The 72,089-nt window shown below is 36.8% G+C and overlaps 1 protein-coding gene across 1 annotated transcript; it reads right to left on the bottom strand.

Moving 5' to 3' along the window:
* Nucleotides 1-34,171: 34,171 nt before the first annotated feature.
* On the bottom strand, nt 34,172-62,741 carry LOC134536636 (uncharacterized). The gene is made up of 4 exons (XM_063376438.1): nt 61,541-62,741; nt 60,737-60,802; nt 45,268-57,729; nt 34,172-42,720 (listed from the first exon to the last, which is right to left on the bottom strand). The coding sequence occupies exon 4, from the start codon at nt 35,234-35,236 to the stop codon at nt 34,259-34,261; it is 978 nt and encodes a 325-aa protein (XP_063232508.1). The 5' UTR covers nt 35,237-42,720; nt 45,268-57,729; nt 60,737-60,802; nt 61,541-62,741; the 3' UTR covers nt 34,172-34,258.
* Nucleotides 62,742-72,089: the final 9,348 nt, after the last annotated feature.

Genomic DNA, 72,089 nt, shown 5'->3' with positions numbered 1-72,089 from the left:
GTATTTTTTAAAATTAATTATTTATTTATTGTGGTATGTATGCGGCGACTGTAATTGACCAGATTATTGATCCTTTGAGGAATAAAAGAGTATTGTTAACAGTGTGTACCTCCGTTTGTTTATTTACAGTGCCATGTCCTGGCTTTATCCTGTAGAGGAGCAACAAGGAAATGAGTAGTACCTCTCAGCTCTACCTGGAATGTCAATTTTGTTATAAATGTTAGTGACACGAGCTATGAGTGAAACCCCTTGAGGACAGAGTCGTGACAATATCATTAATTTAATGTGACAGAGTCAGTGTTGGCACCAGCAGCAGAAGCTAACTGAGGTACAATATTATATTTGAATCCAACGCCGCCTTTTTTTACTGGTAACTATATAACCACAAAGTACGAAAAAGACAAATGACTAATCGATATGACTTAAATTATAGCCACCAAATACATATTACAATGGTGAAATATTTAATCACATACCCCTTATTCCACAGTGAGCTATTTCTTCATTTTCATAATAGTCCACCTTAACAGTCAATGTGTGTAATTTCGTAATCACGAAGGACATATGTAAATTGCTTATTATTGTTAGGCAATACACAGTGTTTAAGTAGGCCCTCCTCCATGTCATGCATGTCACAACCTGGTGAGATTGTAGCAAGGTTTCAATAGACCCCACATCAACAGCCAAAATTTGTTTATTTGTGAGCTGTGCACAGAGTAAGTGTTATAAAACCAAGTCTTTTCCGCAGAACGTAGTATGGTCATTTCCAGACCTTAGCGAAAGCATTCTAGGTAAGCATCAACGCACCATAGTTTATCAACTACTAAGTATATGGTTCAGTCTCAGCCTAGTAGCTTAATGGGTCCCACTGGAGCGGGTGTTCAACCACACATTAGTGGTTATACATAAGAGCCATCCCAGGTACATTGCTTCGTCTATGAAACTGGCTCACCCTGCATGTCGGACTGTGAGCGTGGATGGTCCTCCTCTTCCTCCCACCGTGTGAGGGCCCTGTAACATAGCAATTCACAGTTTATTTCAACATTAACATTCTACATCAAATTTTTCACAATGTAACATCTATCAAAATATTTATTCAGTACTAGGTGGCACCCAGCTTGTAGCTGCCCCAGAAAAATTAATTGCGGAAGTATTAATATTGATTCCTTTTTATATACTTACTTATTCTATTGCTCTAGCTTTGACAATATGTTTGGATTTCCAGTCTTCAACACAAGCTAATAAACTTCTTGACCTTTTCAACTTGTGAGCATTCGACATAAAACTTACTATGTGAAAAAATTTGATTTTATAGGTTGAATCTGCAGACTTGAAGTGATTGATGTAGTGCCATATTGATGCTCATCGAGAAAGCAAGTTTAATGGGGAGCTGTGCAATCGTTTAAAATCAAAAGGCATGTCGATATGAATTATGGTAGGCCTAATGCATGTAATGAGCACATATTCTCCATTCCACGTTTCCTTAAGAATATTTGGCTGAAATACATTCCAGCACAATGAGGGTGGATTATGTTCTGCAGGCGAATTACAGCCACGCAGACTTTCCGTGTAAATGTATGCTGTGGTAGTAGATTAAGAAGCGTTACTGAATATCGGTAAAATCTGTTTCTGCCGATTTGTATCGGTACAGCTCTAGAATAAAAAACCAAATATTGGAATCATGCCAGGAAACATAAAGATAGTATTATGAAATGCACACAAAAAAATTCTTCTGAATAACTAAAATTTAGTAAATTTAGAATACTAGGAATGAAACATAGTACAAAATACGTTAATACCATGTAACTTATTAATACAACCCGTTCAGCCTGTTGGAAGGATCCCTGTCTACACTGGTAAAAGTTTTATAGCACATTTAGTAATAACAGGTCACTCCTTGTTACCTCACTTCTCCAGTAATAATTAGTGTAATTATAAAAAAATGTATAAATGAATGTCATTTACATAAATGACTACTTATGTTATTATATTACTTTCTAACAAAATCCTTCACTGCCAATTACATTAGGTTATGTTCATTTATTATTAAAGTCAGGGCTTGAAAAAAAAATTTGTTAGAGACTATAAGAACATATCTTTATCAGAGCCGCAATAACCTTGATTTATGTACTTCAACTGAATAACCACAATTCACGTACTGCACTTGCACTTTGGTTCCAGCAATTTGTTAACTTGCCTTCCAATGCACATTTTTATGTTCACATTGGATATATTTTGCCTTATTATTCCCTTCTTTATAACTAGGTTATCAAATTTAATTTTTTTTAGTATTTATTATGTCCCATGCCCACCAACAGTCAAGTGACTTTTACGGTGGGCACGACACACTTATACATACAATACTTATAATGAACACAAAATAAACAAATAAACATAAAAATTTATTAGTTAAGAATAATAAAATAAAAATTACAAACAGAAAAAAAAACAAAAGCAAACAGCAGACATCATTAAAGACATTAACAGGACAGGGCACTAGGTAATTAACACAGAGATCAAAATTTAGTAAAGAAAATAAAATATTATAAGTACCTATCTGGGTGCACAAGTAACTTGAGAAAATCAAAGTTCACTTTGTTAAAGTTCGTAACTAATCTAACAACTAGATCGTTTTTGTGGAGGTACATAGTCATGAAAGTGAATGACTGTTGGAATGAGGAATTTTCAGACCTGTGTTGGCCAAGGCAAACTTTCATTTAAGTTTACAATTATGGCATATTTGGACAAAAAGAGCATCAAAATAGTTCCTTCAATTTGAGGGTGTAGTCAAAGTGGGCTGAGAAAAATTCTTTTGTTAAATAACTTGATAATTTTATTTTGTATACTTTCTATTATATTGTAATCAGACAAATTTAAACTGTTTCAAATAATTCAACAATATTCTGATTTTCACCTAATTAAAACGAAGTAAAGTACTTGTATTGAAACAGAACTATCAGCATAGGAAGTGATACATTTAATTAGATCAAAGGTATGGGGAGCCTAAGAATTAATATAGGCAACATATTTACGAAAGTATAATTTAGACTCTAAAATTATGCCAACATCTTTGATATAGGCAACTTTATCAATCAATATGTTACCTATTAAGTAGTCCAAGTGAACTGGATGATATTTTCTAGTAAAAGTTATTATATTTGTTGTGTTGTGGTTTGAGGTTAACCAAATTTGCAGTACACCAAATGTTAATACGTATACTTTAATTCCACCGTGTGGAACACCAGAACAGGCTGAATTTGAAGAGTAGTTGATATTAATTATACATACAAAAAAATTCTATTATCTAGATAGCTGGAGAACCAATTAACAAAATTATCATTTAAACCTAAAGTAGTTATCTTTCTACGTAATAAAGAGTGATTGACATTGTGAAATGCCTTGGCAAGATTAAAATAGCAAACATCTGCTTGGTCCCTATTAATGACCTCAGTGTAGATGGGATTCAGAAGGGAGATTACATTCGTGGGGGTTGGACATATCAAGTCTGGAGCAATGTTGGTTACTATAAAATGTATTACTTATCTCAAAAGTTAATAAAACTCAAATAATTTTTCCAACAGTTTTAGAACACCCATTTAATAGTGGAAATATGCAGTAATAAGAGGAAGTTAATTGAGAAGAATTATTGTGAATCAGAATTATTTTGGCAGTTTTCCATTTGTAAGGGAAAACTTGTGATTTGAGACTAGAATTAAAAATATGTTGTAGAAGAGTGGCTAGTAAATTAGAACCTTTAGGAATCAAATTTGGTATACCATCGAGACCACATCATCTTGAAGATTTTAATGTCTTTATATTCCACAGGACTAGACTTTCAGTAATTTTAGTAAAAAATATAACATTATGAAAAGTTCCTGAATCAGAGATATGAGGATCATAAATAAATGAATCATATACACTGCAAAAAAAAAAAAGGATTCAGCAAATATATTTGCTAACTCCGTGGGTTCACTGGAAGTAATACAATTTAGTTTAGGTGATAATTGAATGTGAGACCAACTGACACTATGTTATTTAATGACAAAATTTTCACATGAAGTTTTCTTCAGGCAATTGCCCAACACTCTTAGCCCCCGCCCCGAAAGATGCAGCCCGTCACTATAACAAGCATACTTAATACATGAGTTGAAGCAAAACCACCCTTGTGACAGAACATGCACATGTATTACAAAACAAGTATGAAAGTCTAATGAACTAATAACCTCCAGCAGACACATAAATGAGTAAAACGTTTGATAAATTTTCTATGAAAGGTTATTTTCACATGCAGAGATAGCATGTACACAACGCGCCGACGCTGACATTCTTCAGGGTTGCGCCCTCTGCAAGAGGGTGTGGTGGTCGCAGTGCCCCGTTCCCGTGTTGAAGTAAGATGTATTATTAACATTCTTTCCCCCCCGAACCCAAATAATTTTTTGCTGTAGATTAACATAGAACTTCAATTATGCGAAAATAAGTTATTAATGCTTCACTCACAAAAATTTGCATAAGTGTTGCATAAGTGTTTCATATATTCTTCTTCAAATACCTGTGGCACAGATTCCGGATAGGCTTAAAGTGTTCTGTTCAGCGGGAAGTTGCCATGATGCTTCGAACATCACAACCAAAAATGTAATTCATTTACATGTTTACGCTTAATGAACCTGCTGGTTCCCATCACTGACATGGGTACAAGCCCAAATGAAAAAAGTACAAGCACTTGCAACTGAACAACATTAACTGCAGCACAACCATAATGCAGCAAAGGTCGTCATGTGCAACAACGTAATTATACAGCGTAGGAAAAATCTCCTTTTCAAAGTGGCATGCTGTCAGTGTATAAAAATGACATGTCCAATGAACACACCTTTCAAAATAGTTGCCAGGAAAGTTCCTGGCCATCTTCGCAAAGTCAAGCAAAAAAACAGTCTGCCGGCCTGGAAGAAAAAAACTGTTGAAGTACACTACATAATTGTGCAAGTGCACTAACAGTGTTAACATTTTGTACTCTTCCATCAATCCAATCAAAGTCTCTTCTTTGCCCCCATTTGTTATATGAATTAATATGTTTTAATGTTAACTGTTCATCATTGAAAATGCATGTAAATTAAAGACACACTTGATTAGCTATGAGAGTAAATAATACCCAAAATGTAAGCATTCAGTAATAGAACTACATTTAAAAGTAACATACATAGGATTACATTAAACTATTCAGTACTTACAACGGCTCTATGTAATGTCCACAACTTTACAAAGATGGCCATTCCACTTCACCAGCAACTCATTTATATGTTCCTTTTGCACTATCCTTCGGAACGGGGGTACAGTCACAAGGAAAACATTCTTCCTGCGAAAAGCCATGAAGCGGAGAATACTTCGGAGCTTCCGCTTCATGGCTTTTATGTTTTCGCCTTTCTGGAATCATAAATCATTTATTCAGCAAACACAATAACGATTTGATGTGGCTAAAGGAGTTGAATATCTTTATCAGTAAAGTAATTTTGAAAATTTATTTTTTAGAGTTTGAGAAATTGATAACTTTCCAACCATACATGAGTCTATAAGAGTATTTTTGTTTTCTTTGGATTTCATTGCATTAAATATAAAATGGTGGCTATGAAATGTACTTCATACTGAGGTAAAAAATCAACAAACTTTATTTGACAGTAAGGTCTCTTATTATGCAAGCAAATAATCAAATTATGTAATAAACATTAAGAGCAAGGGGTAGAGTTAAATGTTTGTAATTGGTAATCTTTCCCAAATTAATTAAGTACTGTAACTGAAATCTAATAAGCAAACACTTGACTTACCACAATGTCATTCACACCCAACAAAAGAGCAACATTCCTGTGCAGCTGACCACAGTGCGCCAACCTTTTTACCTTGTGCAAAACTTGTTGGAGATTGTGGCCAGCTACACAGGCACCTATGGTCCGTTTTATTTTTCCTGAAACACCAAAATGTTTTCTGAATAAAAGTCAAATATGGAAGACAAATAAGTTCATAATATTAAAAATTGTTAGTGACACAACTGACGTTTGCTAGTAAAACCATGTCCATGAAATGCATAAAAAAAAAAAAATTATGACAGACAGAGACTTGCTACATTTATGTTTTATATAAATATAATACAAAAGCATCAATACTAAAAATCACGTGTATTACGCACTACAGTTGTCGTGAAAATGTAATCTTGAACCGCAAATTACTGCAGTGGTAACTGATATTGGAAATAACTGAATGAATATATGGTCTAAAGCACGGGTGGATAGATTATGGTTAAAAGTTTGCATCTGTGGAATGATTCCATTTGGAAAGTTGGGAGCAAAAGCTACCATTTTTAAGATATAATTGTGTTATGTGTATTGTCCTTAGAAAGATCAATTTACATCCAATTAATACAGCGTGCCATACCACTCAAAGCTGTAACGCCAAAAAACACAGAAAAATATTTTAAGTGCATTACCATGCTTGGGTCTGGTCGGGTTCACCCGGGCAACGTCTGTAATGCTAGAATATTAATTGATATGATATTAAATTACATGAAAGAACATGTCGGCTGAAAACATAAAAATACTGGGGTTGAAATAAAAAGATTACAATGATTAATTTACATTATTAGGGTCCAGTGCACTGCTTCTAAAGCACCCTCTTGAGGAAGGTCTTGGCGCGCAATTTAAAGACACTCGCACGCTCACGTACATAGACGGTACAAATGCCGGGAAGGAAAAGGTGAGGAAGGGAGCGGAGTCTTGTCCAGGCTCAAGACGAAGCCCTGGCTGAAGTCAACGTGATAAATAGTGTGTTTGTTGTTCCCCACCCAAACCCCCTATTTTCCTTGCGTGGCCCGTTAGAATGTAGGAGTGGTAATGATGTAATTGATGTCATCTTGATGACATCATCGGTATTGTTATGGTATCGTGAAGTAGACTAATTTTACATGCTTGTACACACCATTCAAAGCAATTAACTTAAAAAAATAATTTTTCTTTCTACTGGAAATGGCAGCTAACGATATCATTGAGGTAAATATATTTCAGTGAAAATTACATGAAACAATACACCCTCCTCCCCACACTCTTCCACCACTAAGGTCAACACATACAATTTTATTACTTACATAACACAAATTTTGTTTGTCAAGCAACAGTGGGTGTTTAAAATTGACATGTGGTTACCTGTGTTTGGGTCGCGGACATATACCACTTCTGCCCCTTCCCTTCCCAGAAGGCGCACAAAATTGGACGCCCCCGCCAACTGTATATTTTCAATCATTCCCTGAAATAAAAACATTAGTAAAATATCTACATAAACAATCATGACAGATACTTAACTATGCACATGATTAATTACTATGTGCCTAGTTTGACCTTCGCCCCACTGAGTCCGATAAACCACCGCTCCATAAACCTTATATACTAATACATATTGAAAGCAACTGTTGATAAAGGTGGTTTTACAAAAAAGGATCTGAAACTGATCTACGTGGATAATAAACCATCAGAATTCATGAATTTCAGTTTTCATTTTTCTTTTTTAAAGGTGCTAAATTGAGGACGCTTATGTAGGTTTGCACAAGCCACCGTTGTTCAACAGCTGTGATTGCCGCTTCTCGGAACAATATAATACAATAATGTCACCAGGCGATACTTAAGCATACTGAATGTATATGAAGAGAATTGTTGTTATACTAGCAAAAACAGTTCTACATAAACTTATTTATTTTTGTAATCGGCTAAGGACCCGTGTCGCATGGTAAGTACCTGAAGAACATAACTGTTATAAACTGTTGTGGGTACAACATGTCTGGATCTGCTTACATACATAATATCATAAATGAAAGCTGATAATTAGCTGTATATTATAAAAATTGCAGGCAATAAATGTGTAGCCACTCAGCTGAAGTCCACAACTGACAAAAAAATAATTTGCATAAGTTTCTAAAATATTTGCCTATATGATTTACCCTTAGTTAAAATTTTGTTTAAACTTTGACATGATCGAGTATTTTATGAGCGGCTGTGCAAAATAATGTTTCTTTTCAGGTAAGCATCATTTATGATTAGATGATTATTTTTTATAGCTGCCCGACCCGGCTTCGCACGGCTATACTAATGGATAAAGATTAAGCCACATCTCCCATTTACAGTAATGGTAAATATAAAAAAATTCAGTGAAAATTTATTACAATGCTGTATAATGTACCGGAGAGAAAATGAATAGCACCGTTAGTTTCCCGACTCATGCACGCAACGTACAACTGATGTAACCGTAAAACTGATGTAACCGTACAACTGATGTAACCGTACAACTGATGTAACCGTACTTCGCTACGGCAGTCTACAGGCAGATCACTCTTGCGCCGCTCATTATACCTGCCACTGCCGCGCGATGCCCGTTGCCATGGAGATGCAGAAGGCATGAACAATGCGAAATCCTGATTTCATGCAGACAAAGTACCCACTGATGCCTGGTTTTAACCACCCATGGGATATAATTTTCGGAAAATGTCATCCTGCATAACATAAGGAACATTACTGTGAAGTTTCAAGTCTGTAAAATATATATTCTTGAAAAAAAAGGGCAATAAAAAACAAATTAAACATAGAGAGAGGAAAAAAACAATAGTTTAGGTTTGCGATTTAAATTGATGAAGAGTATTTAAATACTAATTGAACTCTTATGAGGGTACTGATTGCTTCGTTGTTAATATCACGCGGGTGTTATTTACTTGTATGGGAAAATTAAGAATGATAAGGCATGTAGTGCGTGGCAACATTGTTAATAGGCAATTCAGAGAAAAAAAACTTGTTGCGCCTGCAGCATTGTCAACACACACTTCGTACGTGTACTGCATGTTGTATATAACCCCCTCCTACGCGTTCAATTATAAATTGGACTTTTGGTAAGGATCCCTAATGTTATTGATAATATAATATTGCCTATAGCCTTCCTTGATAAATGTAATATCCAACACTGAAAGAATTTTTCAAATGGGACCAGTGGTTCCTGAGATTAGCGTGTTCAAACAAACAAACACAAACAAACAAACTCTTCAGCTTTATTATATTGGTATAGATAAGGTTTGGCATGCTAGGCCATTGTTATCAATGGTTCAAATAATTTGTATAAAAAATTGTGCTGGAAGAGATTTTTTAATACATAATTATGTAAAAGAAGCTGGGAAAACATATTCCGCGATGTACAACAGTTCACTTGAATTTTTCCCCGTGTGGTGTACGGGTTAGAATATCACCACAGCCGACCCGTGCTTGTCGTACGAGGCGACTAATCGGGACGCGTTCGGGACCTGTAATTTGTTCGGACTCTCACCTCATGTTTCCCCTTTCTCCTTCTCTACCTCGTCATCTTTCTCTTTTCATTCCACCAGGTCCCGTCGTGCCTTCTTGTTCTCTCGCATCGTCTCAGGCCAGGGCGCTGTTTTTCTTCCTAATGAGGGTCTATCCTCACGCTTGAGTGCTGCCCCCAACTTGTGTGACCATACGTGGTGCCTTTGTGTGTGACGGTTTAGCGGACCCTTCTTACTGTCCCAGCAGGCAAGTCTAGGTGCGGAGCCCGTATCCGTGTTCAAGTACACCCACGTAGCACCGCTGGTGCCGCCCTGGCGGGGGTGTCTGTGTGGCCGACCTGCCCACACAGGTGTACCTGCTGTGGCGACGTGTTACCGCTGAGCAGGGGAGGCCGGTGTAATCGACCACAAGTCCCCTGAAATGGCATCTAATGGTGACCTCTATAGTGGGGAGCCTGGGATGGTTTCCCAGGTATGGGAATAAAACTGGCCTCGCCCAGGATGTACAACTTGTCCCTGGTTTGGCCCGGTGCACATGCTACTGTGCTACTGGGCCAGTAATTCACAGTGAATAGCGGCGAAGGGTAGCTGCTCCTATGTACAGCTTAGGTCTGTGGGAGGTTGGTCCCCCTCCCAACGGCACATCCCGTGGGGTGTTACATCTGCTGGCTTCTTTCTCTCTCCCCCCTGAACGGCAGGCTGACGCCGACGGTCTTAGTACGGGGGACTTTCACAATGGCTACGAAAAGCACTCAGGGTGGCACCCTAAACAGCCACACCAAAAGACCACGACCGGACACGAATAGCGAAACTTCTGATAGCGATACGGACAAACATACCGCTACCACCTGTAAATTACCTACACCCCGTTTTCTGGTGATCCGCGGTCTTGAGGGGCACACGTTCCAAAAGGTGTCGCCCTTCGAGCTCAAGAAAGTAATTGATGGTGCAGCTGGTGGTCCCCTTCAAGATTGCAAAAAGATAAATGACCGTAAGGAAATCCTCCTGGAGACATCGAATGCCGCCCAAACACGTGGGTTGCTTGCCATGACGATGTTCAACGGGGCGACTGCCCGTTTTCCCGTTGAGGTCCAGCCCCACGTGTCGCTGAACACCTGCAAGGGAGTCATTTGGTGTCCCGACTTGGTTGACGTCCCAGAGAGTGATCTTTTGCGAGAGCTCAAACCCCAGTATGTAGTCCATGTGCGCCGAATTACTAAGAGAATAAATGGGGTCCCGACTCCTACGGCAACTCTGATCCTGACATTCGGTATCCGAGACCTCCCTCCAGTGTTAAAGGTCGGATATTTGAATGTCCGGGTTAAATTGTTCATACCATCGCCTCTACGCTGCTACAACTGTCAAGAATACGGTCACTCCTCTGCCAGCTGTAAGAACCCTGCAGTATGCCCGAAGTGTTCTGCCCCTCAGCATTCTCCGGACTCGCCCCACTGCACCAAACCGCTAAAGTGTACCAACTGCCATCAGGGACACCCAGTGTGGTCCAAGGACTGCCCTGTGTTCCAAGAAGAACAGGGCATCCAGAAGTTGCGTGTGGAGGGAAAAATCTCCTTCGGCGAGGCCCGAAAGGTGTTTCAGTCACTCCGTGGTTCTCAACCTAAAGTACCCTTTAACAAGATTGTTGCCTCACGCCCCCTGACGAAAGACGCTTTCACGCAGACTTCCGACGTGGGAACTCAGACCGATATGCCAATAGTTTCATCACCCACCAAACATGTCCAGACCACCCGTTCAATCACAGTCGGCACACAGTGCGACCGACATCCTGAACAGTTCAAGCAGCCCCTTGCCAAGTCCACTGCCAGAACCTCGCTGCCGCAGCGTGTTGGCTACTCACGCAGTTCACCTTCGTCCACTCCAGCCAGTACCGGTAAGGACGACCGAGAGGTGGTTCGGCGCACACCACCACCTCGTGCCACCCCTCCAGACAACAGCTTTGAAGTTGCGATGGCCAACGACTCTGAAGCGGCGATGGCCAACGACTCTGAAGTGGCGATGGTGTCGGATGACCCTCCCCTTGCGGACTCAGACACAGGGTCGAATGCCTTTAAACCTGTACTGCAGCGACATAGGGGGAAAATGAAAGCCACGAAGTGACCTTCTCCCTCCACTCCACCTCGATGACTATTCTCCAGTGGAATTGCAGGGGGTATTTCTGCAATTTACCCGAACTGCAACGGCTCCTATTCTCGCGTAACCCCATTCTTACCTGCCTGCAGGAAACCCACTTCCGTCCCACTGGCTCTCCCACTATCAGGGGACACACGTTCTACCGTAAGGACAACGTGCCGGCGGGCCAAGCCTGTGGTGGGGTTTGTATTATTGCCCGGGACTCTGTATTTCATGAGCCTCTTGCCCTCCATACTCCTCTCCAGGCAGTTGCAGTTCGCAGCTACTTTGGCATTTTTGTCACTGTATGCTGCTTGTATGTACCCCCCTCGCACGCTTTCCACCGTGCGGACCTCGAAGATCTTCTCTCACAGTTGCCTCCACCATTTATCGTCGTTGGTGACTTTAATGCCCATAACCAGCTGTGGGGCTCCTTGCATAGAGATAACCGGGGCCGCATGATCGAGGTTATTTTAACTAATACAAGTCTGGTTCTGCTAAATACCGGCTCTGCTACACACTTCACCTCTCATACTGGCTCTTTTTCCTGCATTGACCTCTCCATCTGTAGCCCTGCGTTAATCACCCATTTTGAGTGGTCCGTCCACGACGACCTTTGTGGTAGTGACCACTATCCAATCTTTTTGGATACTTTGACGGGTCCACCACCAACCCTTCCGTCCCGATGGGTGCTTAAACGAGCAGATTGGGAGAAATTTCGGGACAACCTCAACCTACCCGACATTTTACCCCCAGATGTGGACACGGCTGTGGAATTATTTACTGCCAGGTTGATGTCAGCGGGAGCTGTGTCCATCCCTACATCTTCGCCCACCGGTCGGCGTCGCACACCCTGGTGGAATGACCAGTGTCGTGACGCTATACGTGCCCGGCGACGAGCACTCCGACGGTTCAAGGCTCGCCCGACACAGCAGCACTTGGACGAATTCCGTATCTGCAGGGCGCGGGCTAGGCGTACGGTCCGTGAGAGCAAGCGCAACTCCTGGCAGGAATATATTTCACGGCTCACAGTGTACTCCACAAGTCAGCACATATGGGCCACTATTCGGAAGCTCTATGGCCGCAATTATAACACCCATATCCCTTATCTCCGAACTAATGTTACATTAGTGTTGGATGCAACGGACATTGCTAATGAGCTCGGCCAAGCTTTTGCTGCAGTCTCGAGCAGTGCACAGTACTCCACTGCATTCCGAACCACCAAAGCTCTCCACGAGGGTGCAGTCCTTGACTTTGGGCCCTCCAGGGGTGAAGACTACAACCTACCTTTCACCCTTACTGAGCTGGAGAATGCGCTGTCTCACTCCAAGCAGTCATCAGCAGGACCAGACGGCATACACTATATGATGCTGAAACATCTGTCAGCCGAAGGCAAAGCTGCCCTTCTTAATTTATTTAACACTATCTGGGAATCTGGGACCTTCCCGTCCCTTTGGGGTCACTCTATTTTGGTGCCCATTCTCAAACCGGGGAAAGATAAAGGCGAGCCATCCAGTTACCGCCCCATATCACTTACCAGTTGTGTCTGTAAGACCATGGAGAGGATGGTGAACTCCCGCCTTGTATACTGCCTTGAGTCATGGCGGCTCCTCTCGCCACACCAGTGTGGCTTCAGACGCAACCGTTCATCTGTTGACCACCTCGTCACCCTGGAATCGGTGGTGCAGGACTCATTCCTCCATGGTCAGCACGTCCTTGCTGTATTTTTTGATCTAGAAAAAGCATATGACACCACGTGGCGATATGGCATCCTCCGGCGGCTGTATGACTGGGGTTTCCGAGGCTCCCTCCCCGTTTTGATCTCCAATTTTATGTGCAGCCGGTTTTTTCGGGTCCGTAATGGTACTTCTGTCTCTCGGGTATATGTCCAGGAAAATGGTGTTCCACAGGGAAGTGTACTTAGTGTTACCCTCTTCGCAGTGGCCATTAACAGCGTCGTCTCCGCCATCCGGCCCCCGGTGCAATGTGCACTGTACGTCGACGACCTGGCCATTTTCTGTCGCTCCGCTGTGTTTGCCATGGCTGAGCGGCAGATCCAGCTTGCTGTGCGCCGCCTGGAGGGTTGGGCGGATTCTACTGGCTACAGATTCTCCCCTGCGAAGACCAAGGTTATGCACTTCTCCCGAAAGCGCCTTCTCACTCCTGATCCGGAGATTCGGTTATACAACTCTGTACTCCCGGTCTCATCTACAGTGCGATTTCTCGGGCTAATATTTGACCGGACACTGACTTGGTTGCCCCACGTTCAAGACCTGACGACCCGCTGTCAGAAAGACCTTAACCTCCTCAAACTGGTCAGTAGTAGAGACTGGGGTGCGGATCGCCCGACACTCCTCCGCCTGTACCGCGCGTTAATTAGGAGCAAACTTGACTACGGCTGTGTGGCCTACGCTTCGGCGAGGCCGTCGGTCCTGAAACGGTTGGCTGGTGTTCACCATGCTGGAATCCGCATCGCCACCGGTGCTTTTCCTACCAGCCCGGTTGTTAGCATGTGTGCGGAAGCTGGTGAGCCCCCGCTACCGTACAGACGGGATTTGCTTCTTTTGTCCTATGCTGCGCGTGTCCGTTCCGACCCCTCTCATCCTCATTACCGGTCCTTTCTGCACCCCTCTTCTCTGCAGCTATACACGACGAAACCCCGGGCTACCATGCCTGTATGCATTCGGGCACACACTGTTTGGGCAACCGCCGGACTCCCGAATGCGCTGCTTCCACCTGTTCCACACGAACAGTGTTGGATGCAACTCCGGCCTCGTGTACACCTCGACCTGGCACGTTGGACGAAACCGTCCACGCCGCCGTTTGTGTACAGAGCTGTTTTTAATGATCTACTCAGTACGACTTTTCATGGTTTTTCTTTTTTTTACACCGACGGGTCCCGCTCGGGGGAATCTGTGGGATGTTCTTTTACTTGTGCGCAGGGGAGGTATCTTTTTGGGCTACCTCCTTCCTGCAGTGTTTTAACGTCCGAGCTATATGCTATTTTTAAAGCCTTGTGTTTTGTCGGAGGAAGCGCCCACCGCAGGTGTCTGGTGTGCTCAGATTCCCTGAGTGCGCTCTCTGCCCTTCAGTCTGGTTCGACGTCCCACCCGGTCCTCCCTATGATCCGTCAGAAACTGCATGACGTGGTCCACCGGGGTGCTCGAGTTGAGTTCCTGTGGGTGCCAGGGCATGCGGGCATACCTGGCAACGAGGATGCAGACAGGGCAGCTAGGGAGGCTTGTGGATTGCCGCCTAGCTTACTGCGTGTCCCTGTGTGCGATGTTCTGCGCGCTGCCAGAGCTTTTGTTTGGGCTGCTTGGCGGAGGGAGTGGCAGTCCCTTCCTCTGACCAACAAGCTCCGCTCTATCTGTGAGGAACCACGTCGCCCTAGCTTTGATCGCCTCACTCGCAGGGAGGACACACTCATGGCGCGACTTCGCATAGGCCACACCAGCCTTACCCATCGGTACCTGCTGCGTGGTGAGCCTCCGCCTGAGTGTGACGTCTGCGCCTGTCCCCTGACTGTGCGCCACGTCCTCCTCGATTGTCCCCGTTACCTCCAGGCCCGCGGTAGTTTTAACTTTCCTGTAACGCTTCCGCTCTTGCTTGGTGAGGGGAGTGCTCCTGCGAGCATTGTCCTCCCCTTTTTACGTACCGTGGGCCTTTTTACTGTGTTGTGATTCGTGCTATTTTCTCTGCTCCTTTTTATATGATTTACCTTTTGTTGTCTTTTCTCTGATTTCACATGTTTTGTTGTCTTTTCTCTGATTATACATGTTTTGTTGTCTTTTCTCTGCTTGTCCCTGTTTTGTTGTCTTTTCTCTGTTTGTACATGTTTTGTTGTTTTTCTCTGGTTTTACTCGTTTTGTTGTTTTTAACTGGTTCTACGTGTTTGGTTTTTATCTCACCACAACCTGTGGGTGCTAATGGCCTTAGTTGCTGACGCGCCCCCCAAACCACCACTCACTCACTCACTCACTTGAATTTACACTTTATGTGCAGACAACCTAATTCTTCAAAACTTAACCTGAAATAAATTTTATTTTTACCGAAAACGAAATGGTTAAAAAAGGTATAAATATAATACACTTAAGAATATAGAACAATAAACAGGATTGTTACTGGAGAACAAAAGTTATGATTCCTAATACTATGCACAACCATAAAAAATTTATATATGTTAGAAATATGATAGTTTTTAATGACAATATTTCATGGTACAATACTTAGTTCAATTTTTAATTTATTTGATAGTCTGTGCTGCATGTCGGTTAGTCGCATAGTTTCTTTTAAGACCACTGGTTTGATACAAGGGTCAGTATCAAGTGGGCCTCTTCCCGTTTGCTGGGCTCCCCCCCCCCCTCTACCACCAGTACATAGAACATTGCTGGGAACACGTGGAGGCGAGAATCCTAGCGTCTCGCTTGCAAGGTCGTTTAGAGCGGTAAAATGAACTCATTGTTAAAGCACCATAATAAATAATAGATTGCTAAGTTTATTTAAGGTAAATGTTATGTTTTAGTACATGTATCAGTACCAAGTAATATTATATTCCTGAATACACCCGATAAATAATGTAAGAGTACAAAATATGAACCATGGGTCAAACATCAAACCGAATTTTACAAAATATTGATGAATACAATTTTTTCTCACAATTGCCTCATGTGTTTTCAGGTTCCGCGTGCTCTCGCCAATGCACAGTGATAATGGCTATCTAAATTTCTGACTATACAAATGCTCTTAGTTTCAGTTGTGATATAACTGAAACTGGAATTGGTATTTTATGAGTGGCTTTGAAAAATAAAGTTTATTTGCAAGCAAGCATCATTTAATTTTTTTTAAAATAAAATTAGGCTTTGTTGTCACAGTTTCGAAGTATGTGTGAAAACTAGGTTATGATGAAAGATAACTTTCATTTATATTGCTGTACAAAAAGTTTGCGAAAACTTTTTTCCTATATGAAAAACCGAATTACAATATAAGACCTTAATTACAGCGTCTCCCCTACAGTAATTGTTTGTATATTGTATATTTTAATTTTATGTATAATGAAAATTACTGCACACTACAAATTACATGTTTTGGTTTTGTTTGAGAACATTCTAAACCTTAGCCATTAGTCAGCGAAAAAAACGAAATCGTAAGTTTAAGAGTTCTATGTACAGTAAACTCCCGGTATACCGCGCCCCGATAGATCGCGGAATCGGGTATATCGCGGGTCAAACCATGTCCCCCAATCAGAAATGAATAATAATAATAATAATAACACAGTAGAACCTCGTTAATTCGTGATGGTCGGGACCGAGATAATCACGGATTACCGAATTTCACGGACTAGCGATTAAAGCCCGGAAGGGCTTGTCAAGCTTCTCAGATACCGGCGTGCAGCTGGGTTAAGGCCAAGGTCATGTGACGTAACATCTACCGAGGCTTACTGCGCCTTGGCAGCAGATGGATAAAAAATAGTAAACTCTCCATTATTCGTGTTAATTGGGACCCGCCGATGCCCGGCTAATTAAAATCCTGTAAAAAAAAAGTAATAAACCCGGATAATCCGTTCACGGTAAAGACCGTCTTCGAATTAGTCTCGGCTTAAAAAAATACGGCACTGCCTAGCCATTAGTTCACGGTCATTTACAACAGCCGAAGAGAGAAAGATAAGATCCTGCTGAACTTGCACACATAAATTTTGGGTAGCCCCCCCCCCTCTCACACAATCATCCCACTTCGTCCAGCCGAATGCCAGCCAGACACGTCACTCGCCAGGCGCCTGCCGTGCTTTGGCGGGTGGAAACAAACAAAGGGAGACGGGAAGCAGAAGTCAAGACATCCCCCTCAAGTTTAAAGAGTGACAAATGTGACAGGTGAAAGGGGGACGACACAAAGGGTCGGTACAAACAGCGTTGCAGAGTTTGGCGGCCCATGCGAAGGCTTGCAGTGTTTGCCGGCCGCCGGCCCGCGTGACGTTAATTTTAAGCGCTGACAATTTTTACTTCTCTTTTTTTTTCTGCACTTTTAAATCGTCCCGGATTATCCGATTCCCGAATTAGCGCGTCACGGATTAACGAGTTTCTACTGTAATAATAATGGAATAAATGATTGACAGCCGATTAGGATAATTTTGCGTTGTAACTCAAAAACTAAGCATCGGGCAGAAAAAAGCCTAGGCGTAGAAAATGTCCGCAGTGAAATTCTAAACAAGATATCTCCGTACATTATTCCTCTATCTTGTAGTGTTTTCAAATTATGATCCAATCCAGACCAGTGTTATTTTCTGAAACATTAGTTCTTAACATTTTAACCCACAAATAAAGCACCGGACAGGGGACCCGATAAAGCCTACCGTCCAGCGACATTATCCAGCGTGACTCGGCTGGGGATTGATTTTGGATAGGTTTGGTTGACGGCAAGCGCTGGGAGGGGAGAGGCGAGCCGAGAATATGCGACCAAGACACCCGGGTAGATGGGAGGAGTGGAATATAAGCGCCAGTGATGAGAGGGGCGATTAAGCCGAAAGGGGGGAAGTCTGGTGACCTTGAGTAGTTCACTCATTTCCGTCTGCACACTTCTCGTGGTCACGTGTGTTGACAAGCGGAGACATATAAATGTTTTGTTACAACTTGAACCTACAGACGTAATATTATTCGTTGTATTATACACGTTCATCTTTTTACTTTGGTATAATGTTTTAACATTAAATAATAAAGTAAATCAGCTAGCGTAATTTTAATCTTTGCCGAGGAATTCCCAGTGGTCCAATACTTACGTGAACCATACTGTACCACGTTTGCCGTGAGGTAGTAAACAAGCCCCGGAAATGTTTGTGTGTAGCGGCCTCCCGACCTTTAACCAGAGGCTGGGGAATATAACACTTGCCGATCCGAGCCACATACACTCAGCAACTCGACACAGCGTTTGATGGAATAAGTAAAGACAACGTTTAACAGACTTTTTAATACGGCGCCACTGATTGCGCTAAAATTATTTTGGCGCAATTTTTGTATCCCACATGTGACCATTTATAATTTACTGTAAGCATGGATAACAAAGTTTAACCACTTTACACGATAGACGATTCTTTATTTTATATTGTACGAATGCTAGAATAGTTTTTCACGTATCTGCTGCATACTTCTGCAAAAGACACGCTATTTGTAAGTACGTAAATCTAGAATTTTTATTTTGTCAATCAAACTCGGTACTTTGCGATTCATATTCGGTTTGAAGTATTACTATGGCCTTTCTATTTAGAAGACTTTGACCACAAAATCGTGTGTAACCGCACACACTGCACTTACTTTGTTACGGACACTCGGACGAAGCAGATACTGTGGCTGACACCACGAGACTGGCAGCAGCTTGTGTGCCGCACGTGTGTATGGCGGCGTGTGGCGCGCTCGTAGGCCGTGCGACAAACTGCGCGGCATGCGGAAAAATAAAAAATAAAATTCAACATTTAATATTTATATTTACAATTTATTATTTTTATTTTTTCACCCGCGTTTAGTGAAAACTGCGGATGCAAAGTCCGCACAAAGGCGGGCCGTCTATACTGTGCGTGCTTGCCGACCTATTAGAACACAGGCGGTGTTTTATGCCTTTTGACCTTGGTCACATCGAAACATCGCGGTTATGCAACAACGCGGGAAAAAGTTATGTCCCCCGACAACCGCGTTAAATAGGGAGTGTACTGTATTATGTTGGGTCTATTTTCCAACTAATAACTAATTTATATTGTTGTTACAGTTCGAATTATATTGTAACGTGGCTTTACTAAAGGTAAAAAATTGTTTGTCTGTAAAGTCGGTTTACGGACGATAGTTTAACGTGACGTCATTAACAAACATTGATGAAATGATTGATCCAGAAGAAAATGAAATATCATATTCGGCCTGAGACTGAGTCGTAATATGTTTTTGCAACCAAACCATTTAGACATAAAAAATGTTATATTCTTTGAGGAAGATTTTTTTTTTTAATTTTTAATTTTTTTTTTTTTAGATAAAATCTACCTGTGCATACTTTTATGAATAAAATCGAATCATTGTGATTGAATTATCAATATTGAAATAGTGAAATGAAATCTACAATTTAATTAATAAATGTACTTTTATTTGCATTCATTAATTCAAATATATTTATTACTTTTGAAGTGTCGTGCGCGCAGTATTTATTTTTACAAGTACAAAAAAAATTTTGTCGCCTGGATTTGATCCGCCAACCTATCGATAGGCAGTCAGCGTTGCTAACCGCACAGCCGCGAGGCCATATTGGGAACTATTGTTTCAGATGTTATAAATTAATAATATTCCACGCACGATATTTGTTTGAATTTCTTTTAACTAGCATATTCTCTGTTGGACTCGCAATATTTACACGCTTGTGGGCTCATAACTATAATACGGTGTGTGATTTAGTTCATCAAATAATAACTCATGACCAATAATTACCAATGTCAAACTAAAGCGTGAAAAGTATCATACCAGCAATAAATAATTAGTTACACAGCTAAAACAATACTCATACAACACTGTTTAAATATACTGATTTACACTAGTAATTAAAATAATACGTTCTTGAAAGAACGCCATTTCCTTGCGAATATACTCCCGTGGCGCACTGCACAACAATAACCTCGAGTACGCCGCCAAGTGCCGGTCGAGTTCTCTGTACCGTCCGCAACATACCAGAGAGATGCCACACATGCGTAAAGGGGACATCCGTAGTGGGACAATTTTTCGTGCGTGCAGCCAGCGTTCATTGATTTATTAGACGTCACGTCAAAAAAATAAACGAATATGTAGAGTAGCGGTATTTGCGATAAAACAAATTCTAAAAATTCAAAATTACTTCTATTATATGCTCTTTCACTTCCTCCTTTTCATTAAAACCGGCGGAGATAAGAAATTCCAAATACTTTAGAAGATATCAAATTTTTTAATTTTCATCACAATACCTAGGTGTTCATGCGGCGCTCACCATTGTTTCTTGTTTACGAGTATCTATTGTTTTTTTTTATTGGAGAATTTTGTCACGTGACAGTTCCGTGATTGGCCAGTATGTAAATGAACCAATACGTTATTATTTATTCATTTATTGTAGCGCAAGTAATAAGTAAAAAAAACAATTACGTGAGTTCCTACTGTTCTTCATTTGTCCCAGTTTGTTTGGTCAGGTCAGTTACATTATAAATACTTCAAAACGAAACAACTATTTCAATTAATTTACATTATTTTTAATGTACACTTAGTTTGAAAGTATTTATAATGTAACTGACCTAACCTAATTGACCATTTTAGTTCCTATAGTTAATCCTTTGTCCCGTTTTGTTTGGTCAGGTCAGTTACATTATAAATATTTTAAAACTAAACAGCCATTAAAATTAATTTACATTATTGTTATGTCCACTTAGTTTGAAAGTATTTATAATGTAACTGACCTAACCTAATCGACCATTTTAGTTCCTAATTTTAATTCTTTGTCTCGTTTTGTTTGGTCAGGTCAGTTACATTATAAATATTTTAAAACTAAACAGCCATTAAAATTAACTCACATTATTTTTAATGTCCGCTTAGTTTGAAAGTATTAATAATGTAACTGACCTGATCTAATCGACCATTTTAATTAATTAAGCATTCATGAACATACGGCAAAATAACAAAAATTTCAGCGGTCGAATGATTGCTCAGGTATAGTATTGCAAAATTAAAAAATTCGATATCTCCTAAAGTATTTGGAATTTCTAATCTACGCCGGTTGTAATGAAAAGAGGAATTGAAAGAGGATATAATAAAAGTAATTTCAGATTTTTAGCATTTTTGTTCGCAAATACCGCTACTCCACATATTTACCAAATAAACTAATGAAATTAAGCTTCTGGAATGTTTTGACATGCGCCCCCCAAATTTTGAAATCAGGACACGAGCCTGCTGCACGGGCCCCGCTGTCAACACAATAGCCTTTCTGGCATAGCCATAGCATCAACACGCGGCGCGCCGAGCGACAACACCCGCGTCACACAAGACACACACACACTAGTTTCATCACTTTTACATAACAAATCATATATGTAATAAATGCACGTGTGATTTTGGAAGAAAATAACTGCAATTGTCCTAGGTAAAAAAATTATCAATTAGAATTTATTATAATATGAAATTAATTTAATTATTCCAATTAAAAGCATTGTAAATTTGACAGTATCAGGTAATGCTCCCCTATTTTACTTGCATCACTGCAGGAATAATTTGCAAAGATCAACAACAAATATTTTTGCAACAGTCAATATCCATCTAGACATCTGGAATGTCCGCTATATGAGCTGAATAGGTAACAATAACCAGCGAGGAGATAATAAGAGGCCACCCGCAAAAACGTAACACTGACAGGCTGAACGAGTCACGACTTGTGATAACATAAAATCTGCTATGCTTAGAAAAGAACGCATGTTTTGCAAAAAAGTTTTAGCAGTAACTCATTCAAACTAATGGATTCTGGCAAAAGATTCGTTCTGCCCATCACTATTTCACAAGTTTGAAAATTATGTGCTGAAACTATATAAGTGAGAGTGCCTATTTTCTGGGCTATTTGACTCGTTGTAGCACATGTGATTTAAGTATTCATATTCTTCCAGAGCTTCCATGAGAAAAATATTATTTCGTAAGTTACGTATGTACATAATAAATTTTAAAAGTGGTTCTTTATTCCTTTTTTTTTCTGTACGGATGTTGCTGCTTACAATAAGGAAGCATTTATTTTCACAAAAAAATTTAGACTTGTATATTACTGACACTTAAAAACATGAAACATGTAGGTACTCACCTTGTACATCTTCTTCCACCAACTGCAATATAACGTGAAGTTAAAAACTGTGCTGTGGGTCCTTCTTCAGTGACTTACTATCAAGTTATGAAAATATGAAAGGCCCGCGACGCGCAAAAGAGAGACCCTTGCTATACCTGCACTTCACAGAGGGTCGTGTACTCCGTCCGTCCAGCCAAGCTTGATTTTCAAGTGTCGCCTGTCGGGATGAAGACAGGGGAGGCTTTTAGGTCCCCTGGGGCCGCCTTGAGGTTTACGACCCCCCCAAAAGGCTCTATGTAGCCAGAGGCCGCTCACCCCAGACATGCGGTGCCGGCGCATCTGGCGCCGGAAGCAGTACGTGCCTCCCGGCGCGCCACCCTTATTAAGACACCAAACCATGTTGCCCGCCGGACGTAGAGCGCTTGGGGACCATATAAAACAGAACAGGCAAAGAAAAAAAAGGGAGGGAGCAAACAGTAGAAAAAGTCTCAAACACAGAATTGCAGCTGTGTTAAATTTTGCTGTTATGAACAAAATACCAATAGTACTCTATTTCTCCTGCCTCACACCGAAAACATGAAGTACAATCATTTACGAAAGGGTCTTACAGCCATCAATTGAAATGTTTTCATAATCATAATGTCTACCATCGACTATGAGTAACACTATAGTCCAGGAGGAAACAAAGACCAAAAGAGGCACAGAACTGACACAGATACTGAACCGAGATACCATTTTAAAGTTTAAGAAATATGCTATAATGTTTGTCAAAGTGATTATTACGTAGGACCATATTTATATATGTTAATCGTGTTTTCCATTCCTTTGTTGTGATTAAGAAGACTTTATTACATAATCGACTAATATCGTACCTTCAATATAAACATTCGGAAAATGTTTTAACAGAAATGTGTGAAATGGCGTTACTAGATTATTTTGATGCTTTTACGGAGAGTCTATGTTAATAATCGCGTAAATGCGAAGCATTTTAATGGACTGCTGTAAGTCGCTGCCATCTAGGACTTAACTGCACGTTTTCGGTGATACGCACAAGGTCTACAGCAATAAACTTTCGGTATCATGCTTACCAGAGTTGACTGATCCACTCTGCAAAAATTCAGCTGTGGACAAATTTGTCACAGGTAGAAACCTTTGTTTTATGGCCTATCACGAAACGTCATTATACACAACCATGTAAAAAAGAAACAGTTGCACGCTTGCACATGAAGAAAACCCATTATTTTCATACTTTAAATTGATCCAAGGGCTAATTCACATCAGAAATTGAAAATGTAGTGATCGTACTTCGTGCACCAAATTAACTCCATTGTAAATAGTAATTTGGTTAGTACAAACAAATGTGGGTTTAATGCTAACCTGCAAAACCACAAAGAACACGGGGGGGAAAAGTGCAATTACTAAAGTTTAGGAAGAAAAAAAAAGGCCCATAAACATGAAAGAACAATATAAAAACAATTATTTCAATCATGGATTGTAACATTTCATGCATTTGTCCTATCTTCAAAACTTTCAATACAACAATGTTGTTCGTCTTTATCATAGTTTAATATAATTAAGTATTAAAATAATGTCATAGGAACTAGGGACCATCATCACTTTCATTTAGTTCACTTTTCAATATTTATATTTATATTTATATCAATATTAGATTTGACAACAAGAAAGTAAGTAATGCCTAACGCTAAAGCATATATTATGACAGGAAATATAAAAGAAAATTTTAAAAGTTATCAAGAAAAAGAATAACACTCTCAGACTTAGCCAACAAAGTAAAATATTAGCATTGGATTAATATTTCACTTTGCTGCACAGTGGAAACCACGTGTAGGTGCTGAGAATTCCCACCAGGAGAGGAAAGGAGTCACAGGATGTACAGGTGTAGGAAATAAGAGTGAGGCAGATACATTCATCAATACACCACAACTAATTCAAGGCACCGTGTTGTTATAAAGCAAATACCTTTAAGAATACAGAACTGTATAATTAATGCATGCATATTATAATGGACATATTTACTACAATCATGCTGATAGCAGACATAATATACAATTACAGTACTGAATCACTACAAACTATTGTCTAACACAAAAAAAAAAAGACATGAACATTCAGTGGATATTAACCAAAAGAGTACGACATATCACATAGGTTTTATGCATAGGTTTTACCCTAGTAAGTTGTCAGAAAATAAGGATATAGTAGACTCCCGATTATCCGGGGTAATTACTGGCAAGGGGCCCACGGTTAAAGCGATGACGGGGGAAAAAATGATTTAATTAATTTTTTTTTATCCCGACTGCCGATACAAACACTAAAACACCCGCCCCTCATGGCAACGTCCAAATTCGTTTCAGGAAAACATTGCACTAATAATAAAACAGCGATTAAACAACGTATATTTCAATTACAAAAAAATATTGAACAGTCTAAATTTAAAATTAAAAAAATCTCGAAACGCTTTGTTTACATAATATGGCTAGGCATTTCTAAGTAGGTGCTAAAAACACTTCAGTTACAAAATAATAATGCTTTTAATATACAAGATATATTTGATTTCTAATAGGATTTCAAAATAACATAAAAACTTGAGTGTGTTGTATTATAACACAAATTTATTAAACCTTTTAACGTAATTCTCGACTCTGTTTACAAAGTGCGTTATGCCTTGAGAAGCCACTAGCGCAGCCTGTTTTAATGTCGAGTACCACTCGTTTGCATTTATTAGACATTACTGTCAAAATATTACTACACAAAAAAATACCACACAAAGCAAATGCTGACTTAAATCTACGCGAGCCAGTATCAGTCGCGTGAGTCACGCAGCAGCGGCGCCGCGTCGGCGCTAACCTGAGCCCGGTTCACAAGGTCGCGTGGAACACAAGCGCGCACGGTAAACAGGGGTGCATTTATGATTGCTCCTGCTGTTTTGAAGTTCATGACGCATATTAATACTTACCAACTATGAATGTAACGTGTTTGGCAGTATTTTTCTTCGAGAACCACAGCATAAAATGCTCAGTCACATCAATAGATTACAAATATAATAAAAAGTCAAAAAATTATTTTCGTTTTTATGGTAGTGAAATATGGCATGGTTAATCCGCAAACCGGATAATCCACAAACCGGATAATCGGGAGTCTACTGTATATGTATAAAAAAAACTGTGAAAGGGAGGAAAACTGTTTTGAATTAAAAACTGACATAAATTGACTCTGTTGAAAGTGGAAAGTCTATGTTAAAGGAAAAATAATGTACTTTCATTCGTTATAACAGATTAGCCATCATGTCCATATAGGTATATCTATGGCATGCATCGAACCCTGAAATTAATAGCCCTAAAATTTTCGCTGATCACTAATGTTAATCACTTATAAGTTTACTGGAAGCCATAGAAATCCCTATTTTTTTTGTACAAAATGTGATATACAAAATAGAGGCAGTTCAATTCCACTTAAAAACTTACACTGATTTGAAGAATCCAAGTTACTAATAAAATTTGTTCAATTCAAATAAATCTTCATGTTACTTTATATAACTAAATGTCTGTAACATTAAAACTCACTTATAGTTAACATTACTACAAAAGTTTTTAACAAAGATGTCATTGTTAAATATACAGAATTATTAATAACAACATAAGTATCCAAAAATTTCCGAAGCTAAGATAAATAAGAAGATAGTCTACTCAATCATCTTAGATTTAATTTTAACGAACTGAAGCAATATCAGTCTCGGCCACATCAACGAAAACTTTACATCATAGATTTGACATATATTCATGCACTATTAATAAAAAATAAAAAAAAAAACAGGGCAATTTAATGTTAAGAGGACCAAGAAAAAAAGTAAAGTCCTGAAATTTGTTTATACTCCATGTTACTTATAATTGAAAAAGTTGGAGGACAGTCATTTTGAAAGGTTGTTTTTGTAATAAGTGGTAATTTAGCATAAAATTTCAATAAACCATTGTTAAATAGTAAAAAGGATGCTCCTTTCAATTCATTTAGTCGAATAATTTTTTTTAGTATAGAAAACCAGAAGTAAAAATATGAAATCAGAGTTTGTGACACTTCAACATAATTTTTACAACTAATTTAACTTCAAATTAAAGCATCAAATTTGTAAAATATCAACCAAAAAAAAATTGACACGTGACAGTAATGAATGTAGGGGTTCCATTAAATAGAGTACCAAAGCGTCACACGGAGCGCTTTCCAAGTTGGCCGGCTTATACGCAAACATGCAAAGATAGAACTATCTGTAAATATTATTTATACATTTTAGTATTCTTAAACTGAAGAAAATACCTAATTATTGAATTAGTAAAACAATAACTTGTAATTTGGAGTGGAAATACATATGGGGAATTCTGAGGCTTCACCAAACATACAGTTTTAGTTAGCTATAAAATACAAAATTAAAAAAAATTACATTTTGATTTAAGAAATTAAAAGGACGATCCTTTTTCTTCTTTAATTAAAGTTAATGAAATTTTATGCTAAATAACCACTTATTCCAAAAAAAAATCACTCAAAGATGACTGTCATGAAAGATGGTCCATTATTCACAAGACCCGTAGCTGAACAATCATGCATCACATGTGGGAAAAAAAATGTGTGCACATAATCTATGTATTTTAAGACTATATCTAACCATATATAATAAAATTAAACGACAATATTTTTTTTCTGGTCCACTAACAGTGTGAAGTCCCATAATCAATAATGTAGATTCAAATATACAACAAAACTTAAAACAATATAATAAAATTATTAAGAATCACTTTAAGTATATTTAATAAAAACATTCTCAAAATAAAGAAATATATATTCTAACATAGCTACAATAAAGATCACAAAGAACAAAAACATATTCAAAATCTATATCTAGAAGGTATAGCTATAAAGAGTAATCAAAACCATGATTATGTTTGTGTATGTATTAAAAAAAAAACCCTAACAATTAATACTGAGTTACCTACAAATAACATGATGAGCTACTTGAGTACATATACACCCCAGTAAAAATATTATTGAAATACCTGCACGTTAACAGTGTACACACCTTTTCAAACTAACAGAGTATGTATACATCACAGTTACCTACACTTAAAGCCCTGCACAATAACTGTGACATACCTCTCGACCTAATAGAGTATGTTTACATCACAGTTAGTTACACTAAAAGCCTGCACAATAACTATGACATACCTCTCGACCTAATAGAGTATGTTTACATCACAGTTAGTTACACTAAAAGCCTGCACATTAACTGTGACATACCATTCGACCTAATAGAGTATGTTTACATCACAGTTAACTACACTGAAAGCCCTGCACATCAACTGTGTCACACCTCTCGCCCTTATAGAGTATGTTTACATCACAGTTACCTACACTTAAAGCCCTGCACAATAACTGTGACATACCTCTCGACCTAATAGTGTATGTTTACATCACAGTTACCTACACTTAAAGCCCTGCACAATAACTGTGACATACCTCTCGACCTAATAGAGTATGTTTACATCACAGTTAACTACACTGAAAGCCCTGCACATCAACTGTGTCACACCTCTCGACCTAATAGAGTATGTTTACATCACAGTTACCTACACTTAAAGCCCTGCACAATAACTGTGACATACCTCTCGACCTAATAGAGTATGTATACATCACAGTTAACAAACTACAATATTAGACCTGCACAAGGTCGTCTAATGTTGCATAATTTGCAAAGGAATTCATAGTTTATTTTACTCATATCTTCAAAAGATGCTTTAGCATCTTTAATACATCGGTCGTAATGTATCCACCTGCAACATATTTCACACATCACCCATCTAATTTGGTTACGGCTTCCCTTTTTACCACAGTAAAGGCATAGATTCCATAGGACATCCGATTCTTTTAAGAGAGCCACAGTTAATGTTTTACCAAATTTCTCAGTATCCAAACTATTAGTAAATTTATTTAGTTTTAAGAAAACAGACACATAATACACTACAAACACTCCACAACTAACAGCATCATTTTGCACTGGTATATTTTCAGGGACATTTTCTACTTTCCAATTAGAAGTGTTAATTTTTCCACCGTAAACTTTATTGCGGTGACTCAGAAAATGCAAAAAGTGTTTTAAGATTTCTTTATCACCATTCCCACACAATGGATCCAAATGGTAAAGCACACTCATGTTTAAATTAGCTACTAATAGACACCAATGCACATCCTTAACACAATATGGCATAATCAAAATTTCCTTTGTTTCTAAATCATGAAGTTTCCTCATGTACAAATCTTCCCGATTCTTTAAACAAACATTTCCTTCAAAAAGGGAAATGTACTTAATTTTCTGATAAAAACTATGGTTCTGTTTTTTTACTCGGTTGAGAAAAAGAGCAATTCCTTCCTCTATAGCTCCTTGTGTGTGTTTCCTATTTTCTAAGAGACTGCAATAATCTATACCTCGTACTCTTATCGTATATGTGCAGACGTCATTGAATAAAGAAACAACTTTAAAATCATCAACTGAATAGTATTCTACATTTTCAAATATACCATTTTCCATTGCTGAAGGATGAGGATAGATTTTATCTGAATTTGAAGTACTCTCTAAAGTAAGTTTTATTGTTCCATCAGATTTTGCAAAGCAACATATTTTATTCACAAGTTCCTTTCTGAAATCATTTGGGTTGAATGTTTCATAAAGTGGGGCATCACTTAGTATCTGTTTAATAAAGAAAATGACATACACGCCACAGTTAAAGGAATCTTTTTGAATTTGATGACCAGGGTCCCCCTTAACTTTCCAGTTATCAGTGTCTATTTGTTCTGCTGAAAAAATATTTCTTTGCTGAAGTAAAGTTTTGAAGTCTTCAAATGACGCTATTGTTTTGGTGCATTTTTTACCTGACATTAAATTGTCTTCTCCACCTGCAGGATCAATATACAAAAACATTTTTTCCTGGAAGTCTGCAACAATCAGTGTCCAGTGCTGGTTGTTTAAATTTAAAGGGATTAAACACTTTCTTTCCGTCATTAGTTTTACTTTATTAATCTCAGCTTCACGCTCAAGAACTTTACCAAATGAGAGAAAACTTGCAAACCAGTTTGCAGGAATATAAGTTATATTTTGTGATCTATATTCATGCAACATAAGAGCAACACAAGCATCAATTGCACCACTTGACAACCATTCCTTTCCAAATAAAGTTTCGAAATCTTCTTGTGTAAAAATATCTTCACCGTACAAGCCAATACATTTTTGCATGTAGTCAACATAATTGAAACCTTCCACATGTGAATTTATTTCAAGTTCTTGATGACTTTTGTCAGTAAGTGCTGTGGCAGTGTTCTTAAATAATATTTTTTCAAAATAGGTTTTTTGCTTTTTAATTTTTTTCTGCCAGATTTCTTGTACGTTTAGACTCTCTGGGTCATCAGGATCTGAGACCATACCATCAACAAGTTTAGTATTAGTTTTGTTAACGTTACGCCTAGCCCTTTTCTTCTTATGAAAGGTTTGCGGTATTTCATTTCTTAATGTCTTGCAGATGACCTGAACACGGTCACTCATATGTCTAATGAAACGCCAAACCTTCAAATGTGTTGAACTTTTTAGTACGTTGCTTTTAGTTTGGAAGAACCAATTCTCCACATTTGCGTTACTGTAACGGTGTGCTGAGTTTGGCAGAATTTGAGACCACATTGGTGTCATTGGCATATACCTTTCTACTAGTTCCTTAGCAAAAGCTGGCAAGCAATAAATATTCACACTTTCAGTTGTACAACTATTATGATTATTTTCTGAAATTATATAATATATTTCTTTAAACTCTTGGAAAAATGGACTACTTTTATATATGTTTTCTGCTGAAACAAATTCCAGTTCATAGTCATGTTCTAAAGGTATGCTATTCTCATCAAATTCTTTGACATTTTGCACACCATCATACAGAGACATTTTTTTCACAGATTCTATGCAATTGTTTACATTTTCTGTGGTAAATTTGCTTGTAAGAATTGTGATGACTAAATAAAAAATTTTCTTTTGTTCATCTAGTGTGTTTGCCACTATCAGCATACAAACAATTTTCATCAAGAAGGGCCTTACTTTTTTTGAAACATTATGTTTTTTTAATCTCCTTGCAATAATATGAACAAAGTGACTGCAGCATATGTGTACTGTTACAGGAGGACCGATTTTTTGATCACTGTCGTTCTTGTAAAGGAGATAACTTATTTTAAAATACCTGGAAAGTTTCATTTCATTCCAAGCAAGAGTTATTGCTTTCATTAATGCAAAACTGTAATCGATGACTACATGCCTGAATATAGGCCATGATGACAGATTTTTTTCAATAAACTTTTTAAATTTAATTAAGTAATTAGCTATAGCTGCAGCAGAGTGACGAGTTGAAATGAACTCCATGACCGGTAAAATATTTCCAATACAGTAGACTCCCGATTATCCGGGTGCGGATTATCCGGTTTGCGGATTAACCGTGCCATATTTCACTTCCATAAACCATAAAAACCAAAATAATTTTTTGACTTTTTTTTTATATTTGTAATCTATTGATGTGACAGCATTTTATGCTGCGATTCTCAACGAATAATGCTGCCAAACACGGTACATGCATAGTTGGTAAGTATTAATATGCGTCATGAACTTCAAAACAGCAGGAGCAATCATAAACGCACCCCTGTTAACTGTGAGCGCTTGTGTTCCACGTGACCTTGTGAACCGGGCTCAGGTTAGCGCCGACGCGGCGCCGCTGCTGCGTGACTCACGCGACTGATACTGGCTCGCATTTAAGTCAGCAGTTGCTTTGTGTGGTATTGTTTTCTGTAGTAATATTTTGACAGTAATGTCTAATAAATGCAAACGAGTGGTACTCGACATTAAAAAAAAATTAAAAATTATCGATCAGCTAGAAAAAGGAAGAAGTACAAAACAGCTGTCCCAAGAATATGGCATTGGGGAACAAACTGTGCGTGACATACAAAAGAAAAAGGATGAACTGTTAAATTTTGCATCCACATCAGACTGTACAAGTGGTTTGGAGAAACGCAAAACCATGAAGCAATCCACATATCAAGATCTGGATAAGGCCCATGGTAGAATGGTTTAATCAACAACGGGCTCAAGGGATCCTGGTGTCGGGCATAATTTGCAGTACACAAGCAAAGTTATTTTTTGAAAATCTGGGTCTGGTAGGGAATTTCGATGCATCTTCGGGATGGCTCACGAGATTCAAAAATCGTCATGGAATTCGCGAAATTAGTATTCAAGGTGAAAAGTTAAGTGGGGATCAAACAGCTGCAGATGCATTTCACGGTGAGTTTCAGGAAGTAATTGAAAGAGAAAATTTAACTCCAGATCAAATTTACAATGCCGATGAAACCGGGCTATACTGGAAATGTCTACCTACAAACACTAGCATCTGAGAGTGAACAGAGAGCACCAGGCCATAAGGCTAGTAAAGAAAGATTGACAGTTATGTGTTGCGCAAATGCGTCTGGAACACACAAGCTAAAATTAGCTGTCATAGGAAAGGCAAAAAAGCCTCGATCTTTCACAGGTGCAAGAGCTGACTTGAATAACTTGCCAGTAAAGTATTTCAACCAGAAGGGAGCATGGATGGATAGTCATTTTTAAGGAGTGGTTAGATAAAACATTTGTACCAGCAGTCAGTGAATTTCTGAGAAGCAAAGGGTTGCCAGAAAGAGCGGTGCTTGTGCTAGATAACGCCCCCTCTCACCCAAATGCAGCCATACTGAAATCAGATAATGGTGAAATATTCGTCGAATATTTGCCACCAAATGTCACCGCACTAATCCAGCCAATGTATCAAGGTGTGATTTCTACCTTGAAACGAATTTATCGTTCAAGTTTGATCCAGAAACGCATTGATGAAGGAAATGATTTAAAATAATTTTGGAAAAACTACAGTGTTCTGGATGCTATTTACGAAATTGCTGCAGCATGGGATCGAGTAAAACCATCAACGCTAGTAAAATCATGGAGAAAAATTATTCCAGATAATGAAGATGATTTCCTAGGTTTCGCTAATGACGAAATGGTAATTCCAGCTGCACATTTAGCGCAACTTGCTAATGATGTATCAGGCGGCGAACAAGTACGTGAGCAAGACATTGTAGAATGGTTTGAATGTGATGCAAACCAGCCTGGTTTTGCTGCACTAACTGATGATATCGTTCAGAAAATCAAAGGGGAAGAGAAAGAGGAAGAAACTGGAAGCGAGAGAGAAGGTGAACCGCCTGTAAAAGTGTCACACACCCTCGCGCGCAGTTATGCCGAAGGACTTCTCGACTACCTGGACACGGACGAACATAGCTTCCTTACGGACAAAATGGTTTTACGGAGAATTCTTTCGAATATTCGTAAGAAAGAAAATGAATCCAAGAAGCAGACGTCATTAAAAGACTTTTTTACTGCGGTGTAACTGTGGTGGTGACGGTAAAATACTATGTTTTTGTTGTATGCATTGCATTTATTTTTGTTTTTTTTGTGAATTATGTGAACACTTTAGTACCTATTACGTATGTATTAAAATAATGTTTGTTGTGAATCAAGCTAGAAAATGCTGCATTGATGTACATATTTGGGTAAGTGTACATAATGTACGTACGTACGATGTACATAATATACACCCGCACCTCGAAGTAGCAGCTCTGGTGAGAAAAACCAGAAGCTTTCAGGGTTAGTTTAACTCAGACATAACAGCTGCGCTAGTGGCTTATCAAGGCAGTAACGCACTTTGTAAACAACAGAGTCGGGAATTACGTTAACAGGTTAAATAATTTTGTGTTATAATACAACACACTCAAGTTTTTATTTTATTTTGAAATCCTATTAGAAATCAAATATATCTTGTATATTAAAAGCATTATTATTTTGTAACTGAAATGTTTTTAGCGCCTATTAGGAATGCCTAGCCATATTATGTAAACAATGCGTTTCGTGATTTTTTTAATTTAAATTTAATCTGTTCAATATTTTTTTGTAATATCAATATACGTTGTTTAATCGCTGTTTTATTATTAGTGCAATGTTTTCCTGAAACGAATTTGGACGTTACTATGAGGGGCGGGTGTTATAGTGTTTGTATCGACAGTGGGGATAAAAAAAAAAATTAATTAAATTTTTTCCCCCGTCATCGCATTAACCGTGTTTTTTGATTATCCGTGGGCCCCTTGCCAGTCATTACCCCGGATAATCTGGAGTCTACTGTAATGTTAATAATTGCAGCATAATAATAAATTGTAGAGTTTGAGGGTTCCGGGCTTCTGATTATAGATCCTGTGGCATCAAGGTACACAACATTTATTTGATTCATGTATTTTTTAAAATATCAATCTGTTGATTTGAAAACATTAATATTCCCAATGGGAAGGGAAGTTCTTGAATGTTCTTAGAGCTGTCATTTTTTTGTTGCAAGAATTGTTCATACACATCATTTACATCATCCCTGTCTAAGTCATGTTCAGCAAGAGCATCACATCTCATTTTCTTAATAACGTTTAAACTTTTAACATCTTGCATGTTCCCGGACCTTAGTATATCTTCACTCATGCTATTAATAGTTTCATATTGAAAAGCAGTTGGCCTTTGTTCTTTCAGTTTATCCTTCCACTGCTCACGCTACCACCCTCGTACCTGCCATGTCCTCCTCTCATGAAGCTGTTGCAATTGTTTCCTAGCTCTCACTTGTATTACGTAGGTGCCTGGTGTTGGGTTAGAAATATCAATTCTAAACGTATTTTGACATTGAATGTCTGGGCAATGAGCGTAGTCAACAGCATTTCCTTTAGATCACACATGTAAGCCTTTAAAATTATAAACACACATAATATTCAGTTTTTGCATTATTGCCTCTTTGAGGGAGCAGTTAATTTTATTTGTATCAAACCGGGACAGCCGACTCCTGGTACACATATTTGGTAACTTTGAATCTACAATTGTAAACTTTCATAAGCAAAAGGAAATGACTTAATAGTATTTAATCTATATTTAAATTTTCCTTTGAAACCTTGGTTTTCAATCATATTAAAGGGAGCATTTCCTTGGGAATTGGGCAAATTTACATCACAGTGACTACATATTGTACTTTCAGAAGTGCGCATGTTACACTGAACAGAACGTTCAACATAAACTGGCAAGGAAGTGTCTGGTGAAATATATGAAACTTCATTATGTAAGTTTTCTTTGACAGTTAAGCCATCGCAACTGATGACATTACCTTCTTGCCATGAACTTAATGTACGATTTTCGCATGTGTTTACAATTAACAACGAGGCTGGAATACTCAGCGTATCATCACATGTTATTTTTTCCGGACTTGCACATTCCCCAATTACTGTCACCGAGTTTAAATTAGTGTTTTCAATTTGGGAACCCTTGTGTAGTTTGTTATTGGAACCTTCTCGTACATTAGGTATGTTTTGTAACATATTCTCCACCTGGCATCTTATGTTGCCAGTATTTCTCTGCCATCGTACATACAGTCTGAGCCTATTATTTTTTACGTTTAAGACCCCAAGGTCACTACAGACCAAACCCCAAAGAGAATTACGAGTTGTATTAGCATTGTCAACATCACAAAGGGATGTAATGTGGTTAATTATTGATTTAGAAATTTTTTGTATGTCGCTTATTTCCTGCAAAAGTTCTCTTTTGCAGATTTTTGTGAAGCATTCCCGGACATTTTGGAAATTTCGATGCCATCTATTAAAGAGTAAATTTGTTATTTTCGAAGCGTTACTTTCGTAAAATATTTGTGCTGCTTCTGCAAACACTCCACCTTTCAGACAACGCAACCTATCTAACTCTGAAATAGTTTGACATTTACTATACAAAAAACTGGCAAATTCTTCTGGACAAACACAGTTTCTCTCTCTGCGAGCCGTCATCCTTCTAATTTCATAACTCATAACCAAACACAAACATTAACATGATGAATGATTACTTACAGTTATCTGGCAATAATGTGTAGCCTTTCTGTAGATAAATTACTTCACTTTTTATTGGTTACGTTGTTAAAACAACGCAGGGACACGCATTACAAGTGATCCTTAGTAACCAAACATATAATAAAAAGCACACTTCCTGCGCAACTCACTATTTTCAGTATTGGCTTGCATTATTTGAGTGGCCATACATTAATAACTTAAAACGAATTACAAAGAACATACATTGCAACATATATATGGCAAAAATAGCCTTTTTGAATAAAAAGTCTACAAGTTTTTATTTTTTTTACGCATTTATTCCCTTTCACTAACCGACTACACTTACACGAACTTTAAACTTTAAACATCTTAATTTTTTCTAACACACATATACTTATTTGTAGTTCTACGAACCTGTATTCGGGGGTAAAATTTTTCTTGTATTTTAATGACATATTATTAGACCTAAACCAAATAGATTGTATCAACTAAAGTATTATTTCTTAACTATTATTACTTTATTTCAATATTAATATAAAAATTACTAACTTGAATACTTGATTTTCAGTACTTCAAATGCCTTCATTTGTTTGACAGACACAGACAGTCGCACACAACAGAGAAAAAGAATGTTGGGGGAAAGTTTTGGCCATAGCCTATTGTAAGCAACCACGGAAAAATCAAAATTAAGATTGCCTGACCAGGATTCAAATGAGCATCCCCGACAATGAGAGCCCTGTGTTTTATCCCAAATCAACATCATGTCAAACCATGATCCAGACTTACCCACCTGCTTCTGCTACCCGGTACTGTACAAAAGATAGCTGTATACCTGCACCTCCAGTTGAATCCATTTCTGAAAGTTATATTCGCACACCAACCCTGCAACCAAACCTCAACTTCAAATGCACAATCAACATTCAATTAGCAGTCCAGTTATAACTAATATTACATTTGCCAGTCCTCTGTGTTACTCCAGGCTTGGAACTGGCACCACATTACGTGCAAAACATTTGATGTATGCGGTGGCCACATTACTGGGGTTTCTTGTGATCCAAATGGTTGGGAAGCTTAATACGTTCCTCAGCCACACAGACCTCAAGAAACTATTTCATTTTGTTCACGTGAGTATAGTAACAAAATCCACATGTGAGAATACTAAGTATTTTAATTTTAAAAATGATTGATTTAAAAATATAATTTGGAAACTAAAATAACACATTACCGTATTTACTTGCATATAGGTCGCCATCGCATATATGTCGCACCCATAATTTGAGGTCTTGAATTTGGTATTTAATATTCCCCCTATATAGGTTGCACCGGTAATTTAATGACGCAAACGGCCGGTGCGCCGTGCACGAAAGAGTTAACGGGTACTGTAAAACTCCGCTACTACGAGAGCCGATAATGGCGTGATAAAGTGTTGTAACAACAAGTACTCATAATAACCAAATATAGAAAATTGAAGTCATGTTTGATTGCTGACTTCTGAAAATGTCTTAATTGTAGACTGTAACTCAAAAACAGTGCTTTGTATTGAAAAAATGCACAGAATAAAATAAGTGAATTCACATCACCCGAGTTCGGCTATGCTAGCCGGCTGGTTGTTATTTTCATTCAAAACGTGGTGAGGGAACTTGTGTGGATCAGGTAGAATACATTCGGCTATAAACGAAAGATATAAGAACAATGCTATCCTGTAATGAATTGACATGTTTTTGGAGAAGATAATCACAGCGACAGACCGACGGGATGCGCTCACGCCCTTGCCGTCAGCGATGTTTATTTTGACAGCTCAAGCAATTATTTTTTCCACGACCCTTCACAATGTAAAAAAAAAAAAGAGAAAAAACACGGCTAGTCACTCCAAGATAAACGTAAACACATATAGGTCGCACTTCATTGTTTTCCCATCAAATCTGGTAAAATTGCCGCGACCTATGTATATGCGAGTAAATACAGTAATCTATGTTATGTGCCTACCTGTTGTATACTGACAATGGTGTGGTATTTCTTGATATTAGGTTGGCAGGCATCACCTACATAGCTGTAGGTGATCATGTATAATTGTGGGAATAAACCACAGGATTGGAATGAACATATACAATTGTGAAATGAAACACTACTGTACCATCGTTCTGCCATTTGGAGCATTCAGTGCATGTGTGTGAGAGTGAGAGGAGCACTCAATTTCTACAACTTATTCTGAGCATATGATTGCAGATGCACCTGACATATTCTTCTGACCACTTGGTTTGAGTACGAGTTGCATGGCTTGGATAAGATGGAATACCAACAATTTATACGTATGCTACAGTACATTGTATGTGTGGTAAGCTGTGCACATTATTGTTGTGGTTGTGAGTAGGTTCTAACTGATGTCATGTAAGTAAGGCATTTGTGAGCCTCAGAGGCTTGTAAGTGTGATGTATATCCAATGGTGTCTTATCTTGAGTGTGGCATGTTGTGTACAGCAATGTATGTTTTTAGTCAAAATGCAGTTGTCACATGAATGGGTTATTAGCCCATATGTACATAACACCTGTGAAATATACCTTATTATTACACAGGTGTTTTATCCAATGGTCATTCTCATTAAATGAGAAATCACTACGTACAAGTTCACATATGGCTGCCTCATGGACTGAAAATCGTTGCCTTCCTTCCAAACGGTACAAAATTGGGGCAGAGTCATTAGGCACTCAACATTCGTCAACTTAGACCTGGAACAGAAAATATGGTTAGTACACACACATAGATTCGTTAAGGTTAAGTAAAAAAAACCACTGGATAACTGTCTTTACCTTGAATGCCAAAGGGCATACAATGTACACGCATGACCCTTCAACATTGCTGTTTCAATGAAGAGTAAGAACTGGAAATTGTAAATCACCATGTAACAAAAATATTGCAATATTAATCAAGTATGCTAAAAAAAGTATTGAACTTTGCACGAATAAAAATTGATACAATTTTATAAGTAAATATAAAGACATTTCTGATTGGTGGAAGAGTAAGTAGCCTACAATGGGGTCCTGCCCTTATTGTGTTAGCTTTGCAACAAGATTGTACCACAAAACATTTATATGTATAGAAAATATGACTAAGTGATGCATGTAATGATTATTTCATCACTGTACTTCCATTGGTTTCCAACTTTTAAATTTATTTTTATTTCTTTCTCCCACAGTGGATAGGTAAATTATGTTTTTCCAATATAAGAGTACATGTATACAATACAAAATAAAGTAGACCTATGTACAGTGCACATTAAACAACAATGCCACAATGAAAACAAATAATCTGATCGGACGAGGTCATTTAAATAATATAATGGCATATATGATCAGTGTAACAATGCCACAATGTAAATAAATAATCTGGGTGGACGAAGACATTTATATAATTATATAATATTACGTATGTACAGTCTTACAAAGCCACGTTGTAAATAAATAATATGTGTGGTTCTTGTTACAAATACCCTCAATTTAGTAAATAAATAATCTGTTTGGACGAGGGCATTTATATAATATTATGTATGTACAATGTAAATTAAAAAGCAATGCCACAATGTAAACATTAAATATACTAAATTATGGCAAGGAAATGTTTATAACATAATCAATGAAGTATGTACAACGTAAATTAAATATCAAAGCCACAATCGAAATGAATAATGTGTGTGTATTTATATTAAAATGAATAATGCAGTTATTTACTCAAGTAAGTTTTTTGTTTAATAATTAGATTAGTCCAACAGGGAGTTTTTGTCCATTTGGGGATTTCCATCATGCAAGACATAATGTAATGAATTTAAAGCAGAAGTTATAATGAACCTCTTTGTCTTATCGCCAGCCTAGTTGGTTTTAGTCATAAGTATGTACTAAATTATTTGCTTTAATCTTTTTACACACTGAGTAAAATATAGAAAATGTGGAACCTAGCTTTCACTAGGCCTGTCAAAAAACTTATCCTATGCTATGCTAACAATCCGATCTTATAAGGTTTTTGTCTGTAACTAAATTTAAGTAGAACTATCCGGGTTTAAAAGGCCTTTGTCTGAAAAGAGGAATAAGAAAACACTACCAAATAATAGAAACGTTACCACGTTGAAGGTTAACCTGCTGCCAGAAGCGTCGATGATGTCTGCTCTGAAACATGATGCAAATAATGTTCTCATTTATTTAAGTTTTATTAAAGCAGACAAATTAATAAAGTGTTGCCATGTGGTTCATGCAAAACCAGACTATAAAATTTCAATGAAAAGTTATTTGTAAATTGGAGTTATTGTTGCAGAAAATCAATTTATCATTACCTCAAAAATTATTTCATAATTCTGTTTCAATTTTTCTGACGACGATCTCCATTCCCTCGCGGTTCCAGTGGAGCTTGTCTATTCTCTTATTGTAGTAGAACCTTAATAAGGAGAGGTAAATGATTACAGCAAAAAGTAATAAAAATATGCAGGTTTTCCACAAACATTGATATCTGTTACACTCAGACTCAGAAGTGTAGTCTGAAAGCAGTTGTATACCATTTTTTTGTCATTTTCATTCTAAACTAATCACTCTGTGAAACAAACATTGTCCCATGCATCTGCACGTCATTTCGTAATCGAATCCTAAAGTAACAAATTTTAATAAAATCACCTTGAAGCAAATAACTCTAGGAACTTCAATTGAATAAGTTATGTGGCACTTGAAATCACTCCAGGCAAATGCCCAATTCCCTGATGAACTTTTCATTAACACTGCATGGGTGGTCTTTTGCATTCTCTAAGTTTTGGTTTAATATTATTAATGTTCTAACAGGTTTAACAACCACTACTATTGAGGCCTTGCTAGTAACTGGTACCAATAGCAAATTGTTCCTTCTCCTGGAAAAGCTACCACATCTATGATTGTTCAATTATGACAGCAGGAAATCAAGAAAAGTATTGCTTTGTGTAAATTATTTTTTACTATAAAATGTCAATGGACTGAACTAGTTATCTATATGAAATGGCATTTGATGAAAATAACTTGCAAATTTTTTTTTTACTTTTTACATACATTGCAGTAAATACAATGAAACATCACCAACTGGAATTGATTTTTTTAAATACATCTATGTTAAGATTATTGCTTCACTGTACATGAAATCATCAGTTAAATATATATGGAAACTTAATTCACAATTTGGCACCTAAATTATTTACTTCTCAAACAATGTTTCCTTGATGACTGGCCCATCCATGAAAAGTTGGTAGATGTCAATCAGGCGTAACTTCTTGTTTCCTGGAAACAGCAACATATTGCGAACTTAGAAATACATAGATGTTGAAAAAAACTTATTTCACCCAGCATTAATTAAGTCAACAATGAAAAGAATATCAATTTGCATAATTGTTAAATTCCCATACATGAAATATTGAAAATTCCAAATATATAAACTTTCAGTACAATATATCATGAACATTTCCAGAAATGGAATACATGTAGACATTTGTGATACCCCTGCAGGGGCTGCTCCAGGAAGACTTTGCAGGAGGGGCTATTGTACAAAAAAGAATGCAGTTGCAAAACATTACATTAAATGAGTCAGTTGATTGCTCTCTCAATATGTACAAATTTGTGGTCTCAGAAGATGAATTTTTTTTAACACACAAATTAAAGTATCTAAGTAAACATAAACTTACACTGAAAAATTAAAACAAATAATGTTTGAGCTTGCGAGGGCCTATTGCCTCAATGCATGTCTTTGCCCATGGAAAATTTACTTGTACCCATTCCATTTTCTTTCCTCAATGCATAACTGGTTTCACGGACAGTTATAAAAAGAAAATGAGGCAAGATATTTATAGTTTTGTAGTAGTGAATTGCTAAAATGGGTTTACAGTTTCCTAGAGACGGCCTAATTGACACTTGAACATTCGTCCCATGTCAATAACACACTGTGGATTATTTAACAAAAATTTTGTTCCATTATTGGTACTTCACTTCCATCTTTTGCTCTATTTTCGATCGTAATTAAACATCAATATTCAAGTTTTCAGCCAGCAATGAAACCACATGTACGTGTAGTGCCGTACAGAGCCTGCCTCACAGTCTAAATTCGTTGTATTTGCTAGTTAATCTGTTTTTTTTTTTGTATTATATCATTTTATCATTGTTAGAAATTGAATTGCTCTTTGCACTATAATTTATTAGTAAATTGAGAAGTTACCAATCATTTCAGCTCTGTTTTAAATGGCATATGTTTATGAATATTTGCTCTCAATGTAAATAATTTTTTTAATATATTATATAATTTTACTTGTCAACCTAAGAATTTAAAATGAGGATACATATATATGTCTGGGAAAAGAAATAGCATGTTTTGGCCGCAATGATTTTAAAAATAAACATTTTAGGTATCACTAACCATTGCTAGAAAATGATTCAAACCTTAAAAAAAAGTACACCTAGAAGTTATCTCTTGATGATTGCAAGAAGAATGGTTTTTTATGCAAGGCTGTTTCTAGTAATGTTGGCTTAAAAGATTGTACAAGTTAAAATATTACTGTAGAAATAACTACTGGTCAGAACAGACTTTGTGCATGTTACTGCCCTGGCATCAGGCTGGTAAGGTTGGAAAGGAGTATGTATTCCACTTGAAAGTTATGTGGTTAACTATCATGAGCATGGTATAGCCTGTTGTGAGTTTCAGCCTTTTGATAAGCGGGTGGATCTGTTTTGAATATTTTATCAAAGACTTACCCCAGAATAAATTCCGAAGTTCTAATTACAGAAGTTGATTTGACAATATAATTTTGTCTGACAGTATCTCCAAAGTTCCAAAGTGTGAGAATAACATGTAAAAAGATTACCTAGCTAGCCAGCTAACTTTTTATAAGTGACACTAATACTTGTCCCCAAGAACTTCAGATTTACGCGATTCCAAAATAGAACAATACTGAAGTTTAAGTACGAACTTTCGTAGTACTCGAGCCTTACTTATCCTTTAGTTAGTACGTATACAAAATATTTAATCGACTGCTATTGGAAAAGGTATCCTAATGATTTTGGTATAGTTTTAGGTCATATGTGTTCATAATTTATATTTAGGGTGCAATATATATCATGGTATAGAATTTTAAATTAGTCAAGTATTTGGATTACTAACACCATACGGAAAGTAATTGGATTACCAACACCATATAAATTGTACTCTATGCAGATAAAAATGTTTGTAATTTGGAAATTGTTGCAGAAATAACAGATGTTTAATAACACTGGTGTAATTGCAAGTTACACTTAACACGTACCTGCGGTGTGCCTAATGAGTTCATTGAACTTCATCAGAAGGCCAGTCCTCTCATCTTCCTCACAAAGAACTGGGATTGGAGGCAGTGTCATCAACACTACCTCACAATCGATACTCTCCAGGAACTTTACTACATTCATAAATTTCAGATACATCCATTTGTACCGGTTGTTTGTCTGCAAAGAAAACAAGTTTAAGCAATTACCATTGAGAGAGCATCCAGACGTTGTAGGTGAATCAATTATGTAAATCTAAATTTCTCTGAAATAAATAATACCGGGTGGCCATGAAGTCTTTGTACAATTTCAAAAAATCATAACACAAAAAGCATTGCAGTTAGAGATGTGCCGTTTGCGGCAAAATAAAGACCAATATCTAAGGTTTCTTTCATGCATTAGGTGGAACTGGGATAGAGAACATTGTCTCTTCACAAAATTACGTCACCACAAACAAAGTGTGTGTTGTGGTTTCATGAGACACAGTCACCACGTATTGTGCAGCGGAACTTCTGGACTGAATATGGACGACCTCTACTGATAAAAGAAGCATCATATCGTGGTAAACAAAATTTAAGGAGTCATCTCTATGTTAGACTGTCTGCGGACAAGGCGGCCATTCCTCAGTGAAGTGCTTGTTGCAGCTATGCAAGACACTTTCACTCTAGTAAGTCCTACCTAGTTAACTCGTTGTGTCTCTCTGGAATCAGGAATGCTCAGATCGACAGTGCAAAAAAACTTTGCACAAGAGACTGAAGATGCACACGTATAAAGTGCAGATACTGCAGGCTTTACACGGAGATGATAAACCATGTCGTGCAGCTTATGCAAGTGACATTTCGCAACGGGTTGATGAGGATAATGCGTACCTACCTCGAACGTGTGTGTTTTTCCGACGAAGCTACCTTCCACGTCTGTGGTAAGGTCAGCAGGCACAAGCATATGGGGTTCGCAAAATCCCCATAGTGTCATAGAGCATGTGAGAGGTTCCCTGAAAGTGAATGTTTGGTGCGGATTGTTGCACAACAAAGTCATAGGTCCTTTCTTTTTGTCTGAGTATACTGTAACATATATCACCGACCTAGATATGCTTGACCTTTTTGTAGTGCCTCAGCTCCAATACCTCCAACCTGTTGTGATTTTTCAGCAAGATGGAGCACACCCCCATTGGAGGTTACTTGTCAGTGACTCCGTGAACGAGACATTCCCTAGTAGGTGGATGGGGCGGAATTGTCCCATACCCTGACCACCACGGTCACCCAATATCACCCCTTTGGACTTTTTCCTTTGGGGTTATGTGAAGGACAAAGTGTATGCAACACCTTTTCTGGATATTGCTTCACTGAGACGAAGGATAACTGCTGCTATTGAAGGTGTCACACGCAAAAGTTGTCCAACGTATGGCGTGAAATTGAATATAGGTTGGACATTTTACGGTCAACACAAGGTGCCCATATCTAAGTTTATTGACACATGAAAAAAAAACTTAACATATTGGTTTTAATTTTCCCGCAAACAACACATCTCTAACTGCAACGCTTTTTGTGTTATTATTTTTTTAAAATTCCACAAAGACTTTATGGCCACCAGTGGCGAGGCGTGAGGTTTACATGGGGGGAAGCAACAATTCCTTCACCCCAAAACATAGCCGGGAGGGGGGTCCGGGGGTCCGGGGGTCCGGGGGTCCGGGGGGCCCTCTCCCGGGAAAATATGGATTTCAAGGTACAGAAGGGTGCTATTTAAGTAGTTTTCTTAACTGAACATTGACTACTCCAGAGGTAGAAAAATTGACATTTTTTGGTTGAAATTATAAATTATTTTTGAAAAATAATAATGTTTGACTTACATTATAATGATAATAAAATACCTACTCTACATTATTTATATACTAAGTGGGAGTGTAGTATAATCGATAACTGGTACAAAATATATAAACAGACAACACATGGCAAAGTCTGTACTTAAAATAAAGAGAAAAACCTCATAAAAATGTACTAGAATAGTAAAAATTAAATCTCGGTATTTTTCGTACCAACACAAAAGAAATTATCTTCATATGTGATCAGAAACTCTGTTAACTGGTACGTGTACCTATAAACTGGCCCGTCAATCATTCCATTACTTAAACGCCACCTCGCCACCTGCCGTGCCGAACTGAAGCGGACATAGCCGAAGCAGTCTGCGAAAGAATTCCACCGTCTGCTTCAGCCATGTTCGCTTCAGTTCGGCAAGAAAGTGTTACCTTCATAGCTTCTACAACGTATTTTTACAGCCAATCCCCTCCTCGAACCGTTGTACCATGCCACTCCCCTTCCGAAAGGAAACTACTGTGGCAGCCTTCCTGCTGAAAGCGGTCCTACCAGCGCTTCTAAACCTAGCAACGCTTCTAAAACAGCATGTTTTGTGAGTCAACAAGTTCTTTTCTTATAGCGCACAGCACACAGTATTGGGTCCCAAGAAGATAGTGTAAAAAATACATACACCCAACAGCACGAGCCAAAGTAAAATACTATTCTCAATAAAATATTTTATTTAAAAAATACAATGTCGGGAAACTGCCTGGGCAAGCACTGCTTGCCCTGACGAGACACCACTGATGGCCACCCTGTATTTCTTTTTTGAGAAAGTACCTTTAAGCAGGTGAAAGTGCACAAGGGTTAGTACCTCATGAGAAGTCTAGAATTTTCACTAACAAATATTTATTGTTGAATCACTCTCTCTACTTACCATGACATCGTTGGTTCCGGTAAGAAGGATGATCTTCTTCCCTCGCAACTCCTCCTTCCGCCTTCTTACAATCTTTAATTGGTTGAATATCTTGCTTCCGGAAACACTGAATCCTAAAATTCCTTTACCATTCTCTAAATAAAAAAAAATAAAAAAAAAATGTGTGCATTAATATGTTACTAAACTAGTTTCGCTATAAATAATAGAAATGCACTGATTCAACTCACCATTTCTTTCCCACCTCAAGGTAGTTCCATACCTTGTCCGGGCTACATGGTGGCCTAAGCGCACCATCAAAGAATTTCCCAACAGCATGTGCCCCCTTATTTCCTATAAACAATCATAGATGTAACACCCACAACGTGAAATTAATACACACTGCATTGCATACATGGATTTTGCATTGAGTTAGCTCATGCAATTGTACCTTGTGCTCTGTTTAGAGTAGCATATTTTGTTACACGTCTCCTCTTGTATCATCACATTTATTATTTCTGCCATACTTCAACAATTTGCAGAGGAATATAAAGTGAAAACTTACAAGAGATAAATCTTGATGGAGTTAATTGTTCCTGCATTGCATTGCAATGATGATAGTGCACAACCCTCCTAGCTTCAAAGAAAGATACTAAACTAGAACTTTGAATTGGATAGTTCTAACCAGATGATATTATGGTTCTAAACCAGACAGTTTTTTTAATATTTGTCAAACATTGTATTTGGATAAAAATAATTCATGAACTTACTAAGTAAAATATGGCAATTTGAGGACAACTAAGATTGACTAATAAATTCATTGTTGCTTTAATGATCATTCATATTACAAAACCCCGCACAAAAATTTTTAAGGCTACATATTGCAGAACACATCTGTCTTGGGGGTGACCTTAAATGTACTAGGTTTTTATTGTAAATTATTTTATATATATATACCCATACTTCCTAACATGTTTGCAAAATACCTTACAAAAATTAATATAAGGGGGTTTGGGCTAGAGGGAGGGGAAGTCAATCTTAAAAGCTTAAACCCACTACTAATGACTGTGTATTATACATCACAAAATTGAATTCCAAGTAAGGGAAACTAGGGATATTGGTTCCTGAAAACTTGTTATCCCACATTCCTCTATTACATCTGCAACTGGTGCATTGCTATCATTTAATAATCTGTTAACATTATTTAACTTATAGAGGTTTGTTGAGCTTTCAGTGTTCTATCTTGCTACAAAAAAAATCCTGAAGAAATGCAATTAAATAAATAATTTTACCTTATTGCTTACCTCATATTTTGTAATATTTCAAAATTTTATGTCATTATTTTTAATAGTTAACAGGTAGTAAAATAGGGATTCTTATCTAAAAATAAATAAGTAATGCTAGTTAACAAATGGATCTGCAACATTATTTTTAAAAGCTCTGAAATGTTACTTTTAAAATGCAGTTGCATCTATGCCCTCACATTTATTTTTATTTTGAAAATTTAAACAAGAAGCCTCCCTAATCTTCCTAGCAATTGCCTCCAAATATGAAAACAAAAAAAAATTATTCCATCAAGAAATACTGTATCCTGTATTTCACCAAATTTAATAATATAAATATGAATATAATTATACACATTATACACTTTGTGACTGTTTGTATGTATAAATATATGTAGACAGACACACACACACACACATACAAAATTCAAAACAAATAAAATAAATGGTACAATTTTCATAACACAATCGAAAACAAAAAAAAAACTACATAAAGTCACATATTTGGTGTTTGTTAGAATCATTTGAAAGGATTAGCATTTAACTAAAATAACACCTTGGTAGTCTGACACTCAAATTTTAAAAATTTGAGATAAATTTATTAAAATAAATTTTATAGTTACGACTTGGGTTTCAGTCGTTTTAAAATACTTATAACGCTTGCACTAAATTATTAACTGTAGCTTACTGCGGTACCGACAAGCCACGCCTGAAACCGCCATTTTAACTTATCGCCATTTCTCCAAAAACTTAACACTGTTGAAAGACTTGCTTACCTCCATACCCTAACATGTATTCGAACTGAAAATGTTACAAGCTTGCGGTTTTAAAATACTAAGTACATTTTTATTACAGGCGTTTTTTTTAAGAATGAATTTATTTCAAATTACAAAATTGGGAAGTAACGAACTCTCCGTATCAGCCCAAACGCATATGAGAAATTTTTCTTTTGTTCGTTAAAAAGGATTGTTTATTTTGTGGTGTTATATACAGACTTTAATAAAAGGTCGGTTATAAATAATGTTGTCACTTTCAATGCCGGTGAGTTGGAAGCACCGCAAAACAGGCGCGAGAATGTGAAGTCTACGCACGATATTACCTTCCTTCTAAATAAACGTTAAATTATGGCTGGAGGGAAATGCCGAGACTCGATGCCCCCTCTCCCTCTCGCACACTTAATAAGCGGGAACAATCGCAATGTACATAGGAAATTACAAAGGAAAACTCTGCGTGAACTATAATAAGTGAAAAAAAAAAAAAACATTCTGTGTATAGTGTGCCGGTCAGTCTACAACTTAAATATACTTCGACAGTCACTTCAAATTGTTGTAGATCAAACATGTAACTGATTACTTCTTGTACTTACGATTTTGTGCTCCGTCATTTTTCGTAGTCCTCAGTCTTGGTCGTCGGAAAATGCTTGGAAAACAAGTATAGTACCTCGCCAACACGCTTGCTCGTCAAATACCTCTATGGAAACAACCTCTAATGTTCTTCGCCAATGTGCATAAATATAAAAATAGCTTCTACTGGAATCCTTCGAGCCAAAGCATGTAATTTTATACTTCCGGTGAACGGATATAACTTCGTGGGGCATAGAATATGTATAATACAAACGGCTAGTAAACGTATAGCATTCCTGGAGTAACAGTAGAACTGTGAAGCCTAACCTGGTGGTGAAATATTTTACCTCAGAAAAATACGAAAAATGCAGGCAATAGAATTAAATAGACAAAACGTAAAAATTAATTATAAGTAATAATATTAAGTACATATAATTTTAATATTATAATTAATAATAAATATAATAACATTAAATACATAAAAATTTAAGCTAACATTACAGCAAGTTTAGTTCAACATGCGTACTAGCCATTCGCTAGCGGATTCTCTCATATTGAGCTAGCTAGCTCAAGGCAATTAAGCGTTACTCTCTTTACAGAAGTGAACCTCGTGGAAGAACGGATACCTTTTTAAGAAATAAATGCTAATTCTTGCTATGCTAATTATTCCTTTGACATTTTTTGGTCATTGATTTATCGACAAAGTTTCAGATTTAGAAATTGACAAATAACTTATGCATGGTATGCATATATTAACTGTTTTATATGTTATGTAAAATGAAATCAATGAATCAAAATAGAATAAACATCAAATTCCGAAACGGGTCGTTGTTTCAACTAGTAAAAAATTACAATCTCATATTTTGCTGCTTCTTTTTATGTCTAACACCAACACCTTCAAACCGATATACCTGGCGAGTTAGAGACTAAACAATGTTAGTTACATTATTATTTTGCCGACGAGTAACTAGAAAATCAACCCCACTTTACCCAGGCTATTCGTTTGATTTTTCTTAGAAATCATAACTTATTTAAAAAATTCATTAATATTAACTCTGTTCATTGACTGCACACCCGCCATATCTGTTATGCATACCATATGCTAAATGAGAGTTCAGACTGTGGCCAATTGTTTTCATATACTGCGGTTTTTTATGTTTCTCTTAGGCTTTAAAACCGAAATAACATAATTTTTTATGTATTAGCAATTTTGTATTTCCAAAGACAGATAGTAACGACTTCAAGGGCTTATTGCAACTAAGTTAGTTATACTGAAAGAATATTCTGTTGTATGTAACAAAGTGAGAAATTACACTGACATCGACCTCATCGGAGAAATAACATTATTCAAATCGTATCAACATTTTATTTTGCGAGACATACGGACTTAGTTAAAATCTTCAAAAAAACATATGGGATTGGATTATGGAACTAGATAACAGACATGCTCAAATTTCACAATTATTATGAAAATTACACGATTACAAACAATATACTGCAGCTGCTCAAACAAAAAAAAATTTTAATTCAATATAAAGTAGTTATGTCTTGTGAAATTCATTTACATGCAAAAAACTGTTATGTAATTTTAATTGTAACATTAAGAAAACTACAAGAAACTGTTTTATAACGGAAAAAGTACTTGTAATGTTTTGGAACTTTAATTTATTTGTTATTGTTAAAAACCTGTTATACTAAGGTGGAAAAAAAATGTGTTTAATTTTTTGGTGGGATAATTCTGTCCAATATATGTGCCGTTTCGTATACCTTCCTATCGTTGAAATAACTGGTGTAATAAATTATTTAGTTTACGATTTTACCACCGATTACAGCGCTGTTTATTTTTTGGGGCCAGAATTCGACCCTTCATTTACACTATGGTACGACCTGCGTGGCGTGAATTCGGCCTCAGTCTGCGGAAGTTATTATTGGAAGTAGCACTGCATCGTATGTTCGAGCATGGGTGTGGACCTGGCCACGTGGCGTGTGAGAATTGGTCTCCACGGGTCTAGGTGTAGAAATCTGCAAAAAAGTCGCTGTAATAATGAGTTTAGCGAACTGATCCGATGGGGTTTCTGCGTCTGGGTGCTGATTGTGGTTGCATTGATAACATCAGGCGTCGAACGTAACCCTGGCCTGTCGAAGGAGGTGAGTGCGACTGATTTGACTACTTTCCTGTTTTCGCATTCTGAGTATGCGAATGTCGATTCTGATTTTCCGCAGCGGTCTGATGTATGGGGTAAAGCTGTTGCACACTTCTGGGGCCGGGAAAGTAAAAAAATACGGGGCTACGAAGGTAAAAAGTTAAGGGAATTACTGCGAAAGCGATGGGGAAAAAATGTCTGCAAAGTGCGCGATATATACGGTGTAATGTGTGAGGGTTCCGGAGATGTGGAATGCGGCACTCTGTTCGCTATTGCTTCTGTGTTGGCACAGCGTGTTCGCAATGTTGATGATGTTGATCGCTTTGGCTGTGGCAAACTATCTGAATGGTATGAAGTCTGTGCAGATATAGGATTAAAAAGATCTAAGAAAAATATCGTGAGACTGTACAAAAGATGGTCGTCAAAAGGAGACCTTAGAAATATTGTTGCTGATTTGATCTCTCGTAGAGTTGACATTAGCGTTCATGATAATACATCGGAAAATAATTTTAAGGACCAAGCTGTACCAGTTTTGCCGTTGTCTAATAATGTCCCTGTTCCCTTAAACGTAGATGTTGTCGAAGGTATATGCGAACCCACACCAATCGAATTCAAACAATTTCAACGTGCGAACACGGAAATAATTTAACAGCCTATTGAAGCTGACTGCCCCAAGCCCAACTCCAAGCCATTACATCCGTAAACTCTAGGTCACGAGATTGACACTTCGGTATCCGCGACAGTTAAGAAGCGTAGGACCAAGGTAGCATATACCCAGTTTGTTGGCGAATGTATTGTAGAGGGCTCTGTTTTTCCTACACTTTCTGCTGAATCACTTCCAACACGTTCCAACATCAGCCAGATTCACCATGTTTTGCAAGAATTACTGTTGAAAAAAATGGGAATCAAATGTGTTTTTAAATTTCAGGGGTTACAAAAACTTAAAGGTATTTCCAATTTTTTTGATTATGTTAAATGCACGGATGTGAGCTGCGATAAATCATACAAAGTGGAATTACGGTGTAGTGAAGGAACACTTCCTGTTTTCACTGTAAAAACCCGGCTGGTTGACCCCAACCGTGAAAATCACTCTGAGGTCAGAACAAGTCAAGTCAGAGGCTGGCTGCGTGAGAAGTGGATAAATAGCTTATTGACTATTCATCCGGCCGCTTTTCGGTACAGTAAAGTGCGAGAAATGGATGTAGACATCGCTGCGCAAGGAAATTTACAGGATGTGAAAAGTATAAGAGTAATACAAAAAATCAGCTCCGAGGCTCTTTCTAAAAATGATATGGACCGTGATGACATTGTGGACCTTTTGAAAAGGTTCTTTTCCAAATTGAATAGCAAGGACCAGTATTTGCGCTTCATTACTTTGCCTTTGGGATGTTTGGCGTTTTCCGATCAGCAGCTAAAAGTACTTAACAAATTCAAAGAAAGCGTTGGTAATCTGTATATTGATGCAACTGGTTCTTTGATAAGATCACCTAGTAAAACTGGCCGTATTTATTACTATGCTGCTGTCATTAACGTAAGAAACACAATACTTCCAATTTTCGAAATAATTTCTTCTTGTCAGGATACAGCTTCACTGACAGGTTATTTTCTTCAGTTCAGACATTACATGCAAAAAAATTGGAAATGGCCTGTTGTTCCCAGAATGGTTACAGATTTTAGTTTAGCTTTGATAAAAAGCACATTGCTGGCATTTAATTCTACGACAGTTTTGGCTTATTTGGATATGTGTTTCAAAGTCTGTTCTGGTGAATCAGTTTCACATTTGAATTGCATCTGCACTCTTCACATCTGCTGCAGTCATTTTTTGAACCGTATAGCATTTAACTTGAAGAAACGCAACATCACGGGCAAGCTTAAAGTTTTCATCATGGAAAGTATGTGTATTAACGATAATTGATAGGTTTGAAAATTTTATGACAGTGTTGGTATCTAAGTCTATGACTGCAGAAGTAGAAAGAGCTATGCAATTCCTGAGAAACTGTTCGCAAAAGTCAAATGAAATGTCCGATAATGAATGTTACACTGCTTCAGAAGAATGTCATGAATTTGGGGAACCTGGCGAAAGATTATTTAATGGCAGCCCTTTTCACAAGTTATTTAAAAGCAAATATGATGACATTGTTTCATCTTTCAGCCATCTTGCTGCACAAAAGAAAAATGAATTTCACTGCCCACAGTTTGCACCGTTTATCGTAAAACAATACATGCCATTTGCACCCATGTGGAGTAGCATCCTGCCAACTGTGGACAGGACAAGGTTTAGTAATGCGAGTGTAGAGCAGTGGTTTTACCAAGTTAGGTAAGCACACAATATTCCCTTGCAAAAGACGTCATAAGCTTGGTCGCTTCTTAGCGTATCTTGAAGATCGTACCCAGAACATTTGCAAAACCCTGATTCATGACATTCCGAAAGAAGTAACTAAACAAAAAAAGAAATTAAATGTTTCTTCACAAAATTTCACGTCCAAGCCGTAAATACTGTTACCACTTACCTTACAAACAAAGAATTTCTCATGTTTCAGAAACAAATCCCCATAATTAAACAATAAACTACATACAAACAAGATAGGAAGTTTTTTTTCATGTCAGGGCATTGCTTACCTAAAGTAAACAAATACAGATATTTGAAGTTACAGTAATTGAGGGGACTGAAACCAACAGTAATTTATTGGTTCAGTGCATATTAAGCCCATGGAAATGAACGAAAAGTTACATTATCTATATTTACCAAGACCGACACATAACCTCTCTATCACGATTCTGTAAATACACAACATACCGTACGGCCGCCTTTTTATTCTCCTAATATCCACACGAAAGCTTATGATTCGGCTATCTACGCACTAGTTAAAAGAGAAAAATGTTTTTCAGGTACCAGAAAATACGTATTCCATCACTGTTGTGGTGGTATCGCCATTTCTCAAGGGTGTTTAGAAAGACATACCAATACTCCTTGGTATACATACTAGACATCTGCGAATTGTGATTTTTCAGTTCTAATTGATTTTTCCAAAAAATTTAAGAGTTTTGAATTTGAGAATTTTTATTAAAATAACACGGATCATTAAAAAATTTTAAAATACCACCTTTGAAAAACTTATCACACAATTCACAGTTTAAATCAAGAAACCCGTACCAAAGGACGTGATTTGTAAATATACGCATAACGATCGCGCGGGTTAACACGGTTCCTGACAGAGCGCGCCCGTGCATGCAGTCTGTGAGCTATCGATATCAATCTTTGACTACGTGCGCGCGTTCTATACAGGAATACCGGAATCAGCACAACCAAACTGGCGCAGCATACGTTTTTATAAGCGGTATAAAGCTACACCCGAGAGGTTACAAATGAAGTTTATAATGGTTAAAAACGTCTTTCAAACATGATTTACATATCAGATTACTTTGCAATAGGATCAATTAAGTTAGTAAGCAGTTTTATCACAATGAACGGCGTAAACTGCGTAAAGCAATAGACGCGTTGTAAACAACGGGAATTTATTGCATTACATCAAATGAGGTTAACACGGGACAGAAATAAAATGGTTCAAATAACGGATAAACGTAAATAACGGTAACGTAAATAAAGGGGTTTCGTTGTATATTTTTTGTAAGTAGATGATGTAATAGTCCATTTACATTTCTTTTAAACATGTGGGTGTGGGGGAGATGGGTTATATTAGTGTATCCGGACCAGATTTTGCAAGTCCAATTATTGTAAAATGAATTAGATTTGAATTGACAAATCGAATATCAAAAAATTCGAACTCAAATTCGGAAATTTCCAATATTCACAGAACCCTAATACATACCAGTTTTCAGGGTGTTGTACCAAGATACTATCGACTTGGGGGTTAGTGTGTTCATAGGTACAATACGCAAATAGTTTTTCATTGTATTTATTTTACTTAAAATTTTAACTCTCTGTAAGAAAACAAAAAAAAAAAATTGTGAGTATCTGTTTTGGTATCGGCAGTGCTATCGGAATCAGTGGTGTTATCGGAGTATCGGGATCTGTAACGGAAATGGAGGTATCGGAACAGCCCAACTCATAATCGGTAATTGAATCGGTAATCGGTAGTCATATCGGTGCACCACTAGTCCTCGGACATGACTAAAAAAAGGGTTTTGAGATGACACCCCGCCTCAGCAGTTCTGCTTCAACGTCCGGCAGCGTGTCATCCGATTCCATGTCTTCAGCTGTAGCCCAGGTTTCCGTTGGGGAAGCTGGTACGCCCATGACGCTGGTAGGCAACTGGTTGTCCAGCTCACCCAGGGTCATTCCTAATTACACCAACATTCAATCAACTATAGAATCATATCTACCATAAAATTTTGCGTCCACTAATAAGCATATCTACCTACAATGCTGCAATGGTACAATGCACATCATAGATAATATTGTCCACAAAGGGAAATACAATTAATTTAAATTCTAATACGATGTCGAAGAACAATTTAGAAAACCTTTAGCTATACAAAAAATTCCTTTGTTTGTAGATAATGAGCAAGTTGTAAAATCACAATTTAAATGCTTTTGATGTGTAATGCAGTATGATATTTTAATGATCATATGATCTGTATTCCAATATAAAAGAATAAATTAATAATTACAATCAGTTGTTTTGTCTATTGTTTTAATAATTATGTAAATGTGTTACTTCGAGCCAATATATATTACAACAAGAATCTTAACTAAAATAAATGTCATTATTGTACATAAACAATGAAGGCCTCAAAGCCGGGCAAAACGATCAATTGTCTTTCCGAAAGTTTAAGGTTCAATATTAAACATATGGAGCCAATATACACATACTAACACATAGATTTATAAATACATATGTACAGTGGAACCCGACAATTACGTTCCCATGAATAGTGTTTTCCAGTCAATTAAACCATTTTTGCTGGTCCCGCCACTTGTCCCACGTTTACAATACATTACATTCAAGCTAATAAGTAATCACACAGTAAAATCAAATGCCTTCTGGTGATATACACCGTTATCATCGGATAAAGTGCTTGTTGTTACACCAGTGGTACTGGAAGGAATGCAAGCCTTGCATGAATATGGCTGGGGAATCCAGGGGAGGATATTGTGATGGTGAATTGGGCTGACAGCGTGTCCTATTGCGCACACCTCGTGCAGACCCCCCACATCATTCTGTGGGCCCTGTTCCCCCTCTCCTTTTTTCCTTACTCAAAAAGAAAAAAATATTTTTGGCCTTCTTTGTAAATTGTTTTAGTTTTATTTTTTAACCTTATCACAATTATTTTTCAAACGCACATTAAAACATTGTAAATTAATGTGTAATAATGACAATAAAATTATTTAAATAAATATATTACGTAAGATGGTGTTGTTTTTGCTTTTCACAGTTGTAGATTCAGACACGTTCTGTACAAACAACATATCCAGAATCATATAACTCTGGTGTAATATTTCATCGGTACTACTTACTACAACTAGGCCTACCTGTTTGTTTTCTATGATTTTGTTAAAATTTTCTAATTTTTTGTTTAGTTTTTTTCCTTTTCTTCCCTAGACCCACAGGCCCCGTTGTTGTAGTAACAGCAGCACCGGCCATGTGGGGGCCCTGGCCTCGTGACTCAGGCAGTGGTGCAATCTGCTGAGCAATGTTGTGACTACGTAGGAAAACATGGGCATGGCCAGGTTATTGTAATAACAAATGTTGAACAAAACTTCACAAAGAACTTCCCGTCATGTAATTTTCCTGTACGTGCTTTGTAATCGATACATGGTTTAAAAAAGGGCGCGACATGTTTTCACGTGGCTGTAGTCCTGTGACAGGCTGTGAGCTACCCGGCTACGTGGTGAATGTTTAATGTAGGTTAGTTGAATTGTGTGTAGATGTATTTTCTAATATATATTTGATTTTTAATATTGTATTACAGTTATGTGTTACGTTTTTATTTGTATATAACTGTTACATAATGTTTCTAGAACAATGGACTTGGTGTGGGATGTATTGAAAAGAGAGAAGCACATGTAGCCTGTAATTGCGAGTGAGAAAGAAACGGACGGGGTTTCCCCACTGAGAGAGACAGAAATAATAACTCTTCAAAATGTGGGAACTGAAGGCCAAATGTGTGATAAAATTAGAAAGAGACGGAGAAGGGAAAGTCCCGGACTGTGTGGATGAAAAGGGTGTATCCAGCATGTACTTTTTTTAGTTCAGTCTCTGTAGGGCCGTCGTGACGTGAGGCTGTGTAGGCGGCAGCCGGAGATTTTCTTTCTTTATTCTTGGTTTCAAATGTTTTATTTTATTTTAATTTACAGTAAATGAATTTCATCTTTCTTGTAACAATAATCTCAGTTTATTTCATTAAGCAAATTGTAACAATCTTTGTAAACTGTTCTAAACAATTTAATTTGTTTGTTTGTTGCCTAGTGCGGAATTTCTGATGCGAAACCCCAGGCAAGATGGCACTTACTTTTTGTTTTATCTGACTTAATTAATAAGCTTCATTGTCATACAATCCTAAGGAACTACCTACATTAAAGGCAAATAAAACTAGGTGTGTGTAAGTTGTTATTGAATTGAGGGTCTTTAGAGAAGTTGCCGAGTACCAGTGGACTAATAAAGAAACGCCCGAGCTTAAATCTTTTTTTGTATTTTATGTATTTTATGTATTTTATGTATTTATAGTTACTGTATTTTTAGTTACTGTATTTTTTAAAATTAATTATTTATTTATTGTGGTATGTATGCGGCGACTGTAATTGACCAGATTATTGATCCTTTGAGGAATAAAAGAGTATTGTTAACAGTGTGTACCTCCGCCTGTTTATTTACAGTGCCATGTTCTGGCTTTATCCTGTAGAGGAGAAACACAACAAGGAAATGAGTAGTACCTCTCAGCTCTACCTGGAATGTCAATTTTGTTATAAATGTTAGTGACACGAGCGAAACCTCTTGAGGACAGAGTCGTGACAATATCATTAATTTAATGTCACAGAGTCAGTGTTGGCACCAGCAGCAGAAGCTGAGGTACAAAATTAGATTTGAAACCAACGCCGCCTTTTTTTTTACTGGTAACTACATAACCACTAAGTACAAAAAATACAATTGACTAATCGATATGACTTAAATTATAGCCACCAAATACATATTACAATGGTGAAACATTTAATCACATACCCCTTATTCCACAGTGAGCTATTACTTCATTTTCATAATAGTCCACCTTAACAGTCAATGTGTGTAATTTCGTAATCACGAAGGACATATGTAAATTGCTTATTATTGTTAGGCAATACACCGTGTTTAAGTAGGCCCTCCTCCATGTCATGCATGTCACAACCTGGTGAGATTGTAGCAAGGTTTCAATAGACCCCACATCAACAGCCAAAATTTGTTTATTTGTGAGCTGTGCACAGAGTAAGTGTTATAAAACCAAGTCTTTTCCGCGGAACGTAGTATGGTCATTTCCAGACCTTAGCGGAAGCATTCTAGGTAAGCATCAACGCACCATAGTTTATCAACTACTAAGTATATGGTTCAGTCTCAGCCTAGTAGCTTAATGGGGCCCACTGGAGCGGGTGTTCAACCACACTTTAGTGGTTATACATAAGAGCCATCCCAGGTACATTGCTTCATCTATGAAACTGGCTCACCCTGCATGTCGGACTGTGAGCGTGGATGGTCCTCCTCTTCCTCCCACCGTGTGAGGGCTCTGTAACATAACAATTCACAGTTTATTTCAACATTAACATTCTACATCAAATTTTTCACAATGTAACATCTATCAAAATATTTATTCAGTACTAGGTGGCACCCAGCTTGTAGCTGCCCCAGAAAAATTAATTGCGGAAGTATTAATATTGATTCCTTTTTATATACTTACTTATTCTATTACTCTAGCTTTGAAAATATGTTTGGATTTCCATTCTTCAACACAAGCTAATAAACTTCTTGACCTTTTCAACTTGTGAGCATTCGACATAAAACTTACTATGTGAAAAAATTTGATTTTATAGGTTGAATCTGCAGACTTGAAGTGATTGACGTAGTGCCATATTGATGCTCATCAAGAAAGCAAGTTTAATGGGGAGCTGTGCAATCGTTTAAAATCAAAAGGCATGTCGATATGAATTATGGTAGGCCTAATGCATGTAATGAGCACATATTCTCCATTCGACGTTTCCTTAAGAATATTTGGCTGAAATACATTGCAGCACAATGAGGGTGGATTATGTTCTGCAGGAGAATTACAGCCACGCAGACTTTCCGTGTAAATGTATGCTGTGGCAGTAGATTAAGAAGCGTTACTGAATATCGGCAAAATCTGTTTCTGCCGATTTGTATCGTTACAGCTCTAGAATAAAAAACCAAATATTGGAATCATGCCAGGAAACCCAAAGATAGTATTATGAAATGCACACAAAAATATTCTTCTGAATAACTAAAATTTAGTAAATTTAGAATACTAGGAATGAAACATAGTACAAAATACGTTAATACCATGTAACTTATTAATACAACCCGTTCAGCCTGTTGGAAGGATCCCTGTCTACACTGGTAAAAGTTTTATAGCACATTTAGTAATAACAGGTCACTCCTTGTTACCTCACTTCTCCAGTAATAATTAGTGTAATTATAAAAAAATGTATAAATGAATGTCATTTACATAAATGACTACTTATGTTATTATATTACTTTCTAACAAAATCCTTCACTGCCAATTACATTAGGTTATGTTCATTTATTATTAAAGTCAGGGCTTGAAAAAAAAATTTGTTAGAGACTATAAGAACATATCTTTATCAGAGCCGCAATAACCTTGATTTATGTATTTCAACTGAATAACCACAATTCACGTACTGCACTTGCACTTTGGTTCCAGCAATTTGTTAACTTGCTTTCCAATGCACATTTTTATGTTCACATTGGATATATTTTTCTTTATAACTAGGTTAACAAATTTAATTTTTTGTAGTACTTATTATGTCCCATGCCCACCAACAGTCAAGTGACTTTTACGGTGGGCACGACACACTTAACATACAATACTTAGAATAAACACAAAATAAACAAATAAACATAAAAATTTATTATTTAAGAATAATAAAATAAAAATTACAAACTGAAAAAAAAAAACAAAAGCAAACAGCAGACATCATTAAAGACATTAACAGGACAGGGCACCAGGTAATTAACACAAAGATAAAAATTTAGTAAAGGAAATCAAATATTACAAGTTACTTCAGAAAATCAAAGTTCACTTTCTTAAAGTTGGTAACTAATCTAACAACTAGATTGTTTTTGTGGAGGGTACATAGTCATGAAAGTGAACGACTGTTGGAATGAGGAATTTTCAGACCTTTGTTGCCCAAGGCAAACTTTCATTTAAGTTAACAATTATGGCAAATTTCGGACAAAAAGAGCATCACAATAGTTCCTTCAATTTGAGAGTGTAGTCAAAGTGGGCTGAGAAAAATTCTTTGTGTTAAATATCTTGATAATTTCATTTTGTATACTTTCTATTATATTGTAATCAGACAAATTTAAAATTTTTCAAATAATTCAACAATATTCTGATTTTCACCTAATTAAAGCTAAGTAAAGAACTTGTATTGAAACAGAACTATCAGCATAGGAAGTGATACATTTAATTAGAGCAAAGTTACGGGGAGCCTAAGAATGAATGTAGACAACATATTTACGAAAGTATAATTTAGACTCTAAAATTATGCCAACATCTTTGATATAGGCAGCTTAATCAATCAATATGTTACCTATTTAGTAGTCCAAATGAACTGGATGATATTTTCTAGTAAAAGTTATTAGCTTGGTTGTATTGTGGTTTGAGGTGAACCGAATTTGCAGTACACCAAATGTTAATACATATACTTTAATTCCACCATGTGGAACACCAGAACAGGCTGAATTTGAAGAGAAGTTGATATTAATTATACATACAAAAAAAATTCTGGTATCTAGATCACTGGAGAACCAATTAACAAAATTATCATTTCAACCTAAAGTAGTTATCTTTCAACGTAATAAAGAGTGATTGACAGTGTAAAATGTCTTGGCAAAATGAAAATAGCAAACATCTGCTTGGTCCCTATTAATGACCTCAGTGTAGATGGGATTCAGAAGGGAGATTACATTCTTGGGGGTTGGACATATCAAGTCTGGAGCCATGTTGGTTACTATAAAATGTATTACTTATTTCAAAAGTTAATCAATTACAAATAATTTTTCCAACAGTTTTAGAACACCCATTTAATAGTGGAAATATGCAGTAATAAGAGGAAGTTAATTGAGAAGATTATTGTGAATCAGAATTATTTTGGCAGTTTTCCATTTGTAAGGGAAAACTTGTGATTTGAGACTAGAATTAAAAATATGTTGTAGAAGAGTGGCTAGTAAATTAGAACCTTTAGGAATCAAATTTGGTATACCATCGAGACCACATCATCTTGAAGACTTTAATGTCTTCATACTCCACAGGACTAGACTTTCAGTAATTTTAGTAAAAAATATAACATCATGAAAAGTTCCTGAATCAGAGATATGAGGATCATAAATAAATGAATCATATACACTGCAAAAAAAAAAGATTCAGCAAATATATTTGCTAACTCCGTGGGTTCACTGGAAGTAATACAATTTAGTTTAGGTGATAATTGAATGTGAGACCAACTGACACTATGTTATTTAATGACAAAATTTACCTTGAAGTTTTCTTCAGGCAATTGCCCAACACTCTTAGCCCCCGCCCCGAAAGATGCAGCCCGTCCCTATAAACAAGCATACTTAATACATGAGTTGAAGCAAAACCACCCTTGTGACAGAACATGCACATGTATTACAAAACAAGTATGAAAGTCTAATGAACTAATAACCTCCAGCAGACACATAAATGAGTAAAACGTTTGATAACTTTTCTATGAAAGGTTATTTTCACATGTAGAGATAGCATGTACACAACACGCCGACGCTGACATTCTTCAGGGTTGCGCCCTCTGCAAGAGGGTGTGGTGGTCGCAGTGCCCCGTTCCCGTGTTGAAGTAAGATGTATTATTAACATTCTTTCCCCCCCGAACCCAAATAATTTTTTGCTGTAGATTAACATAGAACTTCAATTATGCGAAAATAAGTTATTAATGCTTCACTCACAAAAATTTGCTTAAGTGTTGCATATATTCTTCTTCAAATACCTGTGGCACAGATTCCGGATAGGCTTAAAGTGTTCTGTTCAGCGGGAAGTTGCCATGATGCTTCGAACATCACAACCAAAAATGTAATTCATTTACATGTTTACGCTTAATGAACCTGCTGGTTCCCATCACTGACATGGGTACAAGCCCAAATGAAAAAAGTACAAGCACTTGCAACTGAACAACATTAACTGCAGCACAACCATAATGCAGCAAAGGTCGTCATGTGCAACAACGTAATTATACAGCGTAGGAAAAATCTCCTTTTCAAAGTGGCATGCTGTCAGTGTATAAAAATGACATGTCCAATGAACACACCTTTCAAAATAGTTGCCAGGAAAGTTCCTGGCCATCTTCGCAAAGTCAAGCAAAAAAACAGTCTGCCGGCCTGGAAGAAAAAAACTGTTGAAGTTCACTACATAATTGTGCAAGTGCACTTACAGTGTTAACATTTTGTACTCTTCCATCAATAATATCAAAGTCTCTTCTTTGCCCCCATGCATTTTCAGTTTGTTATATGAATTAATATGTTTTAATGTTAACTGTTCATCATTGAAAATGCATGTAAATTAAAGACACGCTTGATTAGCTATAAGAGTAAATAATACCCAAAATGTAAGCATTCAGTAATAGAACTACATTTAAAAGTAACATACATAGGATTACATTAAACTATTCAGTACTTAACGACCACGGCTCTGTGTAATGTCCACAACTTTACGAAGATGGCCATTCCACTTAACCAGCAACTCATTTGTATGTTCCTTTTGCACTATCCTTCGGAACGGGGGTACAGTCACAAGGAAAACATTCTTCCTGCGAAAAGCCATGAAGCGGAGAATGCTTCGGAGCCTCCGCTTCATGGCTTTTATGGTTTCGCCTTTCTGGAATCACTAATCATTTATTCAGCAAACACAATAACGATTTGAAGTGGCTAAAGGAGTTGAATATCTTTATCAGTAAAGTAATTTTAAAAATTTATTTTTTAGAGTTTGAGAAATTCATAACTTTCCAACCATACATGAGTCTATAAGAGTATTTTTGTTTTCTTTGGATTTCATTGCATTAAATATAAAATGGTGGCTATGAAATGTACTTCATACTGAGGTAAAAAATCAACAAACTTTATTTGACAGTAAGGTCTCTTATTATGCAAGCAAATAATCAAATTATGTAATAAACATTAAGAGCAAGGGGTAGAGTTAAATGTTTGTAATTGGTAATCTTTCCCAAATTAATTAAGTACTGTAACTGAAATCTAATAAGCAAACACTTGACTTACCACAATGTCATTCACACCCAACAAAAGAGCAACATTCCTGTGCAGCTGACCACAGTGCGCCAACCTTTTTACCTTGTGCAAAACTTGTTGGAGATTGTGGCCAGCTACACAGGCACCTATGGTCCGTTTTATTTTTCCTGAAACACCAAAATGTTTTCTGAATAAAAGTCAAATATGGAAGACAAATAAGTTCATAATATTAAAAATTGTTAGTGACACAACTGACGTTTGCTAGTAAAACCATGTCCATGAAATGCATAAAAAAAAAAAAATTATGACAGACAGAGACTTGCTACATTTATGTTTTATATAAATATAATACAAAAGCATCAATACTAAAAATCACGTGTATTACGCACTACAGTTGTCGTGAAAATGTAATCTTGAAACGCAAATTACTGCAGTGGTAACTGATTATTGGAAATAACTGAATGAATATATGGTCTAAAGCACGGGTGGATAGATGATGGTTAAAAGTTTGCATCTGTGGAATGATTCCATTTGGAAAGATGGGAGCAAAAGCTACCATTTTTAAGATATAATTGTGTTATGTGTATTGTCCTTAGAAAGATCAATTTACATCCAATTAATACAGCGTGCCATACCACTCAAAGCTGTAATGCCAAAAAACACAGAAAAATATTTTAAGTGCATTACCATGCTTGGGTCTGGTCGGGTTGACCCGGGCAACGTCTGTAATGCTAGAATATTAATTGATATGATATTAAATTACATGAAAGAACATGTCGGCTGAAAACATAAAAATACTGGGGTTGAAATAAAAAGATTACAATGATTAATTTACATTATTAGGGGCCAGCGCACTGCTTCTAAAGCACCCTCTTGAGGAAGGTCATGGCGCGCAATTTAAAGACACTCGCACGCTCACGTACATAGACGGTACAAATGCCGGGAAGGAAAAGGTGAGGAAGGGAGCGGAGTCTTGTCCAGGCTCAAGACGAAGCCCTGGCTGAAGTCAACGTGATAAATAGTGTGTTTGTTGTTCCCCACCCAAACCCCCTATTTTCCTTGCGTGGCCCGTTAGAATGTAGGAGTGGTAATGATGTAATTGATGTCATCTTGGTGACATCATCGGTATTGTTATGGTATCGTGAAGTAGACTAATTTCACATGCTTGTACACACCATTCAAAGCAATTAACTTAAAAAAATAATTTTTCCTTCTACTGGAAATGGCAGCTAATGATATCATTGAGGTAAATATATTTCAGTGAAAATTACATGAAACAATACACCCTCCTCCCCACGCTCTTCCATTTACTTCCACCACTAAGGTCAATACATACAATGTTTTTACTCACACAACACAAATTTCGTTTGTCAAGCAACAGTGGGTGTTTAAAATTGTCATGTGGGGTACCTGTGTTTGGGTCGCGAACATATTCCACTTCTGCCCCTTCCCTTCCCAGAAGGCGCACAAAATTGGATGCCCCCGCCAACTGTATATTTTCAATCATTCCCTGAAATAAAAACATTAGTAAAATATCTACATAAACAATCATGACAGATACTTAACTATGCACATGATTAATTACTATGTGCCTAGATTGGCCTTCGCCCCACTGAGTCCGATAAACCACCGCTCCATAAACCTTATATACTAATACATATTGAAAGCAACTGTTGATAAAGGTGGTTTTACAAAAAAGGATCTGAAACTGATCTACGTGGATAATAAACCATCAGAATTCATGAATTTCAGTTTTCATTTTTCTTTTTTAAAGGTGCTAAATTGGGGACGCTTATGTATGTTATCACAAGCCACCGTTGTTCAACAGCTGTGATTGCCGCTATTTGGAACAATATAATACAAGAATGTCACCAGGCGATACTTAAGTATACTGAATGTATTTGAAGAGAATAGTTATTATACTAGCAAAAACAGTACTACATAAACTTATTTATTTTTGTAATTGGCTAAGGACCCGTGTCGCATGGTAAGTACCTGAAGAACATAACTGTTATAAACTGTTGTGGGTATACAACATGTCTCAATCTGCTTACATACATAATATCATAAATGAAAGCTGATAATTAGCTGTATATTATAAAAATTGCAGAAAATAAATGTGTAGCCACTCAGCTGATGTCCACAACTGACAAAAAATAATTTGCATAAGTTTCTAAAATATTTACCCTTCAAAATTTATGCCTATATGATTTACCCTTAGTTAAAATTTTGTTTAAACTTTGACATGATCGAGTATTTTATGAGCGGCTGTGCAAAATAATGTTTCTTTTCAGGTAAGCATCATTTATGATTAGATGATTATTTTTTATAGCTGCCCGACCCGGCTTCGCACGGCTATACTAATAGAAAAAGATTAAGCCACATCTCCCATTTACAGTAATGGTAAATAAAAAGAAATTCAGTGAAAATTTATTACAATGCTGTATAATGTACCGGAGAGAAAATGAATAGCACCGATAGTTTCCCGACTCATGCACGCAACGTAAAACTAATGTAACTGTACTTCGCTACGGCAGTCTACTGGCAGATCACTCTTGCGCCGCTCATTATACATGCCCCTCATTATACATGCCCCTCCTTGTGGGTATGCCACTGCCGCGCGATGCCCGTTGCCATGGAGATGCAGAAGGCATGAACAATGCAAAATCCTGATCTCATGCAGACAAAGTACCCACTGATGCCTGGTTTTAACCACCCATGGGATATAATTTTCGGAAAATGTCATCCTGCATAACATAAGGAACATTACTGTGAAGTTTCAAGTCTGTAAAATATATATTCTTGAAAAAAAGAGCAATAAAAAACAAACACAGAGAGAGGAAAAAAACAATAGTTTAGGTTTGCGATTTAAAGTGATGAAGAGTATTTAAATACTAATTGAACTCTTATGAGGGTACTGATTGCTTCGTTGTTAATATCACGCGGGTGTTTTTTACTTGTATGGGAAAATTAAGAATGATAAGGCATGTAGTGCGTGGCAACAATGTTAATAGGCAATAGGAAAAAAAAATCTTGTAGCGCCTGCGGCATTGTCAACACACACTTCGTACGTGTACTGCATGTTGTATATAACCCCCTCCAATGCGTTCAATTATAAATTGGACTTTTGGTAAGGATCCCTAATGTTATTGATAATATAATATTGCCTATAGCTTTCCTCGATAAATGTAATATCCAACACTGAAAGAATTTTTCAAATGGGACCAGTGGTTCCTGAGATTAGCGTGTTCAAACAAACAAACAAACAAACAAACTCTTCAGCTTTATAATATTGGTATAGATAAGGTTTGGCATGCTAGGCCATTGTTATCAATGGTTCAAATAATTTGTATAAAAAATTGTGCTGGAAGAGATTTTTTTTATACATAATTATGTATAAGAAGCTGGGAAAACATTTTCCGCGATGTACAACAGTTCACTTGAATTTACACTTTATGTGCAGACAACCTAATTCTTCAAAACTTAACCTGAAATAAATTTTATTTTTACAGAAAACGAAATGGTTAAAAAAGGTATAAATATAATACACTTTAGAATATAGAACAATTAACAGGATTGTTACTGGAGAACAAAAGTTATGATTCCTAATACTATGCACAACCATAAAAAATTAAAATATGTTAGAAATATGATAGTTTTTAATGACAATATTTCATGGTACAATACTTGGTTCAATTTTTTATTTATTTGATAGTCTGTGCTGCATGTCGGTTAGTCGCATAGTTTCTTTTAAGACCACTGGTTTGATACAAGGGTCAGTATCAAACAGGCCTCTTCCCGTTTACTGCGCTTCCCCCCCTCCTCCCCGCGTACATCGAACCTCGCTGGGAACACAAGAAGGCGAGAAGCCTATAGCTTCTCGCTTGCTAAGTCGTTTAGAGCGGTAAAATGAACTCGTCATTGTTAAAGCACCATAATAAATAATAGATTTCTAAGTGGTTTTAAGGTAAATGTTATGTTTTAGTACTTGCATCACTGCAGGAATAATTTGCAAAGATCAACAACAAATATTTTTGCAACAGGTAATATCCATCTAGACATCTGGAATGTCCGCTATACGAGCTGAATAGGTAACAATAACCAGCGAGGAGATAATAAGAGGCCACCCGCAAAAACGTAACACTGACAGGCTGAACGAGTCACGACTCGTGATAACATAAAATCTGCTATGCTTAGAAAAGAACGCATATTTTGCAAAAATGTTTTAGCAGTAACTCATTCAAACTAATGAATTCTGGCAAAAGATTTGTTCTGCCCATCACTATTTCACAAGTTTGAAAATTATGTGCCGAAACTATATAAGTGAGAGTGCCTATTTTCTGGGCTATTTGACTCGTTGTAGCACATGTGATTTAAGTATTCATATTCTTCCAGAGCTTCCATGAGAAAAATATTAATTCGTAAGTTACGTATGTACATAATAAATTTTAAAAGTGCTTCTTTATTCCTTTTTTTTTCTGTACGGTGGTTGCTGCTTACAATAAGGAAGCATTTATTTTCACAAAAAAATTTAGACTTGTATATTACTGACACTTAAAAACATGAAACATGTAGGTACTCACCTTGTACATCTTCTTCCACCAACTGCAATATAACGTGAAGTTAAAAACTGTGCTGTGGGTCCTTCTTCAGTGACTTACTATCAAGTTATGAAAATATGAAAGGCCCGCGACGCGCAAAAGAGAGACCCTTGCTATACCTGCACTTCACAGAGGGTCGTGTACTCCGTCCGTTCAGCCGAGCTTGATTTACAAGTGCCGCCTGTCGGGATGAAGACGGGGGAGGCTTTTAGACCCGCTGCGGCGGTGCGCCTTGAGGTTTACGACCCCCCCAGGAGGCTCTATGTAGCCAGAGGCCGCTCACCCCAGACATGCGGTGCTGGCGCATATGGCCCCGGAAGCAGTACGTGCCTCCCGGCGCGCCACCCTTATTAAAACACCAAACCATGTTGCCCGCCGGACGTAGAGCACTTGGAGACCATATAAATCAGAACAGGCAAAGAAAAAAATGGGAGGGAGCAAACAGTAGAAAAAGTCTCAAACGCAGAATTGCAGCTGTGTTAAATTTTGCTGTTAAGAACAAAATATTAATAGTACTCTATTTCTCCTGCCTCACACCGAAAACATGAAGTACAATCATTTACGAAAGGGTCTTACAGCCATCAATTGAAATGTTTTCATAATCACAATGTCTACCATCGACTATGAGTAACACTATAGTCCAGGAGGAAACAAAGACCAAAAGAGGCACAGAACTGACACAGATACTGAACCAAGATACCATTTTAAAGTTTAAGAAATATGCTACAATGTTTGTAAAAGTGATTATTACGTAGGACCATATTTATATATGTTAATCGTGTTTTCCATTCCTTTGTTGTGATTAAGAAGACTTTATTACATAATCGATTAATATCGTACCTTCAATATAAACATTCGGAAAATGTTTTAACATAAATGTGTGAAATGGTGTTACTAGATTATTTTGATGCTTTTACGGAGAGTCTATGTTAATAATCGCATAAATGCGAAGCATTTTAAGGGACTGCTGTAAGTCGCTGCCATCTAGGACTTAACTGCACATTTTCGGTGATACGCACAAGGTCTACAGCGATAAACTTTCGGAATCATGCTTACCAGAGTTGACTGATCCACTCTGCAAAAATTCAGCTGTGGACAAATTTGTCACAGGTTGAAACCTTTGTTTTATGGCCTATCACGAAACATCTTTATACACAACCATGTAAAAAAGAAACAGTTGCACACTTGCACATGAAGAAAACCCATTATTTTCATACTTTAAATTGATCCAAGAGCTAATTCACATCAGAAATTGAAAATGTAGTGATCGTACTTCGTGAACCAAATTAACTCCATTGTAAATAGTAATTTGGTTAGTACAAACAAATGTAGGTTTAATGCTAACCTGCAAAACCACAAAGAACACGGGGGGAAAAGTGCAATTACTGAAGTTTAGGAAAAAAAAAAAAGGCCCATAAACATGAAAGAACAATATAAAAACAATTATTTCAATCATGGATTGTAACATTTCATGCATTTGTCCTATCTTCAAAACTTTCAATACAACAATGTTGTTCGTCATTATCATAGTTTAATATAATTAAGTATTAAAATAATGTCATAGGAACTAGGGAGGGACCATCATCACTTTCATTTAGTTCACTTTTCAATATTTATGTTAATAATATCAATATTAGATTTGACAACAAGAAAGTAAGTAATGCCTAACGCTAAAGCATATATTATGACAGGAAATATAAAAGAAAATTTAAAAAGTTATCAAGAAAAAGAATAACACTCTCAGACTTAGCCAACAAAGTAAAATATTAGCATTGGATTAATATTTCACTTTGCTGCACAGTGGAAACCACGTGTAGGTGCTGAGAATTCCCACCAGGAGAGGAAAGGAGTCACAGGATGTACAGGTGTAGGAAATAAGAGTGAGGCAGATACATTCATCAATACACCACAACTAATTCAAGGCACCGTGTTGTTATAAAGCAAATACCTTTAAGAATACAGAACTGTATAATTAATGCATGCATATTATAATGGACATATTTACTACAATCATGCTGATAACAGACATAATATACAATTACAGTACTGAATCACTACAAATAATTGTCTAACACAAAAAAAAAGACATGAACATTCAGTGGATATTAACCAAAAGAGTACGACATATCACATAGGTTTTATGCATAGGTTTTATCCTAGTAAGTTGTCAGAAAATAAGGATATAGTAGACTCCCGATTATCCGGGGTAATTACTGGCAAGGGACCCACAGATAATCGAAAAACACGGATAAAGCGATGACGGGGGGAAAAAATGATTTAATTAATTTTTTTTTATCCCGACTGCCGATACAAACACTAAAACACCCGCCCCTCATGGCAACGTCCAAATTCGTTTCAGGAAAACATTGCACTAATAATAAAACAGCGATTAAACAACGTATATTTCAATTACAAAAAAATATTGAACAGTCTAAATTTAAAATTAAAAAAATCTCGAAACGCTTTGTTTACATAATATGGCTAGGCATTTCTAAGTAGGTGCTAAAAACACTTAAGTTACAAAATAATAATGCTTTTAATATACAAGATATATTTGATTTCTAATAGGATTTCAAAATAACATAAAAACTTGAGTGTGTTGTATTATAACACAAATTTATTTAACCTGTTAACGTAATTCTCGACTCTGTTTACAAAGTGCGTTATGCCTTGAGAAGCCACTAGCGCAGCCTGTTTTAATGTCGAGTACCAGTCGTTTGCATTTATTAGACATTACTGTCAAAATATTACTACACAAAAAAATACCACACAAAGCAAATGCTGACTTAAATCTACGCGAGCCAGTATCAGTCGCGTGAGTCACGCAGCAGCGGCGCCGCGTCGGCGCTAACCTGAGCCCGGTTCACAAGGTCGCGTGGAACACAAGCGCGCACGGTAAACAGGGGTGCATTTATGATTGCTCCTGCTGTTTTGAAGTTCATGACGCATATTAATACTTACCAACTATGAATGTAACGTGTTTGGCAGTATTTTTCTTCGAGAACCACAGCATAAAATGCTCAGTCACATCAATAGATTACAAATATAATAAAAAGTCAAAAAATTATTTTGGTTTTTATGGTTTATGGAAGTGAAATATGGCACGGTTAATCCGCAAACCGGATAATCCGCACCCGGATAATCGGGAGTCTACTGTATATGTATAAAAAAAAACTGTTAAAGGGAGGAAAACTGTTTTGAATTAAAAACTGACATAAATTGACTCTGTTGAAAGTGGAAAGTCTATGTTAAAGGAAAAATAATGTACTTTCATTCGTTATAACAGATTAGCCATCATGTCCATATAGGTATATCTATGGCATACATCGAACCCTGAAATTTATAGCCCTAAAATTTTCGCTGATCACTAATGTTAATCACTTATAAGTTTACTGGAAGCCATAGAAATCCCAATTTTTTTGTACAAAATGTGATATACAAAATAGAGGTAGTTCAATTCCACTTAAAAACTTACACTGATTTGAAGAATCCAAGTTACTAATAAAATTTGTTCAATTCAAATAAATCTTCATGTTACTTTATATAACTAAATGTCTGTAACATTAAAACTCACTTTTAGTTATCATTACTACAAAAGTTTTTAACAAAGATGTCATTGTTTAATATACAGAATTATTAATAACAACATAAGTATCCAAAAATTTCCGAAGCTAAGATAAATAAGAAGATAGTCTACTCAATCATCTTAGATTTAATTTTAACGAACTGAAGCAATATCAGTCTCGGCCACATCAACGAAAACTTTACATCATACATTTGACATATATTCATGCACTATTAATAAAAAATTAAAAAAAACAGGGCAATTTAATGTTAAGAGGACCAAGAAAAAAAGTAAAGTCCTGAAATTTGTTTATACTCCATGTTACTTATAATTGAAAAAGTTGGAGGACAGTCATTTTGAAAGGTTGTTTTTGTAATAAGTGGTAATTTAGCATAAAATTTCAATAAACCATTGTTAAATAGTAAAAAGGATGCTCCTTTCAATTCATTTAGTCGAATAATTTTTTTTAGTATAGAAAACCAGAAGTAAAAATATGAAATCAGAGTTTGTGACACTTCAACATAATTTTTACAACTTATTTAATTTAAAATTAAAGCATCAAATTTGTAAAATATCAACCAAAAAAAATTGACACGTGACAGTAATGAATGTAGGGGTTCCATTAAATAGAGTACCAAAGCGTCACACGGAGCGCTTTCCAAGTTGGCCGGCTTATACGCAAACATGCAAAGATAGAACTATCTGTAAATATTATTTATACATTTTAGTATTCTTAAACTGAAGAAAATACCTAATTATTGAATTAGTAAAACAATAACTTGTAATTTGGAGTGGAAATACATATGGGGAATTCTGAGGCTTCACCAAACATACAGTTTTAGTTAGCTATAAAATACAAAATAAAAAAAAATTACATTTCGATTTAAAAAATTAAAAGGACCATCCTTTTTCTTATTTAAATAGTTAATGAAATTTTATGCTAAATAACCACTTATTCCAAAAAAAAATCACTCAAAGATGACTGTCATGAAATATGGTCCATTATTCACAAGACCCGTAGCTCAACAATCATGCATCACATGTGGAAAAAAAAATGTGTGCACATAATCTATGTATTTTAAGACTATATCTAACCGTATATAATAAAATTAAACGACAATATTTTTTTTCTGGTCCACTAACAGTGTGAAGTCCCATAATCAATAATGTAGATTCAAATATACAACAAAACTTAAAACAATATAATAAAATTATTAAGAATCACTTTAAGTACATTTAATAAAAACATTCTCAAAATAAAGAAATATATATTCTAACATAGCTACAATAAAGATCACAAAGAACAAAAACATATTCAAAATCTATATCTAGAAGGTATAACTATAAAGAGTAATCAAAACCATGATTATGTTTGTGTATGTATTAAAAAAAAACCCTAACAATTAATACTGAGTTACCTACAAATAACATGACGAGCTACTTGAGTAC

This window comes from Bacillus rossius, chromosome 11 (genome assembly GCF_032445375.1).
Source record: "Bacillus rossius redtenbacheri isolate Brsri chromosome 11, Brsri_v3, whole genome shotgun sequence".
In the NCBI taxonomy this organism is placed as follows: Eukaryota; Metazoa; Arthropoda; class Insecta; order Phasmatodea; family Bacillidae; genus Bacillus; species Bacillus rossius.
Note: the sequence above shows the minus strand (reverse complement) of the source record. Positions and strands in the feature narration are given on the sequence as shown.

Coding starts and splice junctions, on each gene's coding strand:
- LOC134536636 (XM_063376438.1), bottom strand. CDS start 35,236: ATGAGTTATGAAATTAGAAGGATGACGGCTCGCAGAGAGAGAAACTGT.